This window comes from Salvia miltiorrhiza, chromosome 5, assembly GCF_028751815.1.
Source record: "Salvia miltiorrhiza cultivar Shanhuang (shh) chromosome 5, IMPLAD_Smil_shh, whole genome shotgun sequence".
In the NCBI taxonomy this organism is placed as follows: domain Eukaryota; kingdom Viridiplantae; phylum Streptophyta; class Magnoliopsida; order Lamiales; family Lamiaceae; genus Salvia; species Salvia miltiorrhiza.
In genome coordinates, this window is record NC_080391.1 from 44,282,171 (window position 1) to 44,353,436 (window position 71,266).

The following is a 71,266-nucleotide window of genomic DNA, read 5'->3' on the forward strand; positions in this document are numbered from 1 at the left end:
GTATTTGCCTTCTGTTGGATTTGTATACTGAAAGCAAGAACTTTATGCTTGTATACAATGATTCTTGTTATTCACTATTCTTATCTCCTATCTGATTGTGTTCATGATTGCATATGTATGTTCTTTATCTCTGTATAAGTAGATTATATGGTGTGTTGTAGATCACAGAAGACCATATAATTGGAATAATCTTAAGAGATATAATATGATCACAGCCGAAATAACTCTAGGACAAGTTATTGGTTTAGGCTGCAGTATAGATGGAAGTAGTTTGTCTTGGCTACTTGTCTATATTGGTACGTCATTACGTATTGATAGGACCAACAGTTGAGATGTATTCTTCTATCTGACTTAAGTAAAGAATCAAGATCTCGGTGACTCATAAATCTTAATACTAATAAGTATTCAGATATATATGTTAATTCGTATATCACTTTGACTTACTATGGGCGAGAGTTAAATACTAACTCGAGTACTCTGTATCTTGGGTGATAGCGGTTAATATATGATATTTGATTATCTGTATTAGTACCCGTATCCGGTATAGGATAATGACATCCCCTTAAGGAGCTCAATAAGGTTTATTACGCTAAACCCTGCAGGTTGATTAAGTTCAGGCGTAATAATAAAGATTGAGTGGTACTGCTTAAGGAATTATTAAGAGATTAATTAATTTAAGCTGTCAGAGCTCTAATTAATTAATGGATGTCGGATATTTTAAATACGGAGATTTAATAAGTCTAAATACAAGCCCCGACTCATCACCGGCAATAAAGGGGTAAGTCAGTATCGGTTCTCTAGTGGAATGAACTGATATTTATAAATTAATTATGGTCTGGGCTAACCATAGATAAATTAATTTATTTGAGGCCCATCTTTATTCCTTGTATCTGGTCCCTGGGCTGGCCCAATGTCTCCTAGCCCAAGTAGGGCAGAAAAACGCCTACACCCTAAAACTGGCGCCCCACTCTTCTTTCTGTATTATTAAATACAGCTGTCAGCTCTCAGGAAAATACACTGATCAAAAATTAGGGTTTTGAGAGCAGAGAGGTGGCGCAGAACGTGATTGGCTTTTCTGTCTTGGGAGTTCTCATAGTTCGTTGTCCATCCAACGTTGGGAATTGAGCGGGATACAGTCGAGAAGATCAGAGCTGGAGTCTGAATCATTCGACGCGATCATCAACCATCTGTGCATCCGATTCTCAAGTAAGTTTTCCTAACACCTGTGTGCAGCTGTTAAATTCATAGGAGCATGTTAGGAATTAATCGTTGTATGATGAATTAATAATAATCCAAGAAACGATCATCGGGCAATCGAGTATTAATTCAATTTAATATTCCTTCACCTTCAGCACAACCGATTTAAAGAGTATAGACAGAGGGCTGGCAGAGCATTGCCTTAATGTGTATCCTAATGTCAAACCGGTGAAACAAAGAACATGACACTTTGGCGCTGAGAAGGATGCTGCGATTAGGGAACAAGTCCAAGGGCTGTTCGACGCGGGTCATATTGAAGAAGTACAATATCCGGAGTGGATCTCAAACGCGGTAATGGTAGCAAAGAAAACGAATACCTAGCGAATGTGTGTGGATTACAGAGACCTGAATGCCACCTGCCCCAAGGACCACTATCCTCTGCCGAGGATTGATCAACTAGTGGACTCCACATCTGGTTGCGCGCTACTGTCAATGATGGACGCATACCAGAGATATCATCAAGTGAAGATGCACAGAGGGGACATTGCTAAAACGGCTTTCACCATCTGCTGCGGGGTTTACGGCTGGAGGAGCATGCCGTTTGGGTTAAAAAATGCGGGGGCTACGTACCAACGGATGATGGAAAAAATTTTCAAAGAACAACTTTCAAAAAACATATCGGTTTATGTGGACGACATGCTCGTGCGTAGTATCAGAACGGAGGACCACGTCTCTGACTTAGAAGAGGTCTTCACGGTCATCAGAAATCATCGGCTCATGCTCAACCCAGCGAAATGCACTTTTGGGGTTACTACGGGCAAATTCTTGGGTTATAAAGTTACTCCTGCAGGAATCGAGGTTAACACGGATAAGGTCAAGGTCATCACGGATATGACACCACCCAGAGGGATCAAGGAAGTGCAGACTCTGAATAGGCGAATCACTGCTCTGAGCTGGTTCATATCACGATCAGCAGAGAGGAGCCTGCCATTCTTTAAAATCTTAAGGAAGGGGACCAAGTTTCAGTGGACAGCGGAATGCCGGACAACATTTGATGATCTTAAAGCATACTTGGCGGAGCTCCCAACTCTGACCAAGCCAGTCCCGGGAGAGATATTGTACTTGTACATAGCAGTGGAAAAGGAATCAGTCAGCTCTGTGCTCATCAGAGAAGAGGGAAATCACCAGAGGCCAATCTATTTTGTCAGCAGGATCATTCAGGGCCCCGAGTTGAATTACTCTGAAATTGAAAAGGCTGCTCTGGTAGTCATGGTCACGGCACGGAAGTTGAGACCTTACTTCTTATCAAATCGGGTAGTGGTACGAACTGCTTTACCTTTCAGGCAGGTGCTAGGGCGACCGGATTTGTCAGGGAGAATGGTAAAATGGGTCGTGGAGTTAGGGGAGTACGATGTAGAATATGAGCCAAGGACAGCTATCAAAGCACAAGCCCTTGCGAACTTCATTCACGAAACTACTCGCCGCCCGGTACAAGAGTTTTGGATAGCTTTTGTGGATGGATCAGTCACAAAGGAGGGATGCGGAATCGGGGTGTACATCGTCTCCCCAGGATCGGGGGTGTATCAATTTGCCATCAAGTTTACCTGCAAAATATCCAACAACGAAGCTGAATATGAGGCTGTGGTCAGAGCAGCACATATTTTGTCAGAGCTACGGGCTGAATGCGTCATCATTAGAACTGATTCGCAGTTGGTGGCTCAGCAATTCTCAGGGAGCTATCATATTAAAGAACACTGGATGAAAGCATACCATAATAAGATCAATGAAATAAAGAAAAAGTTCATAGAATTCAAAATTGAACAGATTTCCCGGGAAGAGAATACCTAGGCAGATTTACTAGCGCGAATGGCCAGTGCAGTGGAGCAGACATGGAACGACGAGATTACACTGCTCTGCGATACCAGAGAAATGGGGACTTCACAGGTCTTTTCAGTGGAAATCCGGGACGATTGGCGGGCCCTAATTATACACTTTCTCAAGACAGGGGAGCGGCTGAATAAAGAATCTAATCAGAGGGCTCGATATGAGAATTATTGCTTGATCAATGATCAACTTTACAAGCGATCTTTTACCCACCCCTTATTAAAATGCTTATCTCCCGAAGAAGCTAATTTTGCTTTAAAAGAAATTCATGCAGGTTGCTGTGGTGGACACACGGGATTTAGGGACCTCGTACGAAAAATCATTCGGGCAGGGTTTTATTGGCCAAACATCAACAAGGATGCCAGGGAATTCGTCCGCAAATGCGAGGCTTGTCAGAGACATGCTGGAAGAATCAATGTCCCAGGAGAAACCATGGGAGTCATGTATGCTGCATGCCCATTTGATAAATGGAGCATAGACATCGTCGGGAAGCTGCCCACGGCACCAGGTGGTAAATGTTTTCTCATTGTAGCAGTAGATTACTTCTCCAAATGGGTCGAAGCTGAGGCGGTTGCAAAGATCGACGAAGTGACAGTGGAGCGGTTCATCTGGCGAAACATATGTTGCAGATATGGAGTAGCGAAATACAAAAGCATCATCAAAGCGGGATACGACAAGAGGGTCAGAGCACGAAAGCTAGCTAAGGGCGACCTAGTCCTCAAGAGGGCTGATGCATTGAAGCCAGTAGGAAAGTTTGAACCCAATTGGGAGGGCCCCTTCATCATCACCGAGGTCTTGAGCGGCAGAGCGTACACTTTGTCGGATCCAGACGGCAGAGCTCTCCCCAGACCGTGGAATATCAATACTCTGAAAAAGTTCTATGTATAATGTTGATCAATGACATAACAAATTGTAGACCGAATACTCTTTTTCCCCACAGGGGTTTTAACGAGGTTCGAGGCCATGATATCAATAAAATCGGATACGTGGTTCTAGGGAATTCCCTGGTGCCGATTCATTTACTTTAATTTATTGCTTTCCAAGTCGCATATTTTACTTAACATGTTCATGCAGAGCATTGCACATGTCACCAGAGGGGGAATAGGGTATATACCCACAATTCACAAATTTAAAATAAATTACTGCTTAGCAAGCCAAGGGATAAACAAAAAACAAATTGCTGCTTAGCAAGTCAAGGGATAAACAAAAATCAAATTGCTACTTAGCAAGACAAGGGGAAAACAAGCATCAAGGGAAGGGTCGAGGGAAGAGCAGAGGAATCACTTTAATCATAAGCCGTGAAAGTTGGTTGCACCCCCAGGGTCTTCCATGCTCCGCGCAGAGGGTTACTATCTAATCGTAAGCCGCGAAAGTTGGTTGCACCCCCAGGGTCTTCCATGCTCCGCGCAGAGGGTTACTATCTAATCGTAAGCCGCGAAAGTTGGATGCATCCCCCGGATCATCCATACTTCGCGCAGAGTACTCCGGCCTTAATGGGAAGCAGCAGAGGAATGGCTTGAAGGGAAGCAGCAAAGGGATGGCTTGAAGGGAAGCGGCAGAAGGAAAGCATCAGAGGAACGCCAAGAAGCAAGGTGTCAGAGGAGCACTCAAAAAGGGAACGGTCAGAGGAATGAACATCAAGGAGGAAGATCAGAGCAGCAGTCTCAATAACTTATTCAAAAGAATCATATTGTCAAGTCAAAGCCATCAGCTTGGTCGGAGTCAGAGGAACCACTCAGAAGAACCACTCAGAGGAACCACTCAGAGGAATCATTCAAAGGAATCACCCAGAGGAACCATCCAGAGGCACCGCCCAGAGGGAAGCTGACCAGAGGCATCGTAAACACTTCAACTAAAAATCTAAGTCCTACTCTATAAAGAGGAAACAACTGCTACATCTTGAAGTTCCAAAGTACAAATTCACATTAAAAACAGAACAGCAGCAATAAAACAATGTGAAAGATGAATGGATGCAGATAGGGCTGAGCATCGGTTCATAACCGAACCGAACCGAACCAATTTGGACAAACCGAAACCGAACCGACCTTGGGTGTTGACGGACCGAACCGAACCGGCTGAGGGCTGAAAACCGACCACAACCGAACCGGCCAAAATCGATCGGTTTCGGTCGGTTTCCGAACTGATCGAATAATTTTTTTTTTTTAAACAGCAAATCTGCTGAATTCTGTAAAAAACAGCATGTAATATTCGAAAAAAAACATACAAAACTGCTCAAATTCACTAAAGAAATCACTAAACAAGCAAATATGTCCATTCATTCAATTTACAAATTACATGAATGTAGATCGATTCAGCGGAAATCTGGAAAATAGAAAGCATAAGAAATTGGACCATTGGTTTACCTTTCGAAATCGGAAGCGTCAGGCTGCAGCGGCGGTCCGGCGGAGGAGAAGCTGGTCTGGGCCGGCGTCTGCTCGTCCTAGAGGAGAGACGGCGGAAATCGGAATGGAGGTGCAGTCGTGCAGAGAATGGAGGCGCTGGGGGTGGTCGCCGGTTAGAGAGGCGCCGGCTGCCGGCTGGGAAGTGTGGAGGATGGAGGCGCGGCTGGGAGGGAGGGAGGAAACTTAGAGTTTCGAAATGGAGAAAGGAGAAGGGAGGCGCCGCTGGGGAGCCTGGGAGTTGCAAAATGTTGATGAAAAATTGAGGCTAGGGTTTACTTTTACCACTTGTAATATAAAATATAAAATAAATAACATATTATATATATATATATATATATATCATGATCGGTTCGGTTCGGTTCATAACCGAACCAAAACTAAAAAATCGACAACCGAACCGATTATGATCGGTTTTTAAGTATAAAAACCGAACCGAACCGACAACCAGAAATTCTAAAACCGAACCGAACCAGAAATGATCGGTTCGGTCGGTTTTTTCGGTTCGGTCGGTTCGATGCTCAGCCCTAGATGCAGAGTCAGAACAGAAATCAAAAGAAACAAGAAATCACGAAGAAAATTCATTAATTACCCAAAAGGGGATGAAACTGTACATTACAACTAGCAAGCAATCAAATGTTTATAAAGAGTAAATTTACAAGTCTTGACAAAAAAATGAGGAAAGGGAAAAGTAAAGGCAGCTAGGAGGGAGGAGCAGGGGCAGCGGAGTCTGGAGGAGCAGGGGCCGAGGAGAGTGGAGCCGACGGACTAGCGGGAACAGCAGCTTCAGAGGGCTCGCCAGAGGGACCCCCTTCCTCGAACACCGGCAAAGTGTCCGAGTCTTTCACCTCCGGCAAGCGCTGCTCCACATCTAACAACTTCAATGCCTCTTGAGCATATATTGTCTCGTTCTTATACAGGGCATAGAGTTGATCCACCGCTGCGGAGAAAGAGGCGGGATCCTTAAGGGCGGAGGCCCTGAAGCCAGAGGGCAGAGGGGGCTCCATGCTGAATTGAGAGAATCCCAAAGAGCTATGGTGGACGTCGTATACCACCAAATAATTCCTGCAGAATTACCAAAATAAATTAGTATAATGGTAAGCAGAGTCGATCCCACAGAGATCAGTTAAAAATCATTCAAACCCCTAAACCTATAAAAACGGTGATGCCACCACGCCTTAATTTTAAGAAGAATTAATTAAACTAAGAATGCAATATTTAATCAAATAAAAGACTCTTGAATTAAATCAATTAAAAAGGTAATTCGGCTCAAATAAATCCACACTAATTTAATCTCTGATCCTCGACGCAATAATTAATTAATCCCTATTAACCAATTAGTTATAGGATACCGTGATACGCACTGACATACCCCAATTCCTACTTACTGTGTCGATAGACGGCTAGATACGCTAGTCCTATCTATTTCCCTTATTAAAATATAACCTAGCTGGATACGCCAGTCTTAGATTTAATATTCTAATAGCATTAAGATGAAGGAACACAATTTATATCAATTATCCTAGATACGCTAGTAATAATTAATATACCAATTAATTCCTACTACGAACATGGTAGTTTTATCACTAATCAGCCTTATTCCAACAATTACGGATTGGAGGTGCTAATTGACTGTAATTAAACCTAAGTTGGCCAGACTTAAATAAAATTAGAATTATCTTTAAACCCTAGGAATTAATCGAAATTAATAGGAATCAATTTTAAAACCAATTAGGTCTCACAAATTATTAAATTAATGCTTCATTATTCTCCCCAAATTAAAAGCTTAGCTACTCATAATTAAATTAACAACAACCAAAAAAATAAAAGAAAACATAATAATCAAATATGATAAACAAATAATACGCAAATTAAAACTAACGAAATAATTAAAAACGATTGAATTTAAACTTGAATAAAATTAACCACAATTCTTCTACTCCTTCACGATCCAGCTGCAATTCTTCTTAAAGTTAAAAACTAGAGAAAGCAATAACAATAAACAAAAGAACTTGCATGCATGAAAAAATCGTTCTGCTCCAAAACTAAGGAAAATAAAGTGTGTTCCTAATTATAATCAAAGTCAAACTCTATCCCCAAGTCTAAAGTTGCGGCTATATGTAAAAACCTTGTTCAATGGGAATTAGAATCCCTTAAGTAGCCGACTCTCTCTAACAATATGGGCTTCGGCCCCTTTAATAAAACACAACCCAAAATAATTAAAATAAGAGTTTTGGGCTTAATTAAATGTAAAATAATTAACTCCAAGCCCAATCTCTAAATTCCTCCACAATCAACTCTAATCTTCATCAAAAGCTCGATTTCCACCAACTTCTTCCATCCACGAGATCTATCCCCAATCCATCTAATTCCTGCGCCAAATGTCAACAATCTGGATAATATCAAGGAAAAATCAATGGCAAAACGACACGAAAATAGATAACTAAATCACACACATCAAGCTAGCACCAGGCTGACCCCTCAGTTGATCCACAAACTTCGCCAGGGAAGTGCAGAAGGGGGGCCAATACACAGGAGCAGTAGGCACCGGCTCAGGGTAGACCCCAAAGGCAAATTGGGGAAGGGCCTTCTCCAAAACCGGGTACCACCACCCCGGCTTCTTTGGGGACTCAGCAGTGATCCCCAACAGCCTGTTCAGATCTTCATCCTTGATGTTGTCCATCAAGGCCTCCATATCCAGGGCAGCGGCCTGCTCCGCCGACGCTCCCAACATCTCCGCCGTCTTCATCGCTGTCTGCTTTATCACATGGGCGAAGATTTGGGCGAACCCCTCCAGATAATCGGGAGTCTTCTGAAAGGCTGCCAGGGTACCCTCCAGCATTATGCCCAGGAACTGCTGGCCCTGGGGAGAAAGAAAAAACTCCAGGCGCTGGTCCCGGGCCCCCATCACGTAGCCCCGGTGTTGGGCACCCTCACAGGCTTTCTTCCAGTTACGCCTGGACTCCCGGTGCTCCGTCTCATACCTCATCCGGAACCGGACAAGGTTATCGTAGCCTTCCTTCTTAGCCCTCTCCAGCTCAGAGGCTAGAGAGGCCTTCTCCACCTCCACTTGGGCAAGGTGGGCCTGCAGCGCAGTCACGTCCGCTTCGGCCTTGCTGTATCGCTCCACCATGCCCGCGACCTCCTCGTCGCGCTTCGCCGTCAACTCCCTCTCCTTTTTCAGGTCATTTTCCAGTGCATCGTAACCATTGATGCACTGAATGGCCTCTCCGACCCGGGACTCCAGCTGCAGGTAAACAAAGGGAAGTGTCAGAGCAGAGAAATCATAAGGTCAGTAACAAAATCACTAAAACAAGGTAAATAATGCAGGGTACCTGAAGGCACAGCTGACCGAGGCTGTTAGTCAGTGTCGCCCGCTTCATCTTTTTCATCGCTTCCCGATCCTGGGGATGGATATGGGAATGCAATGTGCGGACAAAATCCCGCCCCTTCAGAGACAAGATCGGCTTGGAGCCCGAGGCCTCTGACTCCCTCGCGGGCAGGGCCAGAGCCTTGCCTCCTGCAGCATCCACGGAGACTGCCTCCGCTTCACTTGCTGGCTCAGCCTCCGGGTCTACGAACTTGCTGGCCTTTTGCTGGCCAGCCATCCTCCGCTTTTCAGCGAGGGCAACCACAGCAGCCTTCCGCTTCTTCTGCAGGAAGGCAGGAGTCGGGATATCTTGGACTGTTGCGGGAATGGGGACATCATCATCAATATCCACCACGGGAATGGTGGATCCTCCTTCGACTCTGCCAGAGCCAGAACCACCAGCCCCTTGACTATCAAAAAGAAAATATGAGTACTTATTTGGATTTGGTGGATGGAGGGGGTATTTTTTTTACGACGGAAAGTTTTATTCGATAAAAAAATCAAAATATAATTTTCTATAGTTAATCATCCTTACGGCCGAGCCTTTCATGACGGTACATTTTAATTGTTAATCTGTTGTTTAAGTCGCATTTTTGTAGTGTAGACACCAGCAAGCAACCTTCTGTCTTAATGTAAGATGTAAAATCAGTTACAAATCAATGCTTATTTCGCATCATTATTAGAATTCAACAACCATTAAGCATAGCCTAACCTCCCAATCAACAAGAACAGCATAATTACAGTCACAGATACATTATAGAAGAGAAAACATAGCACTAACCTTTATTGTTGTTTCCTCTACTTTCAATCATCGCAGTGAGATTGTTCGTATAGCCAGCTGAGATTGAATCATCCGAATCTGTAGAATCAATACGATCAACGGTACGAGACTTTTGAAGAGCACCGGCTCTTTCTTCAACTCTGCTGCTGGGCAATGAACGACAGCGAGATGGTGCAGCAGATGTGCTTATTTTCCTCCTCTTTGTCTGCCCAGACAAAGTGTCAGGAATATGTGTTTCACCATCGCTGTCACTATCACATATGACGATCACAACTTTTCCAGCAGCGAAAGATGAAGCTACTGCCTTCTCTGCAGGCGCTTCACCACCCGATTGCATTACACTCGCGTGTGAACCTGCACCACATGCACATATAAGTTGGTTTATATACTAAATAAGCCTTAAATAAAGCTGATGCTCGTAAGAAGACTCATCCAAATCCAAGTAAGAGAAATCAAGCCAGATGCATCATGATGAAAGAACAAGAAACAACAATATCAAGACAGATGCTGCAGCAAACATGAGTTGCCCTTTAAAACAGTTCAGATCAGCATACTAGATAGGAACACATTTCAGTGCCCGTGTAATTAGTTGGTAATAAGTAGGGGGGTGAATTAGGTCAGTTGAGCTATGGAGAAACCAAAAGCCAAAATTTACAAGTTAACTAATCAAACCAAACCAAATTAGTATTTTGGTTTTACAAAGGCAAAAGAAGACCAAGGAAAAGCTTTTTGGTTCTTCGTTACAAAATGCTCCATGCACAAACAGGTATGGGAATTCTAACTCCAGCATTAACTAAAGTTTAAAGTTAAAATTGAGTTCTAAAAAGAAACAAAAGAACAATTTTGGACATGAGTAAAATAAGAAGAAATGAAGGAATGCTAGTGATGGCTACCAAGATTTCAACTGAGAGTGGGAACTGGTAGCATATATCTTCCTAATAATGAATGTTCCTCATATGAGTAACTGTGCTCAAAACATAGATAGCACACTGATATTGAAGATAGTTCATTTACTCCTATGACTTCATAAACCAAACAATTAGATGTACTTTTGCATAAGCCACAAAATCTATCATAGAGGACTTGTAGTTTCCTTCTGCGTATGCACTCAGCAAATCAATTGTATTTATTGATCTCGTGCAGACCTTTACTATCTGGTTAGCCTTCTATGTAATAAAATCAGTCTAAATATCAGTACCAACAATAAGATTAGGCCTGCAAGAAGTAAAACTTGGCTTTCAGCTTATAGTTAAACAAACTATACATAGCATGATGAGTAGTTATTCTGATATGTTTTAAATTGTTTTTCTTGTTTAAACCATCGTATCTTCAATAAGATTCCAATGTCGTTTTGAACTCTCCAATGCTTTACTCTTTATTAATTCACTTGACCTAGTGGCCTATCTCAGCTATCGAAGGTCTCAATCAAGAATGGAGAGACAGAGAAGAGTATCAACACCCTTTATTATGCTCGAGGACTACAATATTGCAAACAAAAAACTCAACTTGATTGGTAGATATTAAACAAGCTCAACCACAATAAGGAATTGCTCACAACCACCGGAAGGAAAAGCAGTCGGGGAATGTAAGGATGGATTCACCAAAAGAAATCTACACGCCCTTGATGAGCAAATTAGTTTTTATTTATTTATTTTTCTCAGCTTCATTTCCTTAGGGTGCGTTTACTTTGATGGATAAATTTATTTTTCTCAGCTTCATTTCTTTTTCCACATTTTATACAAAAGAGAAGTTCACCATTTTATATATTTTGTATAAAATATGGGAAAAGAAAGGAGGTATTTAAAGGCATAAATTTTTGTTATCCATCATTTTCTCATTATAAATTTATCCATCAAAGTAAACGTATCCTTAGAAGTGCAAATATAGATTCTACAATGCACACTATTCATACGCTTTATTTAACATATTAACAATAGAGACATATTTATCATATATATATTCAAGAGAATATAACTAGCTACTTTACTTATATCCTAAATTCCTAATCAATCAAGCTAATCATAATCTCCTTTGAATCCCTAATCATTCTTCATAAAAACAGTCATAGTTACCCCTGATACGAATCATTAGTCCCTCCTGAAATCAGTCATCCTAAAATCACCAGAATAAATCTTCACAAAAATAAAGAATAAATCAATAAAATATGGGCTGTGAATTACCAGAAATTGCAGGAAATTCAGGTGACTCGGTAGCCCTATCTTCTTCCGGGTTCACCTCGCCATTCTGCATATTCTTCTCCAGTTCAGTGTCAATAGCAGCTGCTGCCTCATTATTTTGGCGCTTCAGTTCCTGCACAACGCGATCAGCCTCAATCTCCTTTGCCTTCAACTCCTCTATGGTTTTATTTGCATAAAGGCTCTCTCGCCTTAATTCCTCAATCTCCTTCCCCATTTTGGCGAGCCGTTCATCCATCTCCTCGCATTTTCCAATACTCCTTACCAGCTCGTTCTCAACATCGTGTTTTTCGCTCCTCAATTTCTCAAATTTCTCGTTCGTTTGGACGATCATTTTATCCAACTCTTCACCTTTCTTCTGACTCTCTCTCAGCTTCTCCTCCAGATCACATTTCTCCAACTCCGAATAGCCCTTAGAGCGCTCCAGGAAATCAACCTGTTTCTTCAGTTCATCACATTCTCTGACAAGCTTTTCCATTTCAACTTTCATACTTTTTTCCCGCTCCATCAATGTATTCTGCACCTCATCAAACTCGCACTCGCGAAATGAGTGCTTAATAAATTTGATTAGTTCCGGAATTGATGAGCTCGGATCAATCATCGGCTCCATGAGTAATGTATGTCGTAATCAAGGGCAAAAGCGGAGGGTTTCTTGTGGAGATATTTCTTTTGTGTGAAACAGTGTAACGGAGGCGAGGGCTTATGATTCTGGCAAGCTTGCAGAAATGGCGAAGGTGTGTTTGCAACTACATTTGTGCAATAACTTATGAAAAGAAATCAATTATTCAATTGTGTTTATTTATGAATCTATACTATATTAAAAAGGAAGTTCTCAATTCCAAATTGATTTCAAATTAATTTGAAATTGATTTCAATGGCAATTTTGAAAATTTATACTATATTAAAAAGGAAGTTCTCAATTCCAAATTGATTTCAAATTAATTTGAAATTGATTTCAATGGCAATTTTGAAAATATGTTATAATATAAAGGTTATACAAATTGTAAAAAAAATGTATAACTACCATTGAAAAAAACGTGGGCATCACTTTAGTTTTCTAACAAAAACTAATTGCATGAATAACTACCGTGCAATACTAATTACATTTTTAATTTCTTTATTTTTTTTAATTTTTTAGATAGATTATATTGTTTCATTTCATGCAATGATATTTTGGATAAAATATATACTATACATCTTGAATGAAACATAAAAATATCTTTAATTTTATTTAATTTCTTCATCTCAATTCATTAAGCTATATGGCTTAAACAACAAATGTATCAAAAAATTTATAAAGAAAATATTCCTCTAAAAAAATTTCTAATTTTTGCAATATCACTTTTATCTTATCCACATATTAAAAAGTGTTAACGTTTTATACCTCATCAGTTAACCCTAATCAAAATAAATTGTTATTACTTTTATTATTTTACTATTATATGCCTAAAGGAGATAAAAATAATAAAAATTAATTGTCATAACATTTGTAGTTATATATTTACAATTTTTTTATATGATAAAAAACTTAAAATAAAAATAAATAAATATAGATGATAGTGAAACGAAGTAATTTAGTTTTTGCATTTACTAATTCAAATAGTAATATGTATCACAAAATATCATATAATTTATATGAATAAATGATTATTTATTGATAGATCGTTTTAGAAACAAATGAAGATTATATTGTCGGGAACACCTATGATGAAATCATTTATGATTTATTATTTAAAATATAGAATATCTACATCTTTTATGATTTATTATTTGTTCAATATTTATTTTTGGCCTCTTCATTTTAATAAGATATAGTATGACTATGTTTTGTAGGAAGATTGACTTGATTCTTTGTTTAATTTCATTTATTGATAAATATCATATTCCAAATCAATTTGTCATTTTTAGATTATTAATTAAACTTTTATTTTGATATTCATGGTTTAGTATTATATGCTTAGAATGAATTGTCTTAAATTATTTACTTTATAATTTATAAATTTAATTAAAACTTTACAATATTCATTAAATTTAATATTATATTCATTGAGTTGATACAATACTACTTCAAATCAAATAATAATATTTAAATTAATATAAAAAAGTATTGCCAAATAATCTAATTCACAATGATGATATTAGACATTTTTACATAAATAAAATTTTAAAATATATATATATATACTGTGGCCCGTGCATCGCACGGGAGAACGTACTAGTTACTAATTAAATGCAATAAATAATGAAAAAATAATTAATTATGTAATCAATTACTAATAACCAATATACCACTAATCAATTACTCAATCAGAATTGACAATCAATTACTAATCACTTAACTAATCCGTTAGGCAAAACCAATAAATTACTAATCGGTAGGGGTGTCAAAATGGGCCGAGAATGGCCCGGCCCGATAGGCCCGCCCGGCCCGCCCGTAGTTTTGGCCGGGCTGGGCTAGGATTTTCAAGGCCCAAAAAAATCCGGGCCTCCCTGGCCCGGCCCATGCGGCCCGCCGGGTCACGCGGCCCGCGGGCCAAAAAGTCCGCCGGGCTTTCGGGCCCAAATCGGCCCGTCAGTATATTATGTGAAAATTTCAAAAATTTATATCTCCTCCCAAATCCCAATGGACCCAACCCAATCTAAGTCCATTTCTTCAATTGACGACAATGACAAGTCAAAGTCTAACTTAAGATGTAGAGTCAAAGGTTACATTTAGTTTTAGTCATATTTGTTTACATTTAATTTTAGTCAATTACGTAATTTAGATGTAGATTGTTTAAGGCCCTTTTTATTTCATCGAATTTGTCTTCAATTTTTTTCTTTAAATTTGATTTAATTTATTAATTTTTGGAACTATATATATATATATATATATATATATATATATATAGGGAGAGGTTCAGGAAAGAACCATAAATAAAAGAAGACCGGAGAACCATTTTCAGCCATTCGATCATCAAGATCTACGGTGGATGCATCATCTTGTTGGATGAATGCAGATCCTGGTTTCGAATCCTGAAGGGAGCATTTTATTTTATTTTTTTGAGTGCATTAATTTTAACAGCGGATGCATTAATTTTTACAGTGAATGCATTAGATTTGATGGTTCTCCCATTCTCACAAATAATGTAGTTCTCTCTGGAACCACACCCTATATATATATATATATATATATATATATATATATATATATATATATTAATTTATTAATTTTGGCCCGTTTTGGCCCGGCCCGCCCGGCGGCCCGTATAGGGCCGGGCTGGGCTTCATTGTTCGAGGCCCGCTGAAATTTTGGGCCGGCCCGACCCGGCCCAAAAAATTGCCTAGGCCCGCTGGGTTGGGCCGGGCCGGGCCGGCCCGCAATGTTTGACAGCTCTACTAATCGGTTAACTATTAAGCCACAATTAAGCCACTAACAATGAACTAAGCCAATAATTAGTAAAACAATTGACTAAGCCAACAATTACTAATAACATATAACCAACAATTACTAAAACAATTAACTAAGCCAACAATAACTAATTCGTGAATTAATATTAATAAATAACTAAACAACAATAATTAAGCTAACAAATAATAATCCATTATTCGGTCATTCATAAAATCCAACAATTAAGCTAACAAATAATAATCCATTATTATTATTATTATTATTATTATTATTATTATTATTATTATTATTATTAGCCAAAATTAAAAGGTAGCTGACTATGATTTCTACGGCTACATTAAATCACGGTTGACTACCTCTTAATTTTGGCTAATAGCGTCCAATCCAAGTTCAAATGTGCTTCAAAACAATTTAATCTTAAAACCCTAAAACATGCTTTGAATTAATAAATAACAATTCTAAAAAATATTCTAAATAATTAATAAATAACATGCTTCAAATTCACGTGTTTGATAGGTGTTAATAGGTGAGATATACTATTTTTCTCATCAAAACTCACTGTTTGATAGGAAATATTAACAATCCTTCAGGCCCGCATTAAAGACTCAGCCCGCATTAAAAACACTATTCCTCTTAGAAATGTCATCCGCCACTCCCTCCCCGATGAGTAATATTGCAATGAAAAGTGATTGAGATTACAAATTGTGTTTACAATTTTATCCCTGGAATTTACTTCAAAATATGAGTCTTCGTCAAACATAACGCGAGCAAAAAAAAAAATGCGTTGAGTTCGTCTATCAAAGTAGCCTCATTTCATGTTTGAAAGCAACCACATAACTTCATAGAATTTCTCACAACATAATGCACATAAATTCACACATATTCCAAAATATAGTCGTGCATTACTCCTAATATTGCGATGGACATAAATTCAAAGCAACCAATTGAAATTGGGTCAAATATGATTTCATGAAACCAAACCAAACCAGAATCCAAAAAACGAGCAACGCCAAATACTTGGGAAAATCCGAACCTCGCGTTTACATATGCGCTGGACTCCAAAAAAACTTAAATGGAAAGGGAAATGAAAGGCCACGCAAATGGATAGCAAAAATACTGAAAAATCATGAAAAAATCTAACCATGGAAGGTACTCATGGTGTTTACTACTTGCTGTGTCGATGCAAGATCCCGCAAGGATTACCTGAATGATTTCCTGGTAGCTAAATCTCTGACTTGCAGTAGCACTGAACTTGAATCGGCGAAGAAGACAGAGAAAGAGTGAATTTGGTTAATTGAGCGATAGGAAATAATTTATGAGGTTTTGGCGCCCTAAGCCTCGAAAGATTTCGTGGTGTTTTTTGATGATTTTCCCCCAATTATGCGAAGGATAACTTCGACATTTTTTTGTATTAGTAGAGGGTATTCAGGTAATTTCAGCAGACAATATGTCTATTAAATTATTTTATCAAAAATCAAAAAAATATAAAGGAAATTTAGTAGAACCTATAAAACATCTAATCCCAGTTATACATACATTATTTAGTAGCCATCAAACAATAATTTATATAATTAAACTCCCAAAACATAGATTAAGTATCTCTATGTAGTTAATACCTTCATTTCTATCTGAATCTGTCAAAAAGTGCATAAATTAACACTACATGTGAAGAAGAAGTTATGTTTGTAGATTAAATTCAAGCTCTCGCCACTGCCATTTCCGTCGACGTTGATGCTCTCTCTCTCTAAAAAAAATGAATAGGGCCCACATGGTTAAATTAAAAAGGCATGAGAATATTAATGATATACTCAAATATTTTCGAGATGGTCTCCTGTACACCCGACCCAAATCCCAATTCAATTGGACTATCCTGACTCATTTTTTTTCGAAATGGACACTAACACTAACACGAAATTACACTAACACTAACACGATCTTGGAATGACACTAACACTATTTTATTTTACAAATGACACTATTTCGAAAATAACACTAACACTATTTTATTGTACAAATGACATTATTTTGAAAATGACACTAACACTATATTGAAATGACACTTACACTATATCAAAATGACACTAACACTTTGACGAATGAGGCTTAGGCAGCTAATCTGTAAAGTCTCACTTTGTATTGATGGGAGGTCAAGGGCAAGAATTGAAGTACAAGGGCATTGGAGCGTAGCAGGTTGTTATTTTGTCCGAGTAACTTTTGTTATTTTGTCTGTTTTGTTTTCTGTGTTGATTTAACATTTTAGTTCGGAGAGTAGATAGGTAGATTTATCTTAGGCAGCCAATCTATAAAGATAGATTACCAGAGAGATCTCAATCTGTACTGTATACTGTTGATGACCATAGTGAATTTAGCCTTGAGGCACTCACGAGTTATATTTGTATAATTCGTGAAAAAATATTCATTTGTGTTACTCATTTCCGCTGCATGTTAGCTTTGACGTTGTTAGGTCTTGAGGGTCTCGAATAGGTGTATTGGGGGGGGGGGAATACACCTATGGGCTATTTTTAATTTTTCTCAATCAGAGGGATCTCAGAAAGAGATCAAACCGAAACTTTACATGCAAACAGTGACGCCTGTTAACTGAAAACAGTTTTGACCAAACATGGGTGACGACTGATACTGAAAACTCTTCAGTAGGGAGTTATCAGTTAAATTGCTGGAACTTAACTGATGCACGTAAGGGCTTCAGTCGAGTTTGCTAAAACAGAGATGATAACATTCTTCCTGACTATCATAAGATAGATCAGTCAGACTGATATCATACGCAGCGGAATTTAAAATTAGTTTCGCAATAGCCTCGGTTGAGCACGTTGTTGGTCTTAGGTTTCTCTTTGCAGTTAATCAGTATTCAGTTTATCAAATGAAACAACACAAGTAGGAATGTAAAACTGAAAGCTGTAAACAACACAGAGACTTTTACGTGGTTCGGAAAAACCCTTTCCTACATCCACGGTCGGTTGATCAGACCAACAATCCACTCCGCAAGTGCTTAACAGGTGCACTGCAAACCAAACCATGTGCTTGCCGGGTGCACACAACCGTACCACTGAAGAAAACCCTTCTTCAGTACCCACACTTCACTCGTGTCGGATTTCTCTTGCTTAGCACAACCCGCGCTAAGACTCTCAGAGTCAGAGTACCTTCCTGAACTCTGAATCACTCAAACACTCTATGAGAGGAGGTTTGAACGGGTGCCAACTATACTGCAAAGAACAAGTTCTTTGGAGCAAGTTTGACCTTGGCTTCTGGGTAAACAGGTGTTTGCCTAAGGTTTAAGAGAATGTGTGTAATCAGCAGTGACTGATTTTGGCTTTGGAATTCTCTTCTTCGATTCAAGCTTTGGGGAGATTAAGCTTTAGGCTGAGTAGCGATTTTGGCAAAGCTTCAGCTTATGTCGTTGAATCGGTGAAGGTTGAAGTGATCCTCGAGCGCTATTTGTAGGAGAACTCTTGAATAGATCCGTTGGCGTAGAACGTCCTCAAGATTTCTTCCGTTGGAGAGCAATTCGAATTTGGGCTGAGGCTTCAATCTTCGAGGTTCCTTGTCTGGTGAAAACGGCTCTCTTGAGGGACAGGAGATGTGACGTCTCTGATAAAGTAGCCACCAAATAGGAATGACCTCTGCAGAGATAAGGAGATCCTGAGATCTCTGCATTTAATGCGGCTGTACTTTGTGAGTACGTGGCTTTCTTTGAACGTTGGAAGATCAGTCCGAGGAAGAATGTTCAACTGATACTTGACTTTAGTATCAGTCTGTGGCACGCATTAAGTAATCAGTTCCTAACTGATTCTTCAACTGATACTTCAGTTGGTATCTTCAGTCTTCAGTCCTTCGTTCTTCAGTCTTCAGTCTTCAATCTTCAGAACCGCAAGCTAAACTAGAAACGAACTCTAACAATTGAGTTCTAAAACAGTTCTAGTCTATTACAATTAAGACCTATGAATTTTGGTATCATCAAAACAAGGATTATGATATTCCACAAGGTTCCCAATAGACGTTATTAATATTCTGTTGATAACATTCCTACTAACATTATACTCTGTTAAATTACACAGTTATACTTTTAATTTGAAATTAATTTTAAAATTGATTGGTCATTTTGCGATTATAATAAAACTAAAAGTTTATTTGTAAACTACTACTCCCTCCGTCTGCCAAAAGTGAAACACTTTGGCTGGGCACGGGATTTAATAAAATGTTTGATGATTTTGATGTAGTGGAGAAAGGGTCCCACTACTTTATGAAATGTGTGGTTGAAATTGAATTTGGGGTGAGTTTTTTTGTAAATAAAGAGTGTTTGTAAGGTTAAAATATTAAATTGGGTGGTGGGACCATTTCTATAAAAGGAAAGAGGTACACTTTTTGCGAACGGCCGATATAGTAAAAGTGCTCCACTTTTGGCGAACGAAGGGAGTACATTTTTTCTTTTTCTTTTCTTTATCTTCTTATTTTTTAGTATTTTTTTTTCTAAAAATTATGAAATTCGACTAATTACAAAATATTGGATATGCGTATCAAATTAAATATTACGACATGAGTATTAATTTGATATATTTTATATAGGGCAAATTGCATGAAAATACCCCACTTTATACCAAAATTTGATTTTTTGACAATCTTTTCAATTGTTGCAAAAAATTGAACCACGTTTCAATTTGTTGCAATTGAGTTCCAGCGTTATTTTTCGGGGAAATGATTGCTGATGTGGATTCCCGTTAAGTTGATGTGGCACGCCATGTCGGCTAATCAAACGACGACGTCTCTAATCCCCTAAACGACGTCGTTTTTCACAATTTTTAGCAAATTACAATTTCAAGGTTTTATATTAGGGATTCACTTCACGTCGTCCTCATTTCTTCTTCGAAAAAAACCTCAGCAGCTGCGAAAAACGTGGAAACCTAGTTCCATAAAAACTCAGCAACTCAGCAGCTGCGAAAATCGTTGAAGAGATGGACTCTTCTTCTCAAACGGGACGACTGAGCTCATGCAATTTCTCCTTACCCCCAAAATTTTGCAAATGCGAAGAAGCAGAGCCGTGCATCTTGCAGGCTTCCAATAGCGTGAGTAATCCGGAGAGGCGCTACTACCATTGTTGTCGTCGTGGTCATCGTGGTGATTGCAAGTATTGGGAATGGGTTGATCCCATTCTACCGGAGTACTACAAGAATTGTTTGTTGAAGATGAAGGTTGAAAGGGACTTGGCGGTTGAAGAATTAGTTCGGCAGAGGGCAAATAAGGCAGACAAATCAAATGGAGACGAAGGAGTCATACCACACTCGGATGGGGATGAAGAGTACAAGATGCTTGGGAATAAAATCCATGTTGTGGAGAAAAGGATGAAGCTACTTTATTTTGGTTTTGTACTACTTGTTGTAGTGGTTTTTTTTGGTTGGGTTTAAGAGGTAGCTGATGTGGTGATGGCATTTAGGACTTGTTTTTCTGTTTTGGTGATGAAGTTGGTAGAATGTTAATGCAGTTGGTATGGTAGATGATGAGGAATGAATGTGGTTGTTGTATTATTTGGTGAAATTTAATGCAAACAACATTTTGTCAAATCTCTGTTTTGAAATTGGTCTAATGATGCTAAAAGATGGTCCTGGTTAACAAGAATAAAGTTGGAAAATTCCAATGCACCAAAAGCATCATCCAAAAGCATCATATAATACTCCCTCCGTCCCAGCTTTTTGTATCCACTTTTAGTAGTATTTACTACTAAAAGTGGATACATAAAGCTGGGACGGAGGGAGTAGCAAATAAGAGTATTGAGTAGCAATATCTGTTACAGCAAAATGAGGCGAGTACTAGCCAAGGCTGTTAAGCTAAAACATTTCATAATCTGAGATAATGAAGTTGCAAATGGATCCACAACATTCCCAACAAAAAAACCTAAATATTACATCAAAATGTTCATGAACTAGCTAATTCCCAGCTCGAGTCCTACTTTCTTGAGTAGATGGCCCTTCCCTTGCGGCTGTCACATTGCTTTGAGATGAACAAATAGTATCTTGCTGTTGAATGTTGGTCCTCCTGCTACCCTACAAGTTTTGAGAAAGTCACATTTTTAGAAATCAACACATTATATATTACAAATGAGGAATCTGCATTACATTACATTTGAAATACTTACTCTCCTTGGTTGATCTTGTTGACTTGATGACCCTTCCTGCAGATTCCTAGTTTTCTTAGGCTTTGGAGGCTGAATTGGATGAATTCTGGGCCTGCCTCGTTTTCCCTGTTTCCATTTCAATAAAGAGTATGTAAACACATAGCAGTAAACAAACAATAAGTAAGCAAAAAAACTTGCATACTCAACTACCTTGGGTTTCGGTGGAACTTTCTCATTTTCACAACTCTTGATGTTGTGACCCTTCTGCTGACAGTTTCTACATGTCATTACCAAACCAAACCTCTTCAATTTATGTTGATTTTTTGGATCTTCTTCAGAATCCCTTCTCCTCACTTTCTTAGGTCTACCTGGTAGCTTGCTAACCAATGGAGGCTTCACAACATAGCCATCAGCCTCCGGCCACATCTCCTCACTAACCAATGGCTCTATGGCATACTTGTATGCTTGTAGATATCTCTCTACAGTGTAATAAGCATGCACATATGCAGATGGCTCCTCAGCCTCAAATTGTAGGGCAGCACAGCCATGAAGACATGGTATCCCTATGAGATCCCATTCCCTACATGTGCAGCTTCTACCATTGACATCAACCTCAAATGCCCTACCCTTGTAACTCACCTCATATTTGTTAGCCATATTAGGAAACACATAAGCTGACACACTCTTAGTCTTAATTTTTTCCAAGCTCTTCATCACAGCAGGACACACTCTATCAGACACCATAGCCATCATTTTCAACTTTTCAACCTGTCTAACCATTAGATCCCTTCTAATCTGCTCACACATGTGTATAATATGCATGCCCCTAGCTGCTATTATGTAGTCATTGAATGTCTCAGCTATGTTGTTATCTACCATATCACTATATGGAGTAAGACAAGAAAGCATATCCATGCAATTTTTATCATCTTGCAAGACACAAAAGGACTGACTTCTAGGAATTTGATAGCACAATTTCACCCAAGTTGAGTATCCCAGATTTTTCACTATTCTTATACATCGAAATACCCAAACATATCAGGATCATGTTTGAAGCTCACCTCACATTCACCTCCAACGTACACTTCTTTACCATCCAACCTCACAAATCTACCACCATGATGAATGTAAAGTCCAAATAAACTGTCAAAAATGAAAAATAACAAAATAAATACACAAACCATAGTATCGACAGTAACCCAAGCTAAAAAAACATTTTTTATCAAAAGAAAACACACAAATTTCTACAATCAACTACAGGCGATAGAAACCCAATTTTTTAAGCTTTGAAAGAAGAGAGTAAAGCCCTACCTGTCCCTCATGTCTCTCGCATTTCACTATTCTCCTCGTGCTGCTGGGACCACCTCCACGGTAATGACGAAAAGGCCACCAATTTGATGATTAAACAACTCTACAACTAAGGATTTAAGGTATTTTTAATTGAGAAGACTGCTATTGAAATCGCCCTAACCAACACAATCTGAAGAATCTTCGACTGGTCCCTTCGTTTTTACCGCTAATCAGAGACGGCGTCGTTTCCTTCGTTCCCGCCAAACCCTTACGACGTCGTTTTGGGTTTTTTGATTTTTAATGTATTAGTCATATACAGGTAACCAATCCATGAAATAATATTGAGTATAGGTCATTAGCCAAATCAGATAGTAATGACACATAAGCAAAACCCCTAATTTAAGTTTGCCAGAAAATAACGCTGGAACTCAATTGCAACAAATTGAAACGTGGTTCAATTTTTTGCAACAATTGAAAAGATTGTCAAAAAACCAAATTTTGGTATAAAGTGGGGTATTTTCATGCAATTTGCCCTTTTATATATGTGTATATATATATATATATATATTAAATTTATAGTGTAAAAATTAGGGTTAATTATGCCAAAAATCATGAACTTTGGATTCATTTCAAAATTTTCAATGAACTTTTTTTTAAATAAAAAATTCCCTGAATTTAATATGTTGAACAATTTTTTCATGACTTTCAAGGATCCCCAAATTGAGTGTTGACATGCACCTTTTAAGTGATCTGAAATATGACATGGTGTCGCCGACGGTGAACCAAAATGACGTTGTTTAGTTGGGGGTAAAACGACGTCGTTTTGAGCCCAAACCTCTCTTTCTCTCTCTCTTAGTTGGGAGTCGAGCTCACCAGAAAGAAGGTTTTTTAACTCTTGGGGTGCTCATCCGTCTCCATAGGTAGAGCTCTTCCGACCACCTGATACTGGTGAAACTGCAAACACCGCCATTCACAAAATCAGATTAGTACTGATCATTTCAACACACAAATCGCAAACACTAGAAATTGCAATAACTCTTAAATTTAGAAAGAGAGAGAGTGCATACCTGTAGGTCACCATTTTCGCCGGAGTGCAAATTTTCTCTCTCCTCTAGCCTGTGGGCGGGGGAGTGGCTAATGTAGGGTTTTGCGATTTCAGATGGTGATGAAGAGTTAAAAAACCCTAGACATTTTATGCGGATCTTGTGATGGTGGTGGGGAAGGGCGGTGGAGAGAGAGGTGTGGTGGTGGGGGAAGGCAGCGGAGGGGGCGGCGGATTTGCAAGGGTGGTTGGGGGAAGAGGAAGGCGGCGAATCTGGTGATGGTGGTGGAGGAGGGCGGTGGAGAGAGAGGTGTGGTGGTGGGAAAAAGCAGCGGAGGCGCGGCAGAGGGCGACGGATCTACGGGAATGGTAGGGGGAAGAGGAAGGCGGCGGATCGGGTGATGGTGGAGGGGAAAGACGGTGGAGAGAGAGGTGTGGTGGTGGGGGAAGACAGCGGAGGAGGCGGCAGAGGGCGACGGATCTACGGGGGTGGTTAAGGGAAAAGGAAGGCAGCGGATCTGGTGATGGTGGTGGGATGACGATGGAAAAAGAGGTGTGGTGGTGGGGAAGGGCAGCAGAGAGGCGGGAGGCAGATCCATGATTTTTTATTTATTTATTTTTCATGTGTTAATTTTCAGTCCAAGTAAGCGCCATGTCAGCTCATAATTGCCATGTCAGCTCGGAGCTTCACCGGAGCAAAAAACTATGGAAAAAATTTTCAACTCCTTATATTTAGGAATTTTTTGATAAAAGAAAAAAGAAGTTCATGGAAGGTTTGGTAATGGACCCAAAATTCATGAGTTTTGGCGTAATTAACCCTAAAAATTACTATATTTTTTATATGTAGTCGGCATTTAACTTGGAAATTTTGGCTTATTGAGTTAGATAACATTGAATCCTTTTATATTCAGTAGATTCTTTGGTCCACGATACTCATTAAAAGTTCGAACAAAACAAGAGTTGAGTAATTTTTCTTTATACATTTTTCTTTTTGCATTTTACATATAGCTATTGTTGGGAACTTAATGAAATATCATATCCCTAGTTTTGATGATACCAAAACTCTTAGATTTTCTTTGAATAGATTAGAACTTTTTGAACTCAAGTGTTAGAGTTCATGTTTTCTAGTTAGACTGATGTTCTGAAGACTGAAGATCTCAACTAAAGATAGCTGTGAAAAGACAAAGTCAAATACTGAAGTATTGACTGGACGAGAGTCTCACTGAAGAATCAGTTATGACTGAAGTATTAATGGTGGTCACGTGGAATTAGTGGACTACTCAAGCCAAGTATCAGTTGATATTCTTCCTCAAACTGAAGATTCTAAGTTAAAAGGAAGTCACGTACTTTCAAGTACAGCAGCATTAAATTCAGAGATATTGAAGATCGTCGTTTCTCTGCAGAGCATTCCTTTTTGGTGAAAACTTTTCAGAGACGCCTTACCTCCTGTACCTTGAGACGCCGTTCTTCACCAAACAAGGAACCTCGAAGATTGAAGCCTCAGCCAAATTCAAATTACTCTCACAACGGACGAATTCTTGAAGACCATCTCAGCCAACGGATCTATTCAAGACTTCGCCTATAAATAGATCTCGAGGAACACCACAATCTTTACAAATTCAAATGCACAAGCTGAACCTCTGCCAAATTTGCAACTCAGCCTTCCACTGCCTTCAAAGTTTGAATCAAAGAAGATAATTATCAAAACCTAAATCAGTTCATTGATTATACACATTCTTTTAGTTTCTTAGGCAAATCCTTGTATTATTCAAAGCCTAAATTCTCGATTACAGAGAGCTTGTTCTCTGTAATCTAGTTGGTATTTCGAACCCTTTTCAACTGAGCGAAAAGAGAGTTTGAGGAGAGAGGAGTTCAGACCAGTGTTCTGGCTCCAGAGTTCTTAGCCACCCGCTGTAAAAGGCACTTTGTCTTAGCGTGCTAAGAAAGAGCGAGAAATCCAACCCAATGTGTTGAGACTGAAAATTATATTTTCAGTTTAAGATTTGATGTGCACCCGTAAGCACAAGCCCATAGTGTTTGCCAGTTTGATTAGCTGGTCATGGACATAAGAACTTATTCCGAACCACGTTAAAAATCCTTGTATTTTTTACTTGCTTTCAGTTACTTTCTTTGTGCACAAATCTGCTTTACAACTGAACTTGCTTAACTGAAAAGAGAAACTAAGGATTTTATTAAGTGACAACTTTTCTCTAAAGTCTATTTGAACTAAGTTTAATTTTCCGCTGCCAGTGTTATTAGTCTAACTGATAAATCTTTGGATAATCAGTAAGATTCATAACACTCATCTGTTTACAAAATCTAGTTACGCGGATATCAAGTAAAGCCTTGTGCCTAACTGAAATCAAAATACTGAAGATTCTTCAGTATCAGTCTACAACCTTCTTATAACTGAAGTTTTCTTTAGCTGCTCTCATCAATCAAACCTTTAAGTATCAGTCGATACTTCTTCAGTTATTTACAAAAGAATTGAAAAATAGCCTACATGTGTATTCCTCCCCCCCCCCCATACACATGTTCAGTGACCCTCCGAGACTCAACAACTGTCTTCTTGTTGCTGCATGGCATGCTGCAAGAATCCACCAATATATATTTTTTGTCTTTGGAATTGATTGTGAAATTTTCACCTATCCAAACACATTTAATCTCGCATACCTAGAAGTTAAAACACGCAGAGAGACTGATGCAGCATACCCAGAAGTTAAAACACACAGAGAGACTGATGCAGTAAACGTGCATAAAATATGAAGAACAAGAACAGCAAAATGGGTTACCCAGTTCGGTGATAAAACACCTATGTCTGGGGGGCCTTGCCCAAGGTAAATTATCCACTAGTGATGATAAGGTATACAAAGGACTTACACGCGAAGACATATTCTTCCTAGCCTCTATATCTTCCCAAACCTCCACCAAGATGAATAATTAAGAGCAAGACAACGACTCACCCTCTAAGTGTGAATGCTACACATTCACCACCTAAACCCAACAATATAATTACACACCAACAAGCTTGTGCAAGAAATCAAAGTAATAATCCAAACCACAATGCTTACAAGAGGAAATAAGCAATAAACTAGAACACACTTACATGTAGTGTATGCTCTGAAAATACTCTAAAAAATGCAGTAGAGTAGTACGAAAAACAGCAGCAAACTCTAATCCTTATCATCGCATGTATATAAAAGTCTCCAAACTCAAATAGTACTCGTATCGATAACAATAGCAGAGCAGTTGAGGGATATCCGAAGATCCTTATCGAATGACTCCATCTCAATCTGAATATTTGGTTTTATGTAAATTCATAAGAAGGATAAAAGATATCTCCAACTCTACCTAAAAACCCGCAAGAGTAGAAAACACAGTTATCAAGCTAGCTTCTTGCTACTGCTCTATTAGTTTCCTATCTCTCTTTTCAGCTGGAAATAATCAATCTCTATACTCTGCTATGTGAAGAGTATATATACAAAAGATGAGACTAAACTAACAAACTGCTTGGACTCCACATAGCTCACAAGATGGCTCGCTGCAACTAAATTCAGCCTTCCTTCTATTCCTCCAGCTTTTGTTATTCATTTCCAAGTCCCTCTTCTATGTAGTCACACATTAACATATGTGTATTTGATGACAGACATTTAGCGAGTTTGAAATATCTGAAGCTGAATATGAAAGAACCAAAGTGCTTTATGAGATGCTCGTGGAGCAAACAAAACGGTTGAAGCTGTGGATCAGTTATGCCCAGTTTGAGGCATTTTCTATGATAGAGGGATCGGAATCGGGCTTGACTGATACAAGAAAACGTCTCGAGCGTGCCAGGGGTTAGACAACATTAAAATGTTATAAATATTATAGCCATTGATGAGTTTTGATGATATTTTGTTGTTCAAATGTGTTTGAAATGGGGCATAGCTACTTCAGAAGCTGTGCCCCTCAACTGAAAAAGGAAAAGGCGATGCTTTTGGATGAGTGGTTCGACATGGAATACATGTTTGGCGAGGTTGGTGACGTTGGTTTGGTTCGTGCAAGGCTTACGCAGAAACTCAACAAGAGAAGGCACCTACCAACTGGGTATCGTTATCATTATCAACATCATCATTTCACATCTTTCTTGCTTCTTCATAATTCATAGAATTCATAATCTTGAACAATATTGCTTAATGAAACATGGAAAGGATGATTATTCATTATTGAGTTTAGATTGTAATATTTGCAGGTATGAGGAGTTTATTGACTACCTTTTCCCAGAAGATGAAGATGTTTGAATGTTGAAGAAGCACAAGACTGCTAATTAGTTGTTTCATTTTGTGGGTGTTGGCTGATACTTGTTAGTATTTTCTTGCCTATTTTGAGCTTCCACTAGTTTATCTTATCTTATTATGAATGTATGTCATCTGCAACTAGGGGTGGTAACCGGTCCGGTTCGGTTATAACCGAACCGGTTTACCGGAATCGATTAGCGCTAAAATCAATAACCGAAAACCGAATCGGTTTTTGATCCGGTTAACCGATTAACCGGTCGGTTAAAATTAACCGATTAACCATGGCAGTGCATGCAGAGTTGAATTTTTCAAAAAAATTGACTTGATATGGGTAATGGAGGATTCAAACCTTAGTCTTTTGAAAGAAAGATTAAGGTCTTATCCAATACACCAACTTATGTTTTATGTTTATTTAGAACAAAAAATAATTTTATAGAAACTTCTAATTTTATGGTATAAAAAAAAAGATTATATTTTTCTTTGTGTACTGATTTTCCAATTCAATATTGACCATTAAGATTATATATATAGTCTGTATATATATCTAACTTAAGACCCTGTGAGTATTTAAGCAATTAACTTTTTCAATGATACATAACCTCTTTTTCTTTCTTAATCAATTAACTTTTTCAATGATACTCATTTAAGCAATTATATATATGTTTTAACATGCAGTATGCTCCAGTTATTTTGCCTAATTTAAAAAACTAACCTTGATTCCTTGAAACTATATTAGTTTCGCATTTAGATCAAAGAAATAGTGTTCTTTAAGGAGAACAACTGTAACTCCAAAAATAAGCATTCTGCTTAGCCAAAAAATAAACTCAATTCCAAAGATTACATCTTTATGTAACCATTAAATTTACTAATTCCAAAAAATAAACTCAAAATCAAAATCTACAATCTACAAGGCAAGATCACAGTCGGACCAACTCAACTTGAGCATCTGCATCAACTACAAGATATATCATATTGTGTAGCAACATCAACTACAAGAAAGAAAATAATATGGAAGAGACCTTTAATCAAACAGATAGAATGCATACATTCAAGCATCAATAACTGAAAATCAAAACTAACCTTTACTATATTTTATGTTTCTTTACTTTTTTTAATGTTTGAAGAGGACAGAGGGTTCGAATCACTCCAGATGCTCAATGGCCAATGCATAAACACTTCCAACTCATTAATAGAAGCTATATAAATTATATAATTGCCCAACACCAAAACCTGTCAAACTGTGGAAAGCTCTATATATGAAACTAATGGTGGCTGGTGCCTAATGGGTTACTGCCAGCGCCGGGATGGTGAAGGAGGCGATGGCAGCCGGAGGTGGCGGGCTGCAGTCAGTGATGGCAAATGCAGCGGCGGATGGGAGAAAGGGGCTGAGAGAGCGGCTGCGGCCTGCAGGCTGAGCACGGGGGTAGGGGGGTCAACGGTGCCGGCGTCGGTGCCGGTGGGAAGCAAGGCAGGCGCCGCGCTGAAGTGGTGAAGTGAATCTCACTATCTCTGTATCTCAGAATGAAACAGAACCCTAACTAATATTGTGGGGATTTTTGAAAATTTAATACTCCCTCCGTCCCATTATTCATGACACGTATTCCTTTTTGGGCTGTCCCAACCTACATGACACATTTCCTTTTTTGGAAAAAATCAGGGGGCAGTTAAGCATTAAAATATTCGCTAATTATACTTAATTAAGTCAAATAATTCGGACCTCAATTAAGTCAATTTTTTGGACCTCAAAATTTATTTCATTTTTTTGCTCCCTCTTTCAATTCCGCCGCTCTCTCTGAGAACCCTAATTCTACCCTTGCTCTCTCTATCTCTTCAATCCCGCCGCTCTCTCTAACCCTAACTCCATTACTGAATCGCTCGAAGCTTCTCATCTCTCCCTCTCGAATCTGCACTCGTCTCACCAGCTAAATCACCATCGCCTCTCGAAGCTTCTTCTCTCTCCCTCTCGAATCTGCACTCGTCTCTCACCAGCTAAATCCACCATCGCCTCTTTGCCCTCCTTCCCGATGATGCAGATCTGAGGGTGAATCGAAGGTAAATCGGCGAGATATGTCGATTCGCTCGATTTTGAATGGAGATTTGCTCGATTTTGAATGGAAGGGACAACTGGAGGCGTGGATCGAATGCAAGGTGATTGAAGATAAGTGCAGAGAACATTTTCAAGGCGATTTAGCCTTTGAAGGTAAATCGCCGGACTTGTCCGATGCTTACCCTGGTTCGCCGGACTTGTCCGATGCTTACCCTGACTCTTTCTTTTTTTGTGAGGAAAATTGGGAGCATCGAAACATGAGCGATGCTGTTGAATCTATGATGCGGATCCTGCTTCCTGCGTTCTTTTTGGTGAGATCTGCCCTATTTTGGATCTTTTCTTTATGCACAGATTGTCATATGTGGGATTATGATGCAATTGTACTGTGGGAAGTGATAATTGGTGGCTGAAATGATATGATTATGCTCATTCTATGTGCTATGTCCGAAAATGGTGCATCGATGATTACAATCTGAAATTGTATGAGATGAAACCCTAATTTGATCTTGCATGTTCCACTTCTTGCTTATGGTTTGGTTTTGTATGGTCTTTGTGTTGTGTGTAGTGCATCTTTGCCTTGTTGGATGGCCTATTTGATGGTAGCTGCTTGTAGCAGTGTATTTTGTGTTGGTATCTGCTTGTAGCAGTGTATTTTGTGTTGGTATCTGCTTGTAGCAGTGTAATATGTGTAACCTGTGCATACATTACAAAAAATTGTGCTATAAAATCTCAAAATAACAATCTGAAATTGTTTTTCCATTAGCAACCTGTGCATACATTACAAAAAAGCTTTGTGCATCTGTGCATATGTGCATCTGTGCATCTATTACAAAAAAGCTTTGTGCATCTGTGCATATGTGCATATGTGCATTACAAAAACATGAGCATTCACTTTACAAAAACAACAACAAGCTTCAAATCTTCAAAATGCACCACTGCCCCCTTGAATTTGTAGCTGCTGCATGCTACAAGTCAGCCCCTCAGTTGTGCCTCCAATCATGCCTATAGGCAGCTGCAATAAGAAACTTTCACTCCCATTAATGCTCCCCTGCTCAATTAGGTAGGCTATGCATTCCCTAACAAGCCTTGAATCAACTTCAAGGTTTAAAGGAAGCATATCCTGCCTAATCAAGGCATCCTTCTTCAAATGTGGAATTTTGTAGCAGTTTTGACCTTTGACCTTGAGTATCTCAATCATGCAACTTTGTAGGCTAAGAAAAACCTTATTCAAGGTTTGTGCACTTAACTGTTGATATGAATTTTGAACAGCCATAAGTAAGTCAGCCACATTGTTGCAAACTGATTCAGTTTGCAGCGATTGTATGGCCCTGAACCACCCCAAATCATTTATGTTGGTGTCGGGTGAGTTTGGTGGTTGATGCACCAGGTGTATGTCAAAGCCATCACTAGAGGCAGCTACCCTGAAATCAGGGTCATTGTCTTTAATGTGTGGCCGCGCATTATCCTGTTGTATGTAGATGACTTTGCTAGCAAAACTTGGCCACTTTGCCTTTATAGCAGGTATAATCTGAAATTACATTAAAATAAGCAATGAAATGATATTACATGGATAATACAATCTGAAATTACATGGATACTACTCATAAATGGAAATGATTTGGACTCCAAGCATGTTATTGGAACATTCCTTGCATAAATCATGCATTATCCATACCTTGTTAATAAGGCAATCCTTCACCACTTCTTTGGTGATACTTTGAATGGGTTTCCACTCCATTGTGCCTGCCTCCCTGTTCTTACTCTTCCTCTTTGCTGGTACCAGTTCAGTAAATGGAAAAATGCCTATTTTTCCATCAAATAGGCATTCTCCATCAGGGCCAAAGATAGGCCTACACACTGCACACATAAACATCACCTTGGTGATGAATTTTTTGCTTTTACAGGTTCTATGAGGCTCGGTCTCTGCAGGGGTTAAGTAAAACCTTTGGTTGGACTTGGTTATGTAGAACCATTTCTCATCAATGTGGATTGTGTTGTGCATATTTTTAAATGTCACACTCCTCATAATCCTATCATACTCTAGGGCCTCTAATGAAAACTGTAGCCTAAGCAACTTGTTAGGAGCGGTAAGATCGGGTTTTATGGCATTTGAATGAGCTTTGATCAGCCCTAACTTAATCCATCTTCCCACAGTACTTTTGCTACATTGGATACCACATGCAAGCCTCCGAATGGTAGATCTTTTGGACAAGTCTAAGCTAGCAATTAACTGTAAATCTAATTGCACTCTTTTCTGCCTTGGTCTATGTATTTTTCGACTAATGGAACTTATTACCTCACCCTGCTGTATTTGCTTTTTTGCAGCTGCCCAAACCCGATTGATAGTGCTTCGTGAGCTGCTCCATTTTGTAATAGCTGCTGCAATCTTCCCCCTAGAAGGCTTCCCCTTCTTGCTGTCCTCAAGGAGGAACTGGATTATGGCTGCTCTCTCAAATGTAGAGAGATCTTTTCTCCTAGCCATTCTGCCGTTTTGTAGTTTTTGTGCCTTTGTGGCTGTTAATTTTGTGTCTTTGAAAACTGAATTTGTCCTTATTTATAAAGGGGAGGAAGTTGTAAAGTGTGGGAAATTTGAAGATTTCCCAAAATTTCAATGAAAATGCAGTTTGCCGCCATTTTTTGATCCACTGAAAGTGCAAAGCTTTTATTCATTTTTTTACTCAGTTTATGCTCCATTACATTAGTTAAATGAATGTTTAATTGAAATTGCAATGAATTTAAATGAAATGGCAGGTTGTATTCATTTTTACAGGTTTTATTTTATTTATTGAAATTGCACAGAATTTAAATTTCAACTTTAAAAAAAATTATGGTAATTAATTTAAATTTCAGAATTTAAATTAATTAAATAAAGATTTCGAAAATTAAATTAAATTACAGTAATTTAAATTAAATTACAAAATTTAAATAACTTTAATAAAGAATATCTACACACAAACCTAATCAAGTGGACCACACACCTTTACTCCTTAATCTACTACTCCTTAATCTCCGTGCCCAAAAGTTTTGTCCCATAAATAATGGGACGGAGGGAGTATAATAAAATATAATTTAATTAATTTAATTAATTTAAACCTGTTAATCGGTTTACTAAATATGTACTAACCGATAACCGAACCGAAATCGGAAAAATCGGTTATCGGTAATTACCGGTTTTTCCGATTCGGTTACGGTTTTAACCGAAAAATCGGCACCGGTTTACCAGCCCTATCTGCAACTCTACACAACTTATTTCATATCAGCCTGCAATAAACCACCATCACTCATATAATAATTCATAAATAGGAGATGTAATGTAATTAAGTGTACTTTTATCTGCCAAGCTTATTAGTTTTACTATCCAACTTGTGTTGTCAAAGGAAATCTTGGACACATTTATATATGTTGACTAGAAAAAAAAATTAAAGGATAGAAATCTTGGGAAATCTCCTCACATCCAGCTCTTGGGTCCTCAATTTCTCAAATTTCGCATTGATTTGGACAATCATTTCATCCATCTCCTCCACATTCATCATCTTCTCCTCAATTTATCCTTCATTTGGACAATTATTTCATCCAACTCCTCGCCTCTCCTCTGACTCCTTCCCGGCTTCTCCTCCAGATCCAATTCTGCATAGCCCTCCATTGTGTTTTTAAATTTCATTTCCTTTTAAAATTATATATTAATTTCTAAAAAGAATTATCTTATTCATAATATAGACTCCCTTGTCCACAAAAACTCTTTTCAATGAAGTAAACACCAATTTTAAGAAAATTTAATTATGTATTTAGTAAGTGGAGAAGAAACCCATAAATTAAAATAAGTTATGATAATTAGTGAATTTATTTGAGTACATTAGTGGCAATATGTATAAAATATGTGAGAATTTTAAGAGTGATAATTAATTAAATTTATTTTTGAAAGAAGAATAGGAAGAATTTTGATGTAGGGATAAAAAAGAAAAATTAGAAAGTACTAAATATTACTTCCTCCGTCCCCAAATGGTAACTTTGGCTGATACGAAAAAATCACTCACGAATCAAGAGACACGAATGACATCTCATATATGTGAATGTGAAGTATGAGAAACAGGGTTGGGAGTGGTGGTAATAAGAGATATGAAATAAAGTGTGCAGAGATGAAGATACCATACAGTAGTACTAGAAAAGAAGTCGAAGCTCAACACGTAGGCATGTCACAAAATTAAACAGCTAAACTAATCAGCAGTCTTGTGCTTCGATTCCGGGAAAAGGTAGTCAACATACCTGCAAATATTTGAAATACAGTTGAGACTCAATAAGGCAAATATTGATTCTCGAGTGCATGTGATGTGCATTGCATACCATCCTCGGTTTCTATGCGCCTTCTCTTCTTCAGTTTCAGCGCCAGCTTACCACGAACCAATTCAACGTCACCAAACCTGTTTTCCATGTCCAACCACTCTTCCAAAAGCGTTGCCCTTTCCTCTTTCATTTCTTCTGAAATAGCTAAGCCCCCTTTCAAACACATCTGAACAACAAAATATCATCAAAACTCATCACACTGACATCAACGACCATCTAACCTCTTGCTCGCTCAACGCATTTTCTCTTATCAGCCAAGTCAACGACCTTTATCATAGCAAATGCCTCAAACTGGGCATAACTGATCCACAACTTCAACCGTTTTGTTCGCTCCAGAAGCATCTCATAAATCGTTTTACTTCTTTCATATTCAGCTTCAGATATTTCAAACTCGCTACATGTCTGTCATCAAATAGATATAATATATACTCTGCCAATTATACGTGGAGCTATAGAACAAGAGATATGTAAGGAGACCAGATCATCATCAACATTGGCATATAAATAAGCTTGTGTCATGAATTAATACTTAATGAGGCTCTACAGTTACAAGTGTGCCCAATTAGATAAGACACCATATTCAAGATACAAGAGAGATTTAAGAAAATTGCATAAATATTGTTGAAATATGATATCAACATATTGTAAGATAATTTGAGAGATTGTAAAGATTGTTCTTGTATTTCTGAGTTGTGTTTTGATCATTACAGGCACTCCCTTTTATAGGGATGAAAAGGAAATGTACAAGGAAAGTAACATCAAAGGAAACAAATAAATTAGGGATCCTTGATAGAGGATTTAACCCCTAAAATACTCTAACGTAATCTTTCCTTTCTAACACTCCCCCTCAAGTTGAGTGACGGGATTTCCGATGCTCAACTTGTCGAGAACTTCTGTAAAACTTTTAGAATTGACGGCTTTGGTAAGAATGTCTGCGAGTTGGTCCTCGGATCGTACAAAGAGTAAAGCCACAACACCACTTTCGATCTTCTCTTTGATGAAGTGTCTATCAACCTCCACATGCTTCGTCCAGTCATGTTGCACAGGATTTTCTGATATACTGATAGCAGCTTTGTTGTCGCAGAACATCTGGCATGTCTTTGTTGGAAGGAGACCCAGTTCTGAGAGTAGTCTTCTTAACCAAAGAACTTCGGTCAGACCACTTTTGATTCCTCTAAACTCTGCTTCGGCACTGGAGAGTGCCACCACTTTCTGTTTTTTACTCCTCCAAGAGACAAGATTTCCTCCAATGAAGGCAAAGTATCCCGCTGTTGATTTCCTGTCAACTGGGTTTCCAGCCCAGTCAGCATCAGTGTAGGCTTGTATCTCGAGATGTCCAGTCTTCCTGAACAGTACTCCATAGTCAAAGGTTCCTTTCAAGTATCTCACAATTCTGAGTGCAGCTTCCATGTGGTCAGCTTGTGGTTGGTGCATAAACTGACTCACAACTCCAACAGCATATGCAATATCAGGTCTAGTATGGGAAAGATATATGAGTTTCCCTACCAAACGTTGATATTTTCCTCGATCCGCCAATTCAGCTCCTTTCACAATCTGTAGCCCATGATTGATAGCCATAGGTGTCTCAGCTGGCTTGCAATCTAGCATCCCTATTTCTGCAAAAAAGTCAAGAGTATACTTCTTCTGATTGATAAAAATCCCTTTCTTTGATCTAAGTACTTCGATCCCGAGAAAGTACTTTAGTTTCCCAAGGTCCTTCATTTCGAACTCCTCGAAGAGATTTGCTTTCAACTTTTGGATTTCTTCTAAGTCATCCCCTGTTATGATCATGTCATCAACATAAATGACTAAGCAAGAAATAAGATCACCTCGTTTCTTCAGGAATAAGGTGTGGTCTGAATTGCTTTGTTGGTACCCGAACTTCTTCATAGCTGTGGTGAATCTTCCAAACCAAGCTTTGGGAGACTGTTTGAGCCCATATAAAGTCTTTTTCAATCTGCATACCCCCCCTTCCTCGAACTCATCTGAAACACCTTGGGGTGCTTCCATGTATACCTCACGTTCTTCTTCAAGCTCACCATGAAGGAAGGCATTTGTAACATCAAACTGATGAATATCCCAATCCTTGTTTGCAGCAATGGAGAGGAGCACCCTGACAGTGTTCATTTTTGCCACAGGCGAGAAAGTCTCTGCATAGTCGATCCCATATGTTTGAGTGTAGCCTTTTGCAACCAGCCGAGCTTTGTATCGCTCAATAGATCCATCTGGTTTTCGTTTGATTGTGAAAACCCATCTACATCCCACAGTTTTCTTTCCTTTCGGCAACCGACACTTCTCCCATGTGTGATTCCGGTTCAGGGCCCCTATCTCCTTTTTCATAGCATCTCTCCAATGCTCGATCTTCAGGGCTTGCTCTGCTGTTTGTGGAATCTCCTCATCATATAAGGCCGCTTCATAGGTTGTGGCATTTTTGGACAAGTTTCCCTTGGCGATATTCCCAACTGAGTATCGGGAATTCCGCACAATTCTCTCTGGGGTATACCGTTTAGGAGGTACGCCCCGAGTACTCCTGGGTGGTAGCACATATCTCCCAGTATCACCATCCACCGTATTCTCCTCCTGTTCTTCTTCAACAACTTGAGACATATGATTAGTCAAATCGGAAACCATATTTGTAGGTTCAGAAGTTCCTACCTCAGATATCAGCGGCGGAGAAGATATAGGGGGCGGCAACGGACTAGATTGTTCAGAAGTGGATGAAGCATGCTCGGTGGCAAGGTTAACTTTTTTTGTTGGATCTGCTTCCGTGCCTGGCATTGGTAACCAACTTAACAAGTCGATCTCACTCTCACTCTCCCCCTGATTGTTAAGGTGGTTATTGTAAAAATACTCGGTTTCGAGAAAATTACAGTTCATGGTGGTTATGATTTGACGGGTTTGGGGATTGTAACATCTATACCCTTTTTGATTAACCCCATATCCTACAAACACACACTTAATGGCACAAGGAGAGAGTTTTGTTCGTGCATGTTTGGGAACATGAACGAATACAGAACAACCAAAGACCCGAGGTTGAAGAGTAAGGGCGAGGGGTATAGTGGCAAGAGTAGATAGTTTCTGCAGTGGGGTTTTAAGTTTAAGGGTTCTAGTAGGGAGACGGTTTACAAGGTAAACAGAGGTTGCAACGGCTTCGGGCCAAAAAGAGGTGGGTACACGAGACTCAATCATCATAGCACAAGTCATTTCAAGTAAAATGCGATTTTTTCTTTCGGCAACACCATTCTGTTCAGGAGTGTGAGGGCAAGTGGTTTGGTGAATTATCCCTTTTTGTTGGCAAAAAATTTTCATGGAATTATTGACAAACTCCCCCCATTATCAGTTCTAAGGGTTTGAATATTTTTCTGAAATTGAGTTTGGACCATGGTATAGAAATGAGTGAATTTTTTAAAAACTTCAGATTTGTGTTTCAAAAAATATACTCATGTCATCCTAGTACAATCATCAATTAAGAGTAGAAAATATTGAAAACCTTGTCCCCCCACAACCGGTGATGGACCCCAAACATCAGAATGCACTAGAGAAAAAATAGAGTTCACTTGTGTATCATTTGGTTTAAAAGATTGTCTATGGCTTTTAGCCAAAACACAAGTTTCACAAGATAGAGTCTCATTTTGCACTAACTTAGGGAATAAAAGCTTAAGATAACCCGTGGAAGGATGCCCTAATCGACGATGCCAAAGCCAGGCTTCCCGATCTGCAGTTCCGTGAGCCAGCATCACCTTGCCTTGTTGAGCTATCTCATCCACATAATACAATCCATTCTTCTCAGTGCCACGCCCAATAATCTCCCCCGTCCTGATATCCTGAAGAAGATAGAAGTGGGGATGCATTAGCATGGTACAATTGAGTTCTTTTGTAACATGACTGATTGATAACAGTTTATGAGATAGAGACGGAACATATAGACAATTGGACAGCCGTAATGTTGGAGAAATCTCTATAGTTCCGGCCCCTTCTACTTGAGTTAGATCACCACTAGCAGTTTGAACATGTGTTCTAACAGATTTTGATGATTCAAGTATATCAGATTTATCAAAAGTCATTGTATCTGTGGCACCACAATCGAAAATCCAACCTCTATCCCTATTTGTTTGGTCACTTAAGACTTGACATGCAATAGGGGTTGTTTTGGAATTTAAACATAATTTAGGGTCAAATTTGGGATTATGCAGATTTTGGGGTCGGTTTTGAATAAAATGGGGTTCTTTTTGCAGATTAGCAGAACTTAATGGACTAGAGGGAATAAAATGGGGTTCCTTATGTAAATATGTAGAATTCAAAGGGTTTAGTGGATATCCACCAAACCCTATACCTGATTTCCCCTCATTTTCGATCATATGCGCCGCCTCCCCCTTTTCGGCCGCTCCTCCCCTTTTCTCGTCAGTTCGCCGAAGGCCACTGACCGCCACCGCCGATCCAGCCATTTCTTGACCCTCAATTCCAATCGCCGTTCTCCCTTTTGCCGTCTTGTGGTTGTCTTCCCACCAGTCGGGATATCCGACGAGTTGGAAGCACATTTCTTTGGTGTGCTTCTACATTCCACAATGGCTACAGTGGAGCTTGGATTTGTCCATCTTTTTCCGTGATGAAGGGTTGCCGGAGCGAGTTTGAGGTGGAGCTTTGGCGGTGGTGTGTTGTTGGTGATTCTCTGGTCGAGAGAAGGTGGGTCGAGCGGCGGCGAGGCCTGTCCCGATTCCTCCCGATGATGTGCCATCGGAGTCGGCGGAGTTGGTTGCCGGTTGCAAGATCTGCAGTCGGGCGGCCTCCCTCCTTACCTTTGAGAACGCCGACTCGGCTGAGGGAGCGGGGGTCTCTTTGAGGATGTCTCGTTGGATTCCGTCATATTTAGGGTCCAATCCAGATAGGAATTGGTATAATCGCCGGTTTCCGATCAATTTCCGGTACTTGTTAATCCCCTCTTCACAGCAGCCAAGGGGGTTGGGCTCCCTTCGGTCGATGGTAAGCCAAATGGCCTGGAGCTCGTTCCAGTAGTCTTCTAGCGTGAGTTGCCCTTGACTCACCTTGTTAGCTTTTACTTCCAGATCGTATATCTGAAACGGGTCCATCCCACTCCCGTAGGTGATGGCCAGACTATCCCAAACAGCCTTAGCTGTTTGGTGTTGAGCGAAGTTAATCACCAATCTTGTTTCCATGTTCTGTATTAGCCAAGAAAAAACGGACAGATCCGTTTTTTCCCATCTATAGTGCTCCGGGTCCGTTGTCTGCGGCGGGGGAGGTTGCCCTGTAATGTGACTTGATTTTCCCCTGCTTCCGATGGCGACTTTCATGAGACGTGCCCATAGGGGATAGTTATTTCCATCGAGTTTGGTCCCCAGAGTAACATTGTCTGAATTTCTCACCAGATTTGCGATCTATAGAGTTAATTCATTTGTGTTTGGATTTGAACTGGTGGTTTCTATTTCTTTTGACATTTTGTATGATATTTTTCAGGAGGTGGAAAGGAAAAAAAAGAAGGCAGAGGCTGCCGTGATTGGTTCAAAGGGTTTGAGAAAGGTATGGAACAGTGATGATATTTTTTCTGAGTTCCTGCTCTGATGCCATGTTGAAATATGATATCAACATATTGTAAGATAATTTGAGAGATTGTAAAGATTGTTCTTGTATTTCTGAGTTGTGTTTTGATCATTACAGGCACTCCCTTTTATAGGGATGAAAAGGAAATGTACAAGGAAAGTAACATCAAAGGAAACAAATAAATTAGGGATCCTTGATAGAGGATTTAACCCCTAAAATACTCTAACGTAATCTTTCCTTTCTAACAAATATTACAATGTTATATCTAACATACAAAGACTTGAGTACCTTCCATAATAGATGTGGCATATCTAGAGCAGGGTTGTCAAATGCAAGAGCAAAGAGAGCTCTGGTTCGTTCAGTTTCTGCCAAGCTCTGCAACTTGTTCGTGGAGACGGTATTAGGATCAAATGTCTTATGCCTAGTTGGAGTTGGCTTCTTCACGGCCTCTTCGTCTTCTACCTCAGGAGATTCATTTCTGGGAAGGTCATCATAGTTAGTATCCGGAATAGGATGACCAGATTTTTTTAGTGACGATCCCAGGACATCCTCACCCAGTGATCGTCTCTCTTCCTGCAAGAATAGCAGGAGAAACATGTTAACACTATGAATCACATGTTCATATTGTAGGTAGGCAATGACAAAAAAAAGGTTTTGCCTACATGTCTGCACTTCCCTATTTTTCTGTCTGCACATACATTTGTTGGTATAGTGTAGGTACTAGGTTGAACCAACTTACCTAGAAGTTGTTTTATCAATCTAGGGCCTAAAAGGTTAAAAACAAAATGCTATCAATTTAAGGTTTTAATGATTAAAACTGTCAGTCTAATGCTCAAATATGTTCAAATTTAATTGAAAATTAACTACTGTAACCAACGTTCCCACCTGAGGAATACTGTCCCTCGATGCTGATGGCTCTTGCTGCTCCACCTTTATATTTTGCTGCTCCGGAGAAGCCTGGGCAGTTTGCAACACCTACAAGATTAACATATTTACCACATAAATTTCAATTGATACAATAGGACGCTGCCTCATAACAAACGCGGGTGTTCTAAAGGAGAAATTACTTACTTCATCACCAAGTGCGAAGAAAATTTTGAGATCGTTGAAATGGATTCTTTTTGTTGCAGACCAATGCAAGATCCATGTCGTTAGGTTCTCAAACTTATTTTCACGAGCTGCACAATATCTAGCTAAAGAAGGCATCACCTCATAAGCCCAAACCTGGAGAGCAAAGCTGAAGCCTTGCATGCGGAGCATTGTCACTTTGGGACCACCCATGCAGGGTTGGGCTGACAGTATGACCAAAACAAGGAAATCATATGCAACCCGACCCCAAGGAAATGCGTCAAACTTCAGCAAATCGTCAACTAAATGAAGATACTGCACGTCAATATGTTTCTTGTAGTCTAAAGCAAACAAAATTCCGTAAAGGAAATAGATCAAGGCCAACTTCAACGTTAATTCTCCTCTGCCCTCATGATCACGACTAACATTAAGTAAGGCTTCTTTAACATCCTTCAGCACAATCCTTGGCCTACCCAGAAAAACATCCTTGTGAATAGACGAAGATGCTCTTGTTGCTTCCAATTTGCCAAAACGGAGCCCTGTGATGAGAACAAACTCACGAGGTCCGAATTCCATGTTAGTGTTGTTAATTTTGAAAACAAGCTTCCCCTTTTTGGAGGCTATCGTGTCCATGTTCAGCAACAACAGCTTTAGCAGCTGTCCTTGAAATTTGAGTACATTGATCTTCAGCAGATTACCGAAGCACATTTGTTCAAATATTTCCAAATTTTCCTTATGTAGATTGGTTTTAATTACATCTATTATCTTAAGATTACATTCACAACGGAATCCCAGATAACTAGCACCTGAAATCGGGAATAAAAATTTTGTAGATAGATGCGTAAACTTAACATTGGCAAAATGTGGGTAGAGTAAAATAATTGTAGGCCTAATATAGTCCAAACATAAACATGATGCAGGTTTAATACGAATAACATCTTAGCCTAGATATGCTTTGTTCCATATCTGTCTTTGTTTTTCCATCTTTACTCTCCTTCGGGGTGCAAGAATAGTTACAAAAGTACACAACCTATAAGCTTTATTCTGCACACACAAGGAGAAATTAACATTAAAGTAAGATAAAATAATGTCTAATGTGCACAGATCCTAATTTATCAAATCTGTCAGAATCAATAAATTTATCAGATCTTCAATCCTAAATTTATCAAATTAATCACAACTATCAATAAAATCAATCTCCAAACTATTTAACCTAAAGTCCCAATCATAAATCTTCTATCAATCCCAAAATTCAATCATCAAAATAAAGTTTGCAACGATCATATTTTACATTTGTGGTTGCGCCTTAATTTACTTGATCCAAGTGTTGCTACTATTATAATGTACTTCGAATCCACTACTATTCATATCATTAAACTAAATGTTGAAAGCATTTGTTTACCATTTTTTAACTGTTACTATTACAAACATTCATATAATTCAATTTCTTCTTATTCTCTGTCTTGTTTTTGAAAGGCACCCCCCGCGCCTAAGGCTCTAGGAGGCCTGGTGGCCCTTGCACCTTTATCATCCGCAAAAGGCCTAAAGCTACCCTTTTTCATTGACCAATATTCCATTGCTTGAATCAGAAGCTGTGAAGAATGCATTCAAAACCACAAAATGTGAAGGAGGGAGGGGGCTCACCAGGGGGTCTATGATTTAGGTTCACAATCAATTCAGCTTTATCAGTCTAGAATCGAAACGAATCAAAACTCAAGCAGTCTTGTGATTGTCCATATCCTAGTGTAACATAAAATAGAACCAAAAAGAAAAACAATGACACACCACTATTTTTTATTAGTTCAAGTGAAGCAGATAGCACCAGGTTTCATGCATATCTCAAATTTGACAAAAAGTGACAGCTACTAGAATTTTATAGAACTTAATCCATAAGCTGGGTTAAATAGAAAACACAGTAAGATGCCTAAACCATTGTGCAGTTTAGCTACATTACCTCTAACCTCAAACCTTTTGCTTTCATGACCTTGGACAGAACCTTTACTTTCAGCTACAGCAGATATATCAGCAGGTCTTGAACCAGGATAAGGAAAAACCACATTTGCCCCATCCTCTTTTATCCCAGAATAAGCCATGTTTCTACCACCTGTAGCCAAATATCCAAAATGTAGCTCATTTCCGCAAGACCTTACACATACTCCAACTCATTCTTCTTAACAAAAAATCATATAGATAGATTTGCACAACGAAATTCAAGATGGTTCTGCAAAACTAACTATAAGGGGAATGCAAGCCAAGAAGATCCTTTAGAGTATAAACGCTTCATGTGGCAGTCAGATAAGATAGGAGCCTCACATTTTGGCTTTTCTATAAAGATCATTTATGCAGACATGAAAACAGAAAGTAAAAGCAATGGCCTGGTTAGAGTAATTGAACAGAATCGAGAACAAAATATCTCACATCTACGAGTTCTAAACTTGCACGGGAAAACCAACGACTTCCAAAGAAGCAATATAACTAATAAAGGCATATTTGACATAAAATAATTGGTGGTAATAGGATGGCTGAAAACAAGGAGTATAAAACTACCTTTCTTTGACAATCTAATGCCTTCACTTGGACCAGAATCAACATCAGAAATCACACAAACTTGAGGTGGCATGGCATCCCCATTTCCTGCCTCAGCCTTCACCTTCCCATTTTCAACAGAATCTGGCATGTTCAGATTTTCATCCTCCGCAGCAGACTTGTCCATGGCACCTACAAAGTTGGCATGATTCACATTCAATGTTTTGGCCTGTGCTGCTTCCACCTTCAACATCCTCAGTTCTAAATCATCAAGTCTACTTCTGTAAAGTTGGGCAGCCTTATCGGACTCCATTTTCTTCACTCTCAACTCATCATTAGCCTGAGTAGTCTCAACATTTCTGTGCTGCAATTCCTCACATTTTCTACGACTCCTATCCAGCTTCTCATTAAGATTCAACTTCTTCTGTCTAAATTTCTTAATCTTCTCCTCCATTTGGAGAATCCTTTTATCCAACTCCTCATGTCTCCTTTCCAGCTTCTCCTCCAAACTACGTTTCTCTAACTCCGTGTAGTTCTGAGTTTTCTCCAGGAAATTGATCTCTTTCTTCAACAAATCACGTTCTCTCACAAGGTTTCCAGTTTCCATCTTCATGTTCTTCTCCCGCTCTATTTTTTCAATTTCATATTCACAGTTTTCAATTTTGATTGGTTCTGGAACCGATAATGTCAGATTAGTCGTTGACATCCGTCCTGTAGAAACTCAGTTTCCTAATGAATTCGAGAATGCAGCGATCCCTTGCTTATCCTGCACGCAGCACAAGTTTCGAGCAATCAAAACAAAGTTAATCGTACATGAAAACATGACGAACCGTGTGAGAGGCAGAAAAAATAAAATCGGAAAGACGTACGCCACCACGAAATGCTCTGCTTTCCTACAACCAGTTGTGAGCCTGCAAGAACGTCGGAGAAAAACAAGCGTAAAATAATGGAAACACTGGGTTTCACAAAGTTGAGTGATTGAGGCGAGCGAGCGCTTACGATTCACATGCTTGCAGAATCGCAATGCTTGCAGAATCGCAATGTTTCAGTATGTGTTTCAGAGAGAGAAGGTGGCACAGAGATAATTGGAAGTGCCTAAGACCTTTTTTTTTAAGAATCTCAAGCTTATTCATGAGATAATTGCACGTAAATATACCAATTTTTATAAAAATTTATTTTTAACATGAAATTAAAAAAATTCAATAAAATGCATGTAAATATACCAACTTTGATAAGAGTTCATTTTTAAAATGAAATTAGAAAAATCAAATAAAATACACAAACGTGAATTGTCGTTTAAATTTGACTCCTTTAAATCATAGAACGTTTAAAACTGCCACCTCTTTCAAACAGTGACGTAGCTAGAGGAGAGGGGGGGCAGTGGGGGCACTGGGCCCCACTGAAAATTTTAAAAATATTAGGGGTATTTTAGTAATTTTATATTTAATATTAAATAAATACATAAATATTAGTATTGTTTTTAGTAATAATTCCAATTTCTATCTACTCAATCATATATGAGATATGCTATCGATTGATTGTCTAATATCTTACATAAAAAATGATGAATTTGTAAATATGTACTAATGAAACGATTATGTAGCGATTTCAAAACATGAAAATTAAATAGAAGAGAAATTTTATGATGGTAGAATATTTATTTTTATTTTTGTAATATTATGGTGCAACTAATGTAGCATTATGATTTTATTGAAATTGCTATATATTCGGAGTCTTTTATAATATTATGATTATTACTTTCTTCGTCTCAGCTAAGTTGATCAACTTATTTTCGACAGAAAATTTAAGAACTTAGTATTTTAAGTGTCTTTGGTAATAAAGTGAATACGTGATTAATTTTTTTTGCTTATATATATTTATTCCATATAAGAAAATGATCATCTTAATTGAGACGGTAAAAAAAAATATTTACGAAGTTAGTTGGAACCAAGAGAGTATTTGCCCCCCCTGACTGAAAAGTCTGGCTACGTCACTGCTTTCAAAATAAATGTGGGAATTATCACATATAGCCCTCTTTCATAAAAACATAAGTTTTATAGCCCTAGTTTATAATAGATAAGTTATATAGCCATTTTAGGCTTAAAAGACTATAACACCCTTTGATTTTTTTGAAACTTCGAGTGCTCGATGGTGTACTCGATGGCACCATCGTGTACACCATCGAGTAATGAAAAAAATGAAGATTTTCTACAACACTATCGAGTAATCGAAGTACTCGATGGTGTACACGATGGCACCACGAGTACTCGATGGTGTACTCGATGGTGTCATCGAGTACTCGATGGTATACTCGATGGTGCCATCGAGTACACCATCGAGTATAAAAAAGTCAAAGGGTGTTATAGTCTTTTAAACTTAAAATGGCTATATAACTTATCTATTATAAACTAGGGCTATAAAACTTATGTTTTTATGAAAGAGGGCTATAATAAGATTTCCCTCAAATGTGCAATTGAGCATTGTATTGATCAAATTATTATTTTGGTTTGCAAATTAAATATAGTTTGAATTAAAATTATTATATATACATTTGAATTTAGCATGTAGGTCCGAATTGAGCATTGTTATATCAAAATTGTTATATATAGTTTGAGAGACTGTTGTATTCTGCTAGCTTCTATATATGCGTAGGGGACATGTTATATGTGTTTTTATGAGTGTAGACCATTTGGAAGAAGGACTAATGGCTGGCTCAGATGGCTAGATCATTCCGACCACTTAGTCGGCTGTCCAGATGGTTCTCACCATTAAAATGGCTGGCTAGATTATTTTGCAGTTTAATTTTGTGTTATTACATACAATAGTATTATTTGATGTATTTTTAAATTGATGATTTCATAAAATATCAAATCATGTGAAGCATGTTGTATTCGATCAAATTATTAATTTGGTTTACAAATTCAAAATAGTTTACATTGAAATTATTATATAAAAGAAATTTAAAATGCCCATTTGGTAATGTTAAAATCAAAACTACCCACTCTCATAAAAAAATTAAGGGAAAAGGTGCAGATAGGCCCTTTAAGTTGTAGCCTTTATAGCGTATAACCGCCCTTACTAACTGTGTGTGCAACTAAACCCCCAAACTCAAAAAAATCGTGCAATTAAGCCCCTCTGACGAAACGGAGGATAACCACCGTTAGTCAACCATTATTTATTTTTATTTTTTTTATAATTTAAGCTTTCTCTCACCTCTCTCTTTCTCTCTCTCATCTCCATCCGCGCATCTATGGTTCTCAGAGACCACCGCCGCTGCACCGCGATCTATCTCATCCTCCTCTGCTTCTGCGTCAACGCTCTCGCCGAGGACACCATCTCTGGCTATAGAACCCTCTCCGGCAACCAAACACTCGTCTCCGCGGCGAGAGCTTCGAGCTCGGATTCTTTAAACCAGGTAACTCTCCTTGGCACTACATAGGCATATGGTAAAAAAAATCCCCAAACAAACCGTGGTTTGGGTGGCCAACAGAGAAACCCCTGTTTTCGACCCCAATTCCGCCAAACTCCAACTTTTAGCCGGAAACCTAGTCCTACTGAACGAATTGGGAGCCGAGATCTGGTCCACCGCCCTAAATTCAACCTCTAACACCGCCGCAGCGCTCCGCGATGAAGGAAATCTAGTTCTCAGTGATCCGAGATCCGGAGAAATTTTGTGGCAGAGTATCGATAATTCGGTGCACACACTGCAAGAAAAATGAGTATAGATTACACTGCATACATGACGGTTTTTCATAAAAAAACGTCATGTATGAGCGCATTTTGAGTTTATATGACGTTTAAAAAAAGAAGCGTCATCTATGCAGTGTCATGTATATAATACATGACGTTGTGCTGATAGTTTTAGAAAAAACGTCATGCACATGTGGCTGCCTAGCGGGAAAATTGCCCATGATAAGATCACGAAAAGAAAGCAGCTCTTAACTTCGTGGAAAAACGAGGAGGATCCTGCAATGGGGCTGTTTTCGCTCAAGCTTGATCCGAATGGGAGTCAGTATCTCATAAAATGGAATAGGAATGAGCAGTATTGGACTAGTGAGACTTGGAATAGCCATATTTTCAGCTTAGTCCTAAAATGAGACTGAATTACATCTATAACTTTAGCTTTGTTGATAATGCTAATGAGACCTACTTCACATATTCTCTGTATGATCCTGCTGTTATATCGCGTTTCATTATGGATGTGTCGGGGCAGATTAAGCAGCAGTCGTGGGTTAACGATGATTGGAACTTGTTCTGGACTCAACCGAGGGAGCAATGCCAAGTTCATGATTTTTGTGTGGGGTTTGGTAGCTGTCAGAATGCATTGTTGTTTTGTAGTTGCTTCTCGGGGTTTAGGGTTAGGAACGAGAGCGATTGTGATATGAATGATTACTCTGGTGGTTTTGTGAGGGAGGTGAGCTTGTAGTGTGAGAGTAATGGTGGGCCCCACTTTTAAATTAAAAAAAAATGGTTGACTAACTGTGGTTATCCATCATTTGGTCAGAGGGGCCTAATTGCACGATTTTTTTTAGTTCGGGGGTTTAGTTACACACACAGTGAGAGTAAGGGGTATTATACGCTATAAGGGCTACGACTTAAAGGGCATATCTGCACATTTTTCCAAAAATTTATCTTTTACCCAAATTACCTAAATTAACTTTGATGGCTACATCACATTTGTAATTGGTAAGACAAATGTCTTACACCATCTTATATATTTGTATATTTTAAGCAAACATCCATGATAATGGCCGAAAATGATTGCGTGAAAATATACCTTTTGAATTTAATGCACATACATGTGGAATTTTTTAGATTGTCGGCCCCTAATATTTGAGGTAGTCGTGCAACAATTTTGTTTCGTCGACTACCTCAACTTAAAGGGTGTGGCTACTTCTTGTTTATCGGTTTTTTTTACCACTATAAAATCAATTCACTTAATACTTTATAAATTCAAGAGTACCTATATATTTTTTAGATCTGGATAAATTTTTATCTATAAAATAATACTAATCCAAAATAAATATTTCCATCATCTCAACTTTTAGTATCCATATTTCTATTTTTGGATGTCTCATCTTTTTGCATCCATTTCTAATTTTAGTAAAAGTAGGTGGAAATCCTTACTTTATTTTAATTATTTTAACAATCACATTAAAAGTGAAACACTTATTTGACTCACAATACATTCAGCCACTTTATTAAAACATGTGTCACTCTCAATTAATACTAAGAGCACCCACAGTTGGGCATTTTAAGCACCGGGTCGACGCATGAATTGTGGCGCACCGCGCGCTGGAGTGCCGTAGCGGTGCGCCCCCGGTTGTTAGATAAGACTCGGGTTTTGGGGGGGGGGATTTGGTGCTGGGCGTGCGCTACACAAGCCCCATTTAAAAAAAATCAGATTTAAATTTGAGAATACCATTGCATATCAAGTTAGATTTTCCTTCTTTTTTTTGCCATTTTACCATTGCAATGCTACGTGATGAGGACTAGAATACTCATCAGCGCTGTGCTTGGCAATACAAGAACATCTTACTTGATTACTATTACTGTTATTATTATCACAGGAACTAATCAACGCAGGTCTAACTAAAAAGACTTGCTAACAAATTAATACGAAGAGTCAATCAGCCTTGACCAAAGTGCAGAGATGCTGCCTTGCTAAAGTGCAACACCACCAGCGCAGACCAGAGCAGCGCAGCAGCGCTGCGCAGCCAGAGCAGAACAGCGCAGACCAGAGCAGCGTAGAACAGCAGCGCAGCCAGAGCGCAGAGCTGGCCTTGCTAGAGCCGGAGTTACCCGCTTCACCAACGAAGGACAGCGTAGATGGGTCAAATCAAGAATAAGGTGTATTAAGGCATTAAAGGACCTAAATCCAATTATAAAAGTTCATCGGCCTAAGGCCTTTAGGTCTCACTCTCACATCTATAAATAGAAGGTTAGCATTAGCATTAGGCATGATGATTTATTTGGGAGCAACACACTTGTAAAATGAAATTATCTCAAAGTATAGTGGAAGAACTCGAAGATCTCCCGTGGCGTAGGTCTTAACGACCGAACCACGTAAATCCTATCTCGTTTATTGCTTTTTAGATTAGGCGTTGATTTCATGCTTCACCACTACGGTTAGTTAGGTTTTTAATTTTTTTTTTTCATTTTACATTATCTATAGAGTAAAATTTAGAAGTAGGCAAAATGAAGCGTAAAACACAATTTATGGCCACACATTGATAAAACATAAAATTTGGCCATTTTTATTGATTTGAACGTTTTTACCCTTAATTAGGCGGACCGGGTAGGATCAGGCACGCGGGTCGCGTGCCGGGTCGGGTTAGGCACTTATGGCACTATTAGTGCCATAAGTACCAAGATTTTACTTTGGTTTTATTTTGGATTTCCGTTGGCACTTATGGCACTAATAGTGCCAACAAATCCAAGATAAAACCAAGTAAAATGGTCATTTTGGCACTTATGGCACTAATAGTGCCATAAGTGCCATACGTGCAACAGAAGCAACAATAATAGAATTAAGAAATTATAAATGGATCATCTAAACCCTAAATGGATAATCTAAACCCTAAATCGAGCATCTAAACCCTAAATGGATAATCTAAACCCTAAATGGAACATCTAAACCCTATAGGGAAGTGTTTAAAATGGTTCTTTTGGCACTTATGGCACTATTAGTGCCATAAGTGCCAACGGAAATCCAAATTAAAACCAAGTAATAAAATGATGCGTATGGCACTTATGTAGGGGTGTGCAGAGGGTCGGACCCGGACTGACCCGGACCGACCCGTCGGATTTGTTGACCCGAAAATTTTAAAAAAATGGACCTACTCGGACCGAAACTTTCGTGCGGGCCGACCCGGGACCGGACCGAACCCGAGCAATGGGTTCGGTTCGGTCCGGGTCAGACCCGCTAATAACCTACTTTTTTTCTTCTTCTTGTTTTTGCACCTATTTTTCAGATCTAAAACATAAAAAATACGATACCAAAACACATATCATAGTCTCAAATATTCGCAATCCACAATCACAAAAAAACAAAACATAAATCACAATCAATCTGTTACATAATATGAATTAAATATTAAATATATAAATTAAATATTAAATTTATATGAGTACCGGGTCGGTTCCGGGTTCGGCGGGTTCGACCGGGTTTAGACCCGGACCGACCCGGACAAAATTCGGTCCTTAAAATTAGACCCAACCCGGACCGAACACCTATAATGGGCCGGTTCGGTTCGGACCGAACCCGTCGGTCCTGGCGGGTTCGGCGGGTCCGGGTTGGGTTTGCACACCCTTACACTTATGGCACTATTAGTGCCATAAGTGCCATACGCGCAGCGGACGCTGGCTTTTCCCCGCGAGCGCGCAACTCACCCAAAGCTTCCAGCGGCCGCGCAATCATCCAGCGGTCGCGCAATCACCCCAGCGGCATAGTAAAAAGGGCAAATTAGGCATACCACCTAATTAATGGCCATATTTTGATGTTTTAAGATTAGGGGCCAAAAATTGATTTTCAATCTTCATTATGGTCATTTGACTACATTGTTTCTTATCGATATATACCCCATTTCTACTTCATTCAAATAACTTCCAAAAATTTCTCTTCACCTCAAGAAAAATCTCTACAAAAATATCTTCTCCACAATCATCATCTTCATTAAGCGGCGGCGACGAGCAATGTGCTCAACAATTTTCCCAACTCGTGCAATAATTTTATCAAATTGTTGAAGCTATTGGTGAACTAGAGCCGGAAACCAGTCATCCTCCAAGAAGGGTGGCAAAGAAGGCGTGCATTCATCAGGACCGTGAAGCCAGAGCACAACGTTTGTATGCAGGATTATTTTGCAGAAAATCTGGTCTACATCGACTCCATTTTTCGGCGCCGATTTCGTATGCGTCGTGCGTTGTTTTTACGCATCGTCAACGCCGTGCAGTTCGATCCGGACTTCCAACAACGCACGGATGCACTTGGCAGACAAAGCTTCACACTGTTGCAGAAATGCACGGTTGCTATTCGTATGCTAGCAAATGGAGGTGCAGCTAACCAGTACAACGAGTATCTATGAATTGCAGAGTCTATCTCGTTGGAGTGCTTGAGCAGATTATGTCGAATCATCAACCAACTCTTCGGCGCGGAATATTTGAGGAGGCCGACTTCCGCCGACTGCCAAAGGCTTCGAGCATTGCATGAGGAGGAACACGACTTTCTAGGAATGCTAGGGAACCTCGATTGAATGCATTGGGCATGGAAGAATTGTCCAACGGCGTGGCAAGAAGAATACACTCGAGGCGATCAGGAGGAGCCGATCATCATCCTCCAAGTTGTCGCATCCCAAGATCTATGGATCTGACACGCCTTTTTTAGGATTCCTGGTTCGAACAACGACATCAACGTGCTCAACTCATCGACATTGTTTAACGATCGACTAGAAGGAAGGGCTCCGCCGATCAGATATCAAGTCAACAACTCATACTACACGAGTCACGAGTGGGTACTACTTGACCGATGACATCTACCCCAATTGACCTATTTTTGTGAAGAGTCCTACACATCCGACGGACGCGAAGAGTAAGAGCTTCAAGTTGATGTAGTAAGCGGCTCGCAAGGATATCGAATGAGCTTTTGGCGTGCTTAAGCTCGTTAGGCAATCATCAAAGGACCAGCGCGTCTTTGGCACAATGAAGAGTTGAGCGACATCATGTTCACGTACATCATTTTGCACAACATGATCATCGAAGACGAAGACGAGCACGCAATGGAATGGGAAGAAGAGGTCACTGACGAAGCTTCGAGTAGCTTAGCCGCAGCTCGTCCTCGCACCGGTGCTTCACCGGAATTTCGCGCATTTTTGGTACGACAAGCATCTATGCGAGACGCGGAGATGCATGCTCACCTCACTTGGGATTTGAAGGAGCACATTTGGTCTCATTTTGGTCTGATTGAGCCCTAGAAAATTATCATAATTTTAATTTTTATTATTGTATTTTAACTAAGTCTTTAATTTTATTTTAATTATTGTAATGTTGAATTTTATTTTTAATGAAAAATTAAAATTTAAAATAGAAGTGTAAAATTGGAATTAAATGGAAATTGAGATTTAAGCACCTCTATAAGCACCAATGCATTAGAGATGGAAGGTACTTTGGTGGGGACCACCATTTAAGCACCAACTTAAGCACCTTGGGCTGTGGATGCTCTAAAAAGTGGAGGGAGTACAGAGCTAAGGGTGTTTCAGAGACTGACAAAGAAAAATAGCTCATTTAATAAAGGGATAATTGCACGTAAATATAATAACTTTGGCGAGAATTCATTTTTGACACGAACTTAGAAAAATCCAACAAAATACAAGAACTTTAGTTGTCATTCAAATTTGGCTCCGCTAAATCTTAGAATATTCAAAATTTCCCCCTCTTTCGAAACAAATTGCACAAAAGCCCACTTTCAAATTTATGTGTACAAAAGAATCCACTTTTGAATTTGTGTGTAAAATTATAATAAATTACCTTGGTGAACATGTTTTCTTATAAGTATAAATTCCACGCTCTCGTCAAAAATGGTATCAGAGCGAATTTTTTTACTGAGAATTTATAAAATATTTAATATATTAAGTAATTAACATTATGTGGGAGGAGACTACAAAGAAATTACAAATCCGAACAACTGTTGTCCGAAATGCAATGCATACAGGATTATGCTCCAAGAGATGGAGTGTAGGAGAGATAACCTACGAGACTATTTCATATGGTTCGAACGACGCCTTGTAGGACATGCTTGTCGAGATGAAGACGGAAAAAATATTCGTAAAATTATCATGAGTATTGAATATTATCAAGCCCATATTCTAGAAATTGTCAAGTTTCAAACGACAACAAGGCTAATCTAAACAAGTATACATCTCGGACAGTTGTCCGGATCCATAATTTATTTGGAGGAGGCAAATCTTTTTATAGCCCCTTTTTTATGAAACATAAGTTATATAGCCCCTCCTTATGAAACATAAGTTAAACAACCCTTTTTTGCTGAAAGTACTATTATACCCTTATTTAGTTTTTATTTTTTTCTCACAAAATAGACAAACAATTACAATCCTCTCTTCTACCTCTCAATTTGAATTTCACGTTTTTCATCTTCAAAGAAAAAGAAGAAGGGGCGGCGACTGTGAGCATCTTCACCACCCGTCGTCGCCGCCGCCGCCGCAACTCCGCCATCGCTGTCGAAGCCCAGCCAAGCCCGCCGTCGAAGCCCAGCCAAGCCCGCCGTCGCGCGCTGCGATTTCCAGCAGCGCGATTTCCAGCCAATCTCTTCTTCTCTCTCTCTCTCTTTCTCAAAATTGTAATTTACAGCCATAGCTCGCCTAAAAAAATTTTGCTCGCCCAACTCCGTCGTCTGACCCGTCACCGTTGAAGCGCATCCATGCTTCGTGTTGTTGCTCCGTCGTTGTCGAAGCCCAGCTCACGCACAAACGCCCCCGTCAACGTCTGCCGCTGCCGAAGCCCCACTTTTCCGTTGCCAAACTGTTCAGCCCTTGTCGTCCAACCCGTCGCCGACCCTTGTCCGCCGCTGAAGCCCCATTCTCCGCCGCCGAACTAGGGCTTAAAGCCCAGCCGCTGCTGCTGCAATCCGCCGCCCAATTGTTGTCTGTCGCGAGTACACGATGGAGTACTCGATCGTGTACTCGATCGATCGTGATCGAGTACACGATCGAGTACTCCATCGAGTACTTGCCAGAAATTATTTTCTTCTCTTTTTTTCTTCGCTAAATATGTGTTTTGTAATGTGTAGGTTATTGCAATTTGTAATGTTGGATTTCATTGCGTAACTATATGCATTGACTTGAGTGTGGCTATAATATTTGATGATTGGATAATAATTTAGTTGATTATTATATTTGATGGTTCGATTATAATTTGCACAAGCGTATAATTCGTTAATAATTAAATGCAACATAATTTTGATTATAAATCTCGAGAAAATAAGTAAAATTAAAAATTGTGCAAGATGTACACCGAGTACTCGATCGTGTACTCGATGGTGCCATCGAGTACACTGAGTACTCGATGGTTCCATCGAGTACACCACCGAGTAATGAAAAATAATAATATTTTTTGTATTATTTTTTGGATTAATTAACAAATAAAATATTACGTCGTTTGTACTCTAAACAATGAAAAAAAATTATTATTCGATACGATACTCGGTAGTCCATCGAGTAGACCGACTACTCGATGGTGCTATCGAGTACACGATGACCGACTACTCGATGGCGTTCTCCATCCAGTACTTCATCGAGTAGTGAAGAACAATGATCGACAGAACACTTCATATCATTAAAAATAACGAGAGAAATAGTAAAATTGAAGAGCGAGGGAACGCTTCGTATCATTAAAATTCACGAGAGAAATAGCGAAATTGAATATCGTTCTTCACTACTCGATGGAGTACTCGATGGCGTTCACCATCGAGTACTCGACCGAGTAGTGAAGAACAATGGTGATTTTTTATCAATTATTGTGATTTCAACCCACATTCCTTGTTTATAACGTCAACGAGAGTATATTTGGATATTATATAACATGGGTGTGATAATCGATGAACACGTGGCATGTATCCTAAGTTTGAACATAAAAGTCCACACTATGTCTTATGAAGTAGATATTCTACACTTCAATCATTTACTCTAGTGCAATAGTAAAATACACTTAATACTTATATTTTTCACCATATTTAGCATAAACGCGTTAGTTAAGAGCGAGGGAATGTTTCGTATCATTAAAATTCACGAGAGAAATAGCGAAATTGAAGATCATTCTTCACTACTCGATGACGTTCACCATTGAGTACTCGACCGAGTAGTGAAGAACAATGGTGATTTTTTTTATCAATTATTGTGATTTCAACCCAAATTCCTTGTTTATAACGTCAACGAGAGTATATTTGGATATTATATAACATGGGTGTGATAATCGATGAACACGTGGCATGTATCCTAAGTTTGAACATAAAAGTCCACGCTATGTCTTATGAAGTAGATATTCTACACTTCAATCATTTACTCTAGTGGAATAGTAAAATACACTTAATACTTATATTTTTCACCATATTTAGCATAAACGCGTTAGTTAAGATCGAGGGAACGCTTCATATCATTAAAATTCACGAGAGAAATAGCGAAATTGAAGATCGTTCTTCACTACTCGATGGAGTACTCGATGGCGTTCACCATCGAGTACTCGACCGAGTAGTGAAGAACAATGGTGATTTTTTATCAATTCTTGTGATTTCAACCCACATTCCTTGTTTATAACGTCAACGGGAGTATATTTGGATATTATATAACATGGGTGTGATAATCGATGAACACGTGGCATGTATCCTAAGTTTGAACATAAAAGTCCACGATATGTCTTATGAAGTAGATATTCTACACTTCAATCATTTACTCTAGTGCAATAGTAAAATACACTTAATACTTATATTTTTCACCATATATAGCATAAACGCGTTAGTTAAGAGCGAGGGAACGCTTCGTATCATTAAAATTCACGAGAGAAATAGCGAAATTGAAGATCGTTCTTCACTACTCGATGGAGTACTCGATGGCGTTCACCATCGAGTACTCGACCGAGTAGTGAAGAACAATGGTGATTTTTTTTATCAATTATTGTGATTGCAACCCACATTCCTTGTTTATAACGTCAACGGGAGTATATTTGGATATTATATAACATGGGGTGTGATAATCGATGAACACGTGGCACATCTTTTGATATTATGCTTTCAATCCACGTTTTTTGTTTGTAACATCAACGGGAGTGTATTTGGTTATTATAAAATACGATCGATGATAATTATTATCGTTATTACATGTTTCATTTCAACATGTGACACATCTTTTGATTTTTAAAATAAAAGTCCACACTATCTCTTATGTAGTATATATACACACTTCAATCATTACTCAAGTGCAATAGCTAGGTACACTGAATATGTTCATTTTTCAGTGAATTTAGCACAAACACGTTATTTAAGACCGGCGAAATGCTTCATATAATGACAAATCTCGAGAAAATGAGCAAAATTAAAGACTGTTCTTCACTACACGATGGAGTACTCGATGATGAACGTCATCGAGTAGTGAAGATCAATGATGGTTTTCTTTCAATTATTTTGATTTAAGTCCATGTTGCTTGTTTGTATCACCAACGAGAATTATTATCGGTATTATATTTTTCATTTCAACATGTGACACATGTGACAAAATTGAAGATTGTTCTTCACCACTCGATGGAGTACTCGATGGTCAACACCATCGAGTACTGAAAAACAATGATGATTTTTTTTTCATTTATTAATTATACACTTATTTTACATGTAATTATTAACTATTATACGCTTGTGCTAATTTTGATCGCACCATTAAATATGATAATCATATAAAATTATCATCCAATCATCAAATATTATAATCCACCACAAATCAATTCAAATTAATATCAAAATAGTTTAGTTTTCAAACAAAACGTATAGTTATATAACTCAATCTTCTAGTCATTCTTGACTATGCGTATAGATACTCAATGACATCCACCAATATTGCAAATTGCAATGACCTATACATTGCAAAATACATATTTAGCACCAACTTCCCAAAAACAATAATAAAAAAAGAGAAGAGAAAAAAAACAATCTGACGAGTACTCGATGGAACACTCGATCGAGTACTCGATTGAGTACTCGATGGACGATCGAGTAGTCCATCGAGTACTCGATCGAGTACTGGACGCGAGGGTTTGAACAATGCGGCTTCGATTAGAACTTGGGACGCGTGGGTTGGAGCTTGAGACGTGATTCTAAGGTAGAGAGAAAGAGAGATATGATTTGGAGAGATTTGGGACATGATTCTAGGCTAGAGAGAGAGGGAGAGGCGTGATTAATTGGTTTGGCAGCCATGGCAGCCATGGTAGAGCTCGAAAATCAGCCATGGCAGCCATGGCCAATTTTAGAGGAAACAGTGGGGGCGAACGACGACGGGCCGGCAGCAGCGGGGACGGACGGTGACGGGCCGGCGGCAGCATGGGTGGATTGCGGCGAGCTGGCGGCAGCAGGGGCGGATGGCAACGGGCCGCCGGCGGATGGCGGCAATGTGAAGAAGAAACATGAAGAAAAAAAGAAATGTGTATAAAAATAATATATAAAATGTAAAAATAAAAATATAAAAAATGTGTTATAAAATGTAAAATTTAAATAAATACAAATATGAAATAAAAATATAAAAAATCAAAGGGCACTCTAGTCTTTTAAGTTAAAAAGGGTTGTTTAACTTATGTTTCATAAGGAGGGGCTATATAACTTATGTTTTTATGAAAAATGGCTAAAAGTGATAATTCCCACTTAATTAAAACATAAAAGAATGCATATAATAAAAATATCGTATAGAAATACACGAAGTTCAGCTGTACTAGATCTTTCCAAACCGTCTAGATTGTCTACACCCATAAAATGGTCAACTAGATCGAAATATAGTTCAATATAACCAAATTAACATGTGAGGAAGAAGAAGCCGTGAAAAAGAATAAGAATAAATGTCGTTTGTCGTTTCTCTCTATAGTTAAACTATCCTCTCTCTCTCAAACAATCAAATTGTGACCCTTGTTTAAATAACAATAAAAAAAAAAAAGTCCTCAGGAAAACATTAAATGGTTCGAATTTCTGTCTACGAATAATGAGGTCTAGAGATTAAACCCCATCGCTTCCCCTTCTCAAAGTCAAAAAAAATAAAAAAACAAAAAGAGAATATTAATCATACGCATGCGTGAATTTAGAAAAACAAACAAAAAACAAAACACAAAAGCACCGCATCCTAAAATCCTGTGAGGCATCAGATCGCTCTATTCTCCCTCGGTCTTTTTCTCAATGAGAGACATAAAAAAAAATTATGCTAAAATAATACAAAAAGCCACCTAAACATATTTTTAATTAAATTAACTTGAAATCTTTTGTGTTTAAACAATAGGCTACGAAAATTAGGCATCAGCCAAATAGAAACAAAAAATCGATCCAACCAAAATCAAAGTAGAACAAAATCTCATTCTTATCGGCTAGATAAATGAAATAAAATCAAATTTTTAGGGTAAATTGCATGAAAATATTCGACTTTATACTAAAATTTGATTTTTTGATAAACTTTTTAATTGTAGCAAAAAATATAATGACCTTACAATCGATTATAATGTCGGTACAGAGACATTTTTCCCCCAAATCGATGCTGAGATTGATCTCCAAAAAGTTAAGATGGCTAGTTGAGCCGGCTAATGAAATGGTGTTGTTTCCATTTGCATAAAATGACGCCGTTTTAGCAATAAATAAATCGGTTGCAATATATATAAGGATTAGATATTTGATCGAGCTTATCTCACCATCTCTTCTTCCCATCGTTCTTCCATCTCCTTCGACAGAATTCTTCCAGAAATTCATCCAATTTCTAAAAAAGACGTCGTTTTTTGTCCCAATCGAAAACGACGTTGTTTCGTTATTATGCACACACCAGGCCACGAATACAATTAATTTTTGCTACATCGGATAAAGCCCACACATAAGCAGTAAATCCTAATTGAATTTAGTCGGAAAATATTTTTGGACCGACATTGCAATCGATTGCATGGTCATATTTTTTTCTACAATTAAAAAATTTGTTAAAAAATTAAATTTTGATATAAAATCGAATATTTTCATGTAATTTACCTAATTTTTTATTATGAATTTTTATGTCTATCGGTCAACATCATTGAAAATGAGAAAAAATCTTCTTCTTTTTCTCGGTCGACATCAATAATTTTTTTTTTTTTTAATGTACAAACATGTACAAGAGGTGTAAGATTTTATCTCCAAGTACAATGGATGGGAATCGCAAATGATAATTTAGTGGATATTTTTCATAAAGAACTTAATAATGTGATTATTTTAAATTAAATTTCCACTCAAAAAACAATACAATTTGAAATATATAATATATTACTCAAATGCTTGGAGATATATAGAATGCAACCCGTCTCTTCAAATACCCACAATCCTTATGCGTGTCCATTTAGAATGAATTTATGTTGATGGATAAATTTATCATGAAAAAATAAAAAATAATAAAAATTATGTATTTAAATATCTCATTTCTTTTTTCATATTTTATACAATTTTTTTTTTTACATTTTTTCCTTCCTTATTTTCACTTCAAGGAGGAATAAGGAAGGAAAAATAGTGAACTTCTCTTTTATATAAAATGTGAAAAAAGAAATGAGATATTTAAATGTATAATTTTTTTATTATCACTCATTTTCCCATGATAAATTTATCCATCAAAATAAACGCACCCTTATAGTATATCTGCACAAAAAATATCCTATTCCATTTCCTTACATTTCCATTTCCATTTCCATTTCCTCACATTTCCAATTAATTGTCTGCTCATATTTATCACATTTCCATTTTAAAAAGTCTGCAAGTCATTTGCTCACATTTCTAAATTGTGTAGTAAGTACCATATTGCATTTAGGGCGGTAAATGAACAGAGCTAATTGCAAGCTATTCGAGATTCGGCTCAAAAAAAGCTCTTTCAGAGCTCGATTCAATAGTAAACGAGCCGAACTTGAGCCTGATTTCGAGCTCGTGATTTTTATCGAGCAGAGCTCGAGCCTGATAGTACTCGGCTCGTTGAGCTCGCGAACATGTTTGAATTCGATTATTCGCGAACATGTTTGCGAGCCTATTCACGAACCTTCAATCGAGTTAGTGCACAAGCCTTAAACGAGTCGAACTCGAGCTCGAGTAACATATTAATTAAGAAAATTTTCCTAAATTTATAATTCAACATTATCAATCATCACCTGAGCTGAGCTTCGAATTGAGCTTGAGCCACGCTCGAACATTCGAATATTTAAATGAGCGGAGCTCGAGCCTGCTAGCATTCGGCTCGGTTCAGCTCTTTTACAAGCCTACCTGCATTTAGTTAATTCTTCTATTGCGTATTGTTTTTAAAATCGAATAATGATTTATGATGGATGTTGGTTGGGATGTGGTCACTTTCAATGAGTTTCGGCCTTTTAATAATGTCATACGCACTTAAAGCTATGTGTATAAGATGTTATAAATAGAGCTGGCAAAATAGGCGGGTCGGGCTGGCCCGGCCCAGCCCGCCGGGCTTATGAGATTCCACCCGGCCCAAATTCGATCGGGCTGCCAAAAACAAAACCCGGCCCAGCCTCATCCGGGCTATCGGGAGGTCGAGCCAAACCCGCCCAATAATGATGCACCCCAAGGTTCGTCGTTAAAGAAGCAGGAGTTGAAGAAGAAGCCATTTGAAGATGGTGGAGTTGGCGCATCGATTTTATTTTATTTGCATTAGAGCCGAAGTTGGAAGACCTTGTTTATTTTATTTTCAGCCTTGTTATTTTAGAGCCCAATAGTTTAATTTTTATGTTACTTTCGAAAATTAGGAATAAGGGCCTTGTTTGGCTGATTAGGATTTTATTTAAAGTTGTTTCCTCATTAGACTAGGTTTAGTTTTTGCCTATATATAGGGCTTTTATGTGTTAGCCGAATTAGAACCTATTTTTTAATCAAAACTGTGAGTTTTATTTTCTCTTGAGAGCTTTTCGAATTCCTTTTGAATATTCTAAGAGAATTCATCTATCGGCGTAACGACGAGTCAACCAACCCTCGTCGGGTGTCATTCATCGTCCTCGAGTTGCTGCGTCAACATCACGTTGGGGTTTAGGGAATTCAATTCGCCTAAATCATTCTGTGGGTTAGATTCAGAAGTTTTGGGATCTTCCATAATCTATCGTTCGTTATCAAGTCTTCCGCTAGCGTGTTCGTTTGAACGGTCCGGCAAGGATCGTATCATTTAGCACCAGAGCTGTGTTTCGTATCCACATTTTATTTTCGTTTCTGCCTTCGTATCAAGGGTAGAAATTCTAGGGTTTCCACGCTTTTCCATAGTTCTGCGTTTTAGGTTTCGTTCCGTCAGTTGATTTTCGTTTCTACGTTTTTAGAGTTTCGTCTGTTTTAGGATTTCCATAATTACCATATATCTTTTCTGTGTTTCCATATACTTCTGCCATATCTGTTCGAGTTTTCCATGCATCTGTTAGAGTACCATAACATACAACCTTATCTATACGCCATACACATCCATACTACATATTTTCGTTTGGTTCTTGATATTTACAGAATATACAGCCTGTGATTAGGGTGTAAAAAAAAAGTTTTTGTTGAGACAGTTTTTGTGTGCACTTTTTTTTTACTTTTGATTAAATCTCGTAGTATTTTTTGGGTTCCTTGGGTAGTATAGATCGTGTTGAGATAGTTTATGTGCAACACATTTTTTAGTTTTCAGTTTTTGTTTCTTCGTGTCTTTCGTCTTTGTTGGGTAGTATAGAGCCTTTAGAGTCAGTTTTGTTGTTGTGGTGATCTTGTGGGACGTTTCTATTGGTGGTTCGTTTGTTATTGTTGGTGTTGAGTTCAGCTTGTAGTTTGAGAGAGTTCGTTTACTTGAGGGAGAAATTGAGTGAAAGAAGGCAAGAGTGGTGAGACTATTAGAGTGAAAAGAGCCATTGATTTGAGTGATACACGAGTGCTTAGTGAATCCATTGTTGAGTGATATACACGAGTGCTTGTGAGGTGGTGAGGTCCTATTTTGTTTTTACCATTGTTGAGTGATTTTCTGTGTCAATATGTTAAAGAAAGATGAGCAGGTTTCAGGTACGGAGGATCATACTGTTATTGATCCAAAGATGAAATACCGTTGATCTCGATGATACTTTCAATGATGATCTGGATCAGGTCAAACTCTTAATACCGTTGTTGAAGCTTTTAACATTTGGTTGTGGTCAGGTTGTTGAATGTGGTTGTTGCTATCAACATGATGCAAGATGAAATAATCAAGGTACGTCACTTGAAGAACCTCAATGCCTGTTCGCTGTTAATTGTTCCATTGTCACTGTCAGTAATTAAAAATAATGTGGAACATGTAATTACATCCTAATAGTTGAAATAGGCAAATATTGTCAGTTTGCCTTATGTGAGTTATGTTCTTTTATGAATATCTTCTGCCTGTAATTTATTTGTGCTTTTCATCATTGATGGTTCCATAATTATGAAACTTTGATGTGCTCGTGACAGATTACTACCGATGATTTGTTACAAGCTGCACAAATAGAAGTAAGATGGATGCTAGATAGAAGAGAGAGAAGCCCTGAGATTTAGAAGCAAGTAGCTATAAATGAAGCCGCAATGGCTATAGTTGCTGTCAATTTTCCAGATCACTAAATTTAAGGAAGGAATGTTGAGGTATCTCCCCGTTCAGTATTTCAACTAAACATAATTTAATCACCCTATTTTGACATAAAAGTTGGATAATATGCACCTTAAAACACGTGTTTCTAGATATAATTCAATCAATTATGCATATAGCTAAGAGGAATGCGAAATCTCTCTTTTAGCACCTGCTTTATAGCTAGACAATTATTATTTTCTTTTCGCTGTTACAGAACTCAGTTTTCCTCGACATTCTACTACACTTAATCATTAAATTTGTTTCAGCCGGCAGTCTCTCTTGGATCACATCACTGTTCAACTTGCACCGCGTGCAGCGGATGAGCTCTAGTATGGGAAAGATCAGGTTTTTCTAATTTTTTGCCATAATGCCTAAGAAGTGTGGCAACGTTGTTCATTTGTGTGATGAAAACTGATGTAAAGCATTGTAGAGTTGATTTTGTCTCTCACCGAACTATATTAATTCCGTGGACTGTAGAGAGTTGGTAAAAATCATGATTTTTTCTTGTGAAATTTATACAGGTATGCCTTTGGGACTACTTCAATAAGAAGAAGCAAACTATATTAATTCCATGGAGAAGATGGTGCTATTCTTGTCCCTGGTGGTGTAGTTAGTATAAAATTGGGCGATATTAAGAATCTAGTGCTTATATGGTGGGAGAATTGTTAGACATAAATGTATGTGATATTTATGAATATTTGGATAACAATGTATGAATATTTTGAATGTTATATAATACATGTTATCGATGGCAATGTCATTTTGTTGTTTTATAATTATTTCTTTAATTTTTGAGATAAATAACCGGAAAATGGAAAAAAATATATTACAATTATAAAAAAATGCAAAAAAAAACTGTTATAAAAAGTGCAAAAAAATCGTTATGTATTTCTATCAAAGATAACAGTAAAAACCGTTATAAAAAGTGCAAAAAATCGTTAACTATGATGAAAAAAATAATTTAAAAATTATAATACATAACGGTAATATCATTAATACATAACGGTAGGAACCGTTATGTATAATTGTTAAAGATAACGGTTATGTACCGTTATGTATGAGCACATCATACCGTTATCTATACTACTATACATAACCATATCATAGATATCACCACTATACTTATCGATTTTTTGGGGTCATAGTCCGTTATCTATGAGCGTTTTTGTAGTAGTGTTAATGGCCGGTAAGACTCCGTCGCCATAGTCTTACCAAAAAGGACAAAAAAGAAAGCCTCAGCTGAATGAACGTCGTCGCTGAAAAAACCAAACCGACAACAAAAAAACGAGACGTGGGCCGGTTAGAGGCCATCGCCTAGGTCCCAAAATAAACCAGGAAAGCAAAGATCTTCAGCCGGTTATACGCCGTCGCCAAAGATCTCTCACTCACCCCAAACAAGCTTGAAGTACACCGCAGAAAAAACCTCACCAACCTCTCCCTGAGACACCAACGAAAGTGAGAAGAAAGCAGCGCCACGCAAAATCTCGACCAGCATAAGATCGCACCTAGCAGCCGAAAAACTGTCCACCGGCCGAACCCCGCCCTCGCATCACACCAAAACCAGGACCAACCACACAACATCAATGCTTAATGCGAACACGACTGTGAGTCGCCATATCCAAAGACACTGCAGCCTTGATTTCATCAATAGCAAAAGGCCACCATCCCTCGACTCGAGCATGATTAGCCATAATATCAGCCGCACTGTTTCCTTCCCTATAAATATGCGAAATCCGTAAACGAAAATTAGAAAGCAGACTTAAAGTCTGTTTCCAAAGAGGCAAATAGCGCCAGGGAACAGCCAGCGAACGCGAGCTCAAAAGCTGAACAACATAAGACGAATCCGCTTCAATCCACAGCCAATGCCAACCTCGAAAATTCACAATTCTCACTGCATGCATGACCGCCAAGAGCTCAGCTTCAAAAGCAAACCCTGTACCACCTTTATAATGGTAGCAACCACGGACCCAACCCCAATTATCTTGATACACACCTCCAGCCGCGATTCTTCCAGGTGCTCCTAGAGTCGAACCGTCCGTGTTAACCTTTAATCCACTGGCCCGCCGGCGGCCACCAATAGACCTCTAACATCAAAGGAGGAGGAGCAGCACGCATGGCAACCCCAATTCGCCTGAGCACCAAATAGTCCTGCCAAGAGTTATTAGAACACCCAAGCTTGGGAAAATTAGAATCCATCTCCTTAAACATGATTTTAAGGAACCCAAAAATCATATTAGAATGAAAACTCGCATCATTATAAGTCATTTGATTTCGACAGTCCCAGATTTTCCAAAGAAGATTAATCACCCCTGCCTTCCAAAAGGACCGGACCAACGGACTAAAGTTTTCATTCCAAGCAGCTACCAGCGCACTGTGAATATCCAAGCAGTCAAGAATAGTTTCCTTAGCAAACCATGCTAAAAATTCCACTCAAATCGGCCGAATGACACGGCAGTTCCAAAACAAATGATCAATGGACTCCTCAGCCGTCCCACAAATCACACATCTATTGGGGCTGTGCATGCCCCGTTTGATAAGACCATCCAGCGTCGGCATCTTCCTATGCAAAATCCACCAGGAAACTAAAGATCTTCTATAAGGAATAAAGCGCTCCCAAATCCAAGTTCCCCAAATGACCTTAGGAAAATGAGGAGCCTGCGAAACATAAGCAATGGAAGCCGTAACCTCCCCCAATCGGTGTCACCATTTTCCCCAATCGGCAACATCAGAATATCCACCACTATGTCAGGAAACTGAATAATAAAATCCGGTGTAAAATGCCATACTCCGTCATAGAAATAATCGCTCACAGCCTGCTGCAGGAAGTCCCTCATAAAGATCGGAATATGGAGTTTGTCAGCCAACTTATAACCCAGCCAATCATGATGCCAAAAATAAATATTATCTCCTGTACCAATATAAGAATAAGAATCATTCACCAAAGTGTTCACATGCTCCCTAACGCCCGTCCAGAAAGGCGAAGAAGCCAAATAAGTTTTAGCATAGCCAAACTTAGACAAGTAACGGGTGCTTAAAACCGCTGGAGCAAAGTCACGGCCTTGCACTAACCTCCAAGCAATCTTCATTAAAAAACTCCTGTTCATGGCCAAGAAAGACCTAACCCCAAGACCACCCTCCGACCTAGAAGCGCAAACCCTAGACAAGCTCACCGGGCAAGAAGGTTTTTTCTCCACATTACCAGACCAAATAAAATTGCGGCATTTCCGATCAAGTTTGTAAATGAGAGATTTAGGTCACCTATAAATCATCATTGAATGAGTCACCGAGCTTTGAATCACCGAATGAACCAAGCAAATTCTACCAGCCATAGAAAGATGTAACCCCTTCCATCTCGAGAATTTATTGACAATCTTGTCATAAATGCTTATAAAGTAAGAAGCACGCATACCACAAATGCATGTTCATAAATGTTCTCACCTGTCTAAAATGTATATACTCGTACTCGTCCCAATTTTAATTAGTTACATGAACTCATTTAATTTTATAAATATAAGCTATTACAAATTTATATATTTATTCCAGTTTATAATTTATCTACCATATTAATCTCAAGTTCAATTAAAATCTATTTTTGTACTCATTCATGTCTCAATCTCTTATATTAATATCCGCCATTGAAATAATATACTCCCTTCATCCCCCAAATAACTTCGTAAACAATTTTCTATCCATTTTGGGATACTACTCCAACACTAACAATACCCCAATTATTATTATGGATGTATGTATTCGTGCATGTATGATCTATCAAAGTTGAGAATTCAAGATCAATAGTATATATTTACCATTTTTTTAATTCAAGATCAAGACTCATTGTATTATTTTACTTTATATATATAACAAAACACATGTATATAAATAGTGTCCGAGATAGGCTTATATATCACCTCTAAGTGGTCATTTACTGAATAGAGATATCTTCTGCATATAATAGGAGCACAAGTGTTCTCACCCATTTGAACCATGGAACATGCTCTGCAGATTTTTTTGTTATAAAAAGATAGATCCATTTTAGCAAGTACATTAGATTGAGAAGAAAAAACTTGTTCGGTTCATCAAAATTTTGGCAGATTACCCTAAATTAATTTTATGTGTCTACACTATTATCAGTCAAGTTAAGAACCTCCTAAAAAAAAGAGTAAAAGCACATGTAGAATAAATGTAGTAAATAGAAAATCTACAAATGAAGACTCTCAGCTCGAACACCTAGCAAAGTTGTCTTTCTGCATCAAAGAAAAACAATCATTACTATAATTTAGTCTGCATGAATTAATTATATAACTCAAACCACTCGAGTCAAACTAAGGTGGAAAAAGAGAAGCTTATTCAAACCCTGTTATGAAAAAGAATTGAATGGAAAAAGCATCATTTACCTATATCATCTAGAAGTGCACAAGCTTCTAGAAATACATGAGAATAGCATCATGCATCTCTCTACACCTTCCAGATCCGCTTAGCAGCTGCACAAAAAGTCAAGAACATTTGTATAAATAATACATAGAATATGCTAAAGTGAACTTTTACACTATAGAACCAATAGAATTCTAAATTTACCCCTAATTATTGTTATTTGGTAGTGTAGAAAATAGAATGACGATAAATGGAAAAGATGCGAAACCGAGGCGAGAATAAATTTTCTCTCCGTAAGGCAAAATTACTTCCGCTCTGTGCTCGCGGATCTACAGTAATTGCCCCCAAGATACAACGGTTTTGGGATGATAGACGAGTCCTTAGCACTAGGAGTTCGCTATCCGGTTGAACGGCTTGATACTCGGGACTGAGTATGTAAACTAAACTAATATGACAAATTAATTATCTGAATTCGTTGGTGTGTTTAATCTCATTCTGGAGGGCCCTATTTATAGTAGTCCAGGGCTTTCCTTGAACTAACGTGACTATTTGGCCAAACAGAAGGTTCGAACTGGTGTGTCTCTTCGGTCTTGAACCGTCGCCATGTGCCCTGTTTGGACAAACAGATCCGAACCATCGTGTCTCTTCGGTCCTCAACCGCTGCCGCGTAGGTTTGGCCAAACAGGTGGTCCGAACCGTTGTGTCTCTTCGGTCCTTAACCGTCACCACGTGCACTGTTTGGACAAACAGGTGGTCCGAACCGTCGTGTCTCTTCGGTCCTTAACCGTCGCCACGTGCACTGTTTGGGCAAATAGGTGGTCCAAACCATGGATATCTTTGGGCATTAGTTACTCATTCAATTCTTTACAGATTTGAACAAGTAAATATATCAAATTAATCTACTCAACATGTAGATTTCAAAAATATCATTTAATTCCACTAATTACCAAAGTAATTATGGTATTAAATAAACTATTTATTCCAACAATCCCCCACATGAATGATGATTAATGCAAATGCAAAAAATTAAGTCCCGACGACCCATTATTGCATCAGGATAGGTAGTTGTTAGCTTTGAACCTTCCTTAGTGTAATGCCATCGGATTTACTCATTGCTCGGTGAACGCGATGTCTTGAACCGGTCAACTTTCATGTAAACCAAGTCAACAACATACACATTATAATAGATCTAATATCTTTCGTTCTTATGTTGTATCCATTTCTGGCCTTGGACCATTTCTTGGATTCATAAGTGTTATCGATAATTGAAGCGGCCCCACTTCTTCACTTATATAGGTGATCTCCTAAAAAGAGTATCCTGCCATACTCCACCTATTGAGGCTATAGGAATCATTAAAAGCTTTAAAGGCTTACCTTTCACCACAAGCTGCAGGCTTTGCACTTGAGCAGCTATGAGAATGGATTTTGCAAGTTTTCAAGTGCTCAACTTGAACTTCCATAATTTAGTTGTCTCATTGAACCATGTTCTTGGGATCTCCAGTCATCATGGTTGAGTTACCAGTATGAAAGTTCTTAACGTGTGAATTTTAATCCCATTCCCCTTATTGCGTTATACAATTGATCACGATTAATACCTTTAGTAAACGGATCTGCAATATTGTCTTTTGACTTTACATAGTCAATGCACATTATTCCTGTAGTGATCAATTGTCTAATGGTATTATGTCTTCGACGAATATGTCGAGATTTACCGTTATACAAACTATTCTTTGCTCTCCCTATGGCAGCCATGCTATCGCAATGCATCGTAACAGGAGACAAAGGTTTTTCCCAACAGGGAATATCTTCTAAGAAGTTTCTTAACCATTCGACTTCTTCGTCGGCTTTGTCTAAAGCAATAAATTCCGATTCCATTGTAGATCGGGCTATACATGTTTGCTTAGAAGATTTCCATGATATTGCTCCTCCACAAATGGTAAATACAAACCCACTTGTGGATTTAGAGTCTTTAGTGTCGGATATCCAATTGGCATCACAATACCCTTCCAAAACTGTGGGATATCTCGAATAGTGTATACTATGAGATATTGTGTGTTTTAAGTATTTCAACACTCTTATCAATGCGGTCTAATGATCTTTTCCTGGATTACTTGTAAACCGACTCAATTTGCTAATAGAATATGCTATGTTTGGCCTTGTACAATTTGATAAGTACATTAGGCTTCTAATAATTCTAGCATAGTCCGATTGTGATACGGGTTCTCCTCAATTTTTGGCTAAGTGTATACTTAAGTCAACAGGTGTTTTAGCCGGAGGTAGATCGAAAGCTTTAAATTTCTTAAGCACATTCTCAATATAGTGAGATTGTGATAAGACTATTCCTTCGGGTGTTCTAAGGATCTTAATTCCTAGAATCACATCCGCTAATCCCATATCTTTCATGTCAAAGTTCTTCTTTAACATTTTTTTAGTTTTTACGATGATTTTATTATTGCTACCCATAATTAGCATATCATCAACGTAGAGACAGATAATGACAAAGTTGTCGGATGTTCCTTTAATGTATACACATTTATCACATTCGTTGATTTTGAAACCATTTGACATCATTGCTTGGTCAAATTTCTCGTGCCATTGTTTGGGAGCTTGTTTAAGTCCATACAAAGACTTGACAAGTTTACAAACTTTGTTTTCTTGACCGGGAATCACGAACCCTTCGGGTTGTTCCATATATATCTCTGTTAGGTCCTGAGGGTCTTGAATAGGTGTAGGGGGGGGAATACACATATAGGCTATTTTCAAATTAATCTACCGACCTCAATCAGAGGGATCTCAGTCAGAGATCAAAAGGAAACTTTTCATGCAAACAAAGACTCATGTTTTACTGAAATCAGTTTTGACCAAACAGGGTTGACGACTGATACTGAAAGCTCTTCAGTAAAGAGTTATCAGTTAAGTTGCTGGAACTTAACTGATGCAAGTAAGGGCTTCAGTCGTGTTTGCTAAAACAGAGATGATAACACTCTTCTTGACTATCGAAAGATAGATCAGTCAGACTGATATCATACGCAGCGGAAATTAAACTTAGTTTCGAAATAGCCTCGGTGGAGCAAGTTGTTGGTTATGGTCTCTCTTTGCAGTTAGTCAGTATTCAGTTTTATCAATTGAAATAACACAAGTAAGAATGTAAAACTGAAAGCTGTAAACAACACAGAGACTTTTACGTGGTTCGAAAAAACCCTTTCCTACATCCACGGTTGGTTGATCAGACCAACAATCCACTCCGCAAGTGCTTAACAGGTGCACTGCAAACCGAACCGTGTGCTTGCCGGGTGCACACAACCGTACACTGAAGAAAACCCTTCTCCAGTACCCGCGCTTCACTCGCGTAGGATTTCCCTTGCTTAACACAACCCGTGCTAAGACTCTCAGAGTCAGAAAACCCTTCTGACCTCCGAATCACTCAAAACACTCTTATGGGGGGGAGGTTTGAACGAGTGCCAACTATACTTACAAAGAACAAGTTCTTTGAAGCAAGTTTGACCTTTGGCTTCTGGTAAACAGATATATGCCTAGGGTCTAAGAGAATGTATGTAATCAGCAGTGACTGATTTTGGCTTTGGAATTCTCTTCTTCGATTCAAGCTTTGGGGAGTTTAAGCTTAAGGCTGAGTAGCAATTTCGGCAGAGCTTCAGCTTATGTTGTTGAATCAGTGAAGGTTGAAGTGATCCTCGAGCGCTATTTGTAGGAGAACTCTTGAATAGATCCGTTGGCGTAAATCATCCTCAAGATTTCTTCCGTTGGAGAGCAATTCGAATTTGGGCTGAGGCTTCAATCTTCGAGGTTCCTTTTCTGGGTGGAAACGGCTCTCTTTGATGGACAGGAGATGTGACGTCTCTGAAAAGTAACCACCAGATAGGAATGACCTCTGTAGAGATAAGATCCTGAGATCTCTGCATTTAATGTGGCTGTACTTTGTGAGTACGTGGCTTCCTCTGAATGTTGGAAGATCAGTCCGAGGAGGAATGTTCAACTGATACTTGACTTTACTATCAGTCCTTTGCGCGCATTAAGTAATCAGTCTTCAACTGATTCTTCAACTG

At 38.6% G+C, this 71,266-nt stretch overlaps 3 protein-coding genes and 1 long non-coding RNA gene across 8 annotated transcripts; 1 reads left to right on the plus strand and 3 right to left on the minus strand.

Moving 5' to 3' along the window:
- Positions 1 to 7,473: 7,473 nt before the first annotated feature.
- On the minus strand, positions 7,474 to 16,595 carry LOC131024692 (uncharacterized). Of its 5 annotated transcripts, none has more exons than XM_057954218.1 (6): positions 16,421 to 16,595; positions 11,812 to 12,572; positions 9,632 to 9,985; positions 8,816 to 9,255; positions 7,937 to 8,727; positions 7,474 to 7,852 (listed from the first exon to the last, which is right to left on the minus strand). In XM_057954218.1, the coding sequence occupies exons 2-6, from the start codon at positions 12,434 to 12,436 to the stop codon at positions 7,846 to 7,848; spliced, it is 2,217 nt and encodes a 738-aa protein (XP_057810201.1). In that variant the 5' UTR covers positions 12,437 to 12,572; positions 16,421 to 16,595; the 3' UTR covers positions 7,474 to 7,845. The 5 variants fall into 5 exon arrangements, with proteins under 5 accessions (XP_057810201.1, XP_057810202.1, XP_057810203.1 ...); XM_057954219.1 differs by having other exon boundaries at positions 11,812 to 12,589; positions 16,421 to 16,594; XM_057954220.1 differs by having other exon boundaries at positions 16,359 to 16,590.
- A 14,321-nt stretch (positions 16,596 to 30,916) lies between these two features.
- LOC131025976 (uncharacterized) lies at positions 30,917 to 32,476 on the minus strand. Its single transcript, XM_057955757.1, has 2 exons — positions 31,670 to 32,476; positions 30,917 to 31,522 (listed from the first exon to the last, which is right to left on the minus strand). Exons 1-2 carry the CDS (start codon positions 32,474 to 32,476, stop codon positions 30,917 to 30,919), a joined length of 1,413 nt encoding a protein of 470 aa, XP_057811740.1.
- Positions 32,477 to 34,037: 1,561 nt separating this feature from the next.
- Positions 34,038 to 44,496, minus strand: LOC131024694 (uncharacterized). The gene is made up of 9 exons (XM_057954222.1): positions 44,355 to 44,496; positions 43,507 to 44,251; positions 42,914 to 43,063; positions 40,963 to 41,765; positions 40,777 to 40,866; positions 40,180 to 40,464; positions 34,557 to 34,737; positions 34,336 to 34,501; positions 34,038 to 34,257 (listed from the first exon to the last, which is right to left on the minus strand). The coding sequence occupies exons 2-8, from the start codon at positions 44,189 to 44,191 to the stop codon at positions 34,404 to 34,406; spliced, it is 2,292 nt and encodes a 763-aa protein (XP_057810205.1). The 5' UTR covers positions 44,192 to 44,251; positions 44,355 to 44,496; the 3' UTR covers positions 34,038 to 34,257; positions 34,336 to 34,403.
- A 17,825-nt stretch (positions 44,497 to 62,321) lies between these two features.
- Positions 62,322 to 63,586, plus strand: LOC131024695 (uncharacterized). Its single transcript, XR_009101981.1, has 3 exons — positions 62,322 to 62,441; positions 62,678 to 62,845; positions 63,098 to 63,586. It is a non-coding gene; the product is annotated as an uncharacterized LOC131024695 (long non-coding RNA).
- Positions 63,587 to 71,266: the final 7,680 nt, after the last annotated feature.

Bases quoted from the DNA above. Each gene is read 5' to 3' on its own strand.
- LOC131024692 (XM_057954217.1), bottom strand. From the start codon at position 12,436: ATGGAGCCGATGATTGATCCGAGCTCATCAATTCCGGAACTAATCAAA. The intron at 9,986-11,811 runs GTAATTCACAGC...CATGTGGTGCAG, and splicing joins TGAATTTCCTGCAATTTCTG to GTTCACACGCGAGTGTAATG. The intron at 9,256-9,631 runs GTTAGTGCTATG...TTGATAGTCAAG, and splicing joins TAGAGGAAACAACAATAAAG to GGGCTGGTGGTTCTGGCTCT.
- LOC131025976 (XM_057955757.1), bottom strand. From the start codon at position 32,476: ATGGCTAGGAGAAAAGATCTCTCTACATTTGAGAGAGCAGCCATAATC. The intron at 31,523-31,669 runs GTATGGATAATG...ATGTAATTTCAG, and splicing joins AGGATTGCCTTATTAACAAG to ATTATACCTGCTATAAAGGC.
- LOC131024694 (XM_057954222.1), bottom strand. From the start codon at position 44,191: ATGTCAACGACTAATCTGACATTATCGGTTCCAGAACCAATCAAAATT. The intron at 43,064-43,506 runs GTAGTTTTATAC...ATTTGGCTACAG, and splicing joins CATTAGATTGTCAAAGAAAG to GTGGTAGAAACATGGCTTAT. The intron at 34,502-34,556 runs GTTAGATGGTCG...TTTGTTGTTCAG, and splicing joins ATGCGTTGAGCGAGCAAGAG to ATGTGTTTGAAAGGGGGCTT.